This window comes from Scomber scombrus, chromosome 13, assembly GCF_963691925.1.
Source record: "Scomber scombrus chromosome 13, fScoSco1.1, whole genome shotgun sequence".
NCBI lineage: Eukaryota > Metazoa > Chordata > Actinopteri > Scombriformes > Scombridae > Scomber > Scomber scombrus.
In genome coordinates, this window is record NC_084982.1 from 16,374,338 (window position 1) to 16,445,979 (window position 71,642).

The window sequence follows — 71,642 nt, forward strand, 5'->3', positions numbered from 1 at the left end:
GAAAGTAATATCAATCTTCATGCTGTGTTAATGTTCATATTATTGTTATTTTGTATTTTAATGCTTTGTTCTCGAAGCTTCCGTGTCGGTAAAGTTCATTACATTTACTCCTGTATGGGTCCCCATGAAGACCATGACTGCTGCTGTGGTTGTGATTGTGACTATGACCATGGCTATGGCTGTAGTTACAGGCCTTGTGATTAAGGCTATGGCTACTCTTCTAGCTATGTGTGTGGCTATGAGTGGCACTGTTGTGATTACCAAAGCTGTGCCACAAACTATCTGTGAACTCCTGTTGGTATATTAGCAATAAATCTTATTTATTTGATGGAGATGGGTTCAAATTCTGGTGAGAGTGCCTGACTCTACAACACTGTCTTGGCTGTTACTCTCTTACTCTCGCCAGCCAGTAAACCATATCCTATAGCCACAGCAGTTTCCATAGTCATATCATAAGCACCCGCACTCTTGCAGTGGTCAAAGCATGTGGCTGATGCTACTGTATGAACTTGGCTTTCTTCAGTTGCTGGCTCTTTGATGTCAGTCCTTTTTAAAATTTCGTTTTTGTGTTCACTTTTTCAGGAATCCATGCTTTCATCCGCCTAAACTGAGGAAAGGTTGTTATGGCAGCACTTCTTTTTACTGATTCATGAAATGTTCCCCTGCTGAGGACCAGACATGCTCACTTAGAAAGTTCATCACTGGGGCTTACTGAAGACCAAGGAAGGACAATGTGCTGATGTGAAACCTAAAGCACCAACAGTCTGAAATGGCAGCACAAGGTAAGTAAACTAAACAACTAAGTACTGGTAAGTACTGATTCCATTAACTTTGCATATCAAGGAAGTTCATAAGTGGTCAGCAAAGGTCTCTCCCGAGCGTGGCTTAAATTTTTTGACTTGCTTTTGTCCATATTCAGAGGACCCAGATGGTGTATGCTTTGCAGGCCTTGATAGCCCACAATAGGCTGTGGTTTGATGTTAATTAATGTGTTCAAGTGGTCTTAACCCAATGTGAATTCAGGGAAATATTGTTATTGTGACCACATGTGTACCAGGTGTTTGTTTTCAAGTCATCATTTTTCACCTATTTGTAAATCCATCAAATATACAGGACCAATGAAGTAGTCAGAAGCAGTGATTCCTAGCGTGGCATAAAGTCCACTGTTTTTGGATAGGTGGCGGTTATTTTGATATATAAATGTGGTAAATTGTTGTCAAATAACAACTCGTATTGTGAACTATAGCATAATAGAACTTAACATACTGTACGTATATCTATGCAAACATCTAAACAAACATGCATAAACATAAGGAACAAGAAAACACATGCTTCTCCATTTTAGCATCCTGTATATGCATCTGGATGGGAAAAGCGTGAAAAATGGGTTCAGGGTTGTTTGCTATGGTGATTGCACCGTGTGGTGGCTGAAGGTAGGAGGCCAATGATTTTGAAGGGAGTGCGTGCAATTTGAACAAATTATTTCTCATTGGAGATGTATAAAATCGTATAGAGACAGAGGAAATGCTAAAGTAATATGGATTGAACTGTCATTTTGTAGAGCAGCAACATCAAGTGGGAAGCAATATCAGAGTGTTCTGAGTTTGTGAAGTCATTTCTGAATATCAGTATTGGTCAAAAGTAAGGTTTTAGTTGATTTTAAACTCTACCTGTGGGATGTCTGGTAGCCATGATGCATACCATATAGCCTTTGTTGCATGTCTTAACCCTCTCTCTATACCCATATTTTCTAATTATCCGTGCTGTTAACTGTTCCATAACAACACTTGTATATGCTTGTGTTTTTTGTCCTTTCTGTAGTACTTTTTCACTTATTGTTGTCTATTTGTTTGTGTGTCTTTAAGTGTCTTGAGCTCTCTCTCTCAGCCACCATACTATTGTGTGTAATATTGTCACCTTCCTCGAAGGTCTAATGGAGAGTGTATTTCGTTCTTATCTTGCTAAAAATGACCGGCTTGAACTAGAATGGAAAGAAGAGAAGTTTTTGTAATTTTTTTCCAATCTGAAAACTCACCATTAGAATCCACATTAACGAAAATGATTTCAAGCTGACCACAGTTCTGTGATGGCGGGAACGACAAATTTATTACCTTTCAAATCTATGTTTTTGTGATAATTATAACATTTGTGATAGACTATCACATTGAGTGAACTTTGTGTTGCATGAATTTCATATTTTCCATTTTTTCCGCTGTACATAAATTCAGATTGTTTTAAGCAGTTTTAACCAAAAACCAGTGCTGTCTTTTTGTTTAAGAAAATACTTGAAACAAGGGGATTTGCACTGAAAACAGGTATTCGTACTGCATTGAGTAAAATAAGACTTAAAGAATATTAATAACCATAAATCTACTTAGTTACTGTCCAGCACTGCTTGACGAGTTCAGACAGTAACCCCTATTCTGTTATGTGCTATTCGGTGGTCATTTACTATTACAAATGTAGACTGTTACTCAATGGCTGGTTTTACGAAACTCGTGATACAAAGTAGTGATTGACGGGTGTTTTCAAATATATTTATAACGCAGTTAAACTAGGGAATGAAGAATTCATTTTTTGTATTGACAGACTTCTTATACAAACATAAAGGTCAAAGGTCAAAGCCATCTGCTTGCACTCCAAAAGCACTTTAAAATCACTACATTTTTTGTATCTTATTTTTGTCTTGCTTCATTATACTTCTGCACTCAATAAAAGTATTCATGGACAGATCAGGTGCATTTGAAATGCCATCATCAGGACAAAAGACAACATATTAGCATGAGATGTCATTTCCCTCTTGTCTCTCTTCTCGTGATAAAAACTTGTTTGATTTCATCAACCTCTTAAAATATGCTCAATGTTGGGAATGTAAAAGTAAATATATGAATAGCCAGAAATATCAGACAGTGTAGGATACTTTCTTATATTTAGTGTTATAGTCACAAAAATAATCATAATGTTATAGTTCTGTCATTACTCTTCAACAATGCAAGGCTTCACTTGTATGTCTTTGGTGATTTAAGATGTGAAATAAATTAATATTTTGGGAAGCAGACTCATTAAAGTATTACACCAGAGATTGGTCCACAACCTATTGACTGTAACTTAAAAAATACAGAAGTGAAAATGATTTACCCGGGCAAATATCTTCTTACAATCAAAGGATGCTGAAAGAATCAATTTTTACTTTTAATTCAGATGAATATGACAATCAAATGATGATTAACTAAAACCAAAATCTCTGACTTATACTTTGACATTTGCAGTGGCAGCCAAAAGTTGTATGTGTGGCACTTTCCAATGGGATTAGGTTCAGAATCAAAGAACTGCCATGTGTGAGCTGTTATAAATTTCAAACCCGTCAGATGTTCCCACAGAGCCCTGCGTCTACACTAATTCTAATAAGAAAGAGGCAAGGTGCATCTCAATGAGACGAAGAATTACCCGGGGGGGCCAAAATTTTAAGAACACACAGGAATAGAATGAAAATCAATCACAGACATGAAGGTGATACATATGCATTGTCCCTTACAACCATATTTTAATGTGATTATTTAAAAAAGCAAATTAATCAAACATGCTGTATGTGCACGATTTCAGAAACTGTGTGTGGGATATTGATGACAACTTGATGATTTCAGTGTTTTGGGGTTTCTAGTATTTTCAAGTGTGAATATCCTTGTAAGTGAGAGTTCGGACAGAAAGTAGTCCCACCTGATCCCCAGTCTTCACAAAAAATATTTTTTATAATTTAAATACTGATATTGGATTGTTGCTAATGTGATGAGAGATGTAATCATGAAAACTTCAACATTGACAAAAATGTATTTCTCCATTAACTCCCCATTAGAAAAGTGTTGCTTTTTAAATCCCCTAAATATAATATGAAACAAACAAATGAAAAAGTACTCATAATGTTGTACATTTGTCTACAGGCTGTGTTTTAGGAGCAGGACAGAAGAACAGCAATTTATTGTACCACCTTAACCGCATCCAGAGCGAAGGACCACTGCAAGATTTAGTCTTTAAACCAATAAAAGCAATTTCCAAAGATAATTGAGAACACGTTTCAATGCATATGCATGAAAAAGGGATTTTCCATAGGAGCGGCTCCTATGCTCACGTAATTGATTGAGGGGATGACCCGTTATATTAAATGTTATTTGAGAACCATCAAAACGCGCACAACTGCAAATTGCCCAGCTTGTATCTGAATTAATACCTCATTCATCATCATTATGAGTTGATAAGTTAATTTAACCATTTCATTCTGTCTTAATGAGCTATAGTTGAATTAATGTCATGTAATATATGAAAGTAACATTTGAACAGAGGCAATGATTTGAGACAAACAGAGCAGAAACTACTTTAGAAGCATAATGGTGGCATAAATCTCATCAAGCTGCGGTTCATGTTGCTGGTTTTCTTTACATTTTGAGAAAATAATCCAGCTATATTATATATTTTTAATGCATTGGCAGATGATGTTTGATGGACTCAGTTGATGTTTTGATGGAACAGCTGGTATGTCAGCTGTAAATCCTGCATTAGATTCAAATGTGAGGACAATATGTTTTAATAAGCAGGCTGGATTATAATGGAGTATAATATCACAGGCGTGGAATTAAGTCCATGCTTTCAAACCAACAACAGGAGCAAAATAACTACATGGACGTGTTATATTTTATAGTCAGTTGGCTCAGTGAAGACCCTACTGAGCTGCCAGTCTTTCATTGGCGTTGAGTGACTGCATTTGACCATAGGGGTCTGCGCTGTCTCCTGGTTCCACCTTAAATGCGTTTTGGCCCCGCTTGCTCCCTGTAGTTTAGGTTTTTTTGTCCTCCCGCAGCAGCTGTCACCCTGCATTACTCGCAGTCAGCTAAATGAAACATTATTCTAAACATATGCATCGTAATCAGTCCGGTCACACTTACAAGAACACGCGTTAATAAGGCAATCAATCACTCTGGAACAAGCAAGTTGTTCTGTAACAGCTCATAAACAGTGTGTAATGAAGAATTGGAGGTTAGCATGACACGGCGCTGATCAGATAATCAATGTCAAAGATGCGATGAATGTCAGTAAATGCAGTTTTCATGTCGTTTCTATAAAATCCTCAATTTACAACAAGCAGTTCAATTACCCTGAAAATACAGTCAATTAAATAGGGGTGATTGGACAGTAGGGGCAGGATCATCGATCTTTGCATTTCTATCTCGCTGGTGGACATTTAATTTGGTTTTTCTATTAGCACCGAAATAAAGAAAATATAAAATATATTAAACAAGCCAAAGATTTATTTTCTTGTCAGAAACCATTCGGCTAAGGTGACAGACAGTCCTTTGCATTATGATGAATTCTTTTTTTCAGTCTTGCACATTGGATACAAAACTAATCATGTTATTGTGGGCAGTGTTTTTCTGGCCTCTGTCTTTTCCTTTTTACACCTCCATCTATCTCAATGCCTTTGTTGTATGGGTTGCAACCCTCGCTTTAGTAAAGAGCAAGGAAACACGGTGATATATCACGCCCATATTTGCTGCCCTAATCCTATTTCTTTAATGGGGACGTTCAAAAAAGCAACTTATCTTAAAGTCTCTCGGGGCCATTCTGGTGTAGGCTATATTTTAACCAAGTGCAATTAACGACAGTATCGGCTTGTATCATTTAGAGGTAATGTAAAAATAATGGTAAATTATAGGTCCGGAATGACCCGTGATGGCAGGCCTCATATTCCCTATAGCTTTCTACAAGTATTTTTAATTAATGTTACACAGTGTTTTCTATAGAGATGGTGTCACAGCACATGGTTTTTCCTTTATATAAATATAGCTATGAATAGGTGTGTGTGTCGAGCTTTTTAGCCTATGCTGTAACATGTGATGCAAAATTAAAACTTTGAAGTCAAATTGGATTCTTTTTTCAGCAATGTCATTAATGTGAGGAGATAGAAATGTGTAAAGATTTTTTTTATTTTATTTTCCAAGAACAAACACGATCAATAAATAACATGATTTACATTTCATATTGCACATTTTTTTCAAGTTAAAATATTTAAATTCATACAGTCATTGATATTTTAAACACAGAGATATAGAGTTATAACAGTGGCCCTATAGGGACAAAGGCCAATACTATTTTCATTTCATTTCAGTGCTTGGTTATCAGCCCTTTTAAAAGCCTCCTTTTGAGTGGACCGTAACGAAATAATAAATCCACCCTCTAAATTTTGCACGAAATACAGATCATGAATTTGGACTAATTGGTGAGTTTACAGGCCAATTTTTGATGGGCCTATTGTCGTGTGTACATCCAGTGTTTTAACATTAAAAAACGTTCAACAAGTCACACAAAATAAATAATTTAAAAAAGTGTTTAAAAAAAACATAAACCAAAAAAAACAAAAAGCCTACCATCCACATTTCATGAAGCATTTTTTCCAGGGCGATCGGTAATTCAGTTTCCAACCATCAGTAGGACTATCCATGATATTTGCAAAATATTTTCACGATTTTACAATTCACATGTTTTATAATTAAGATAGCTATTGGTGATGTCCCCAACAGGAACGAATAAAATAGCACATAGCCATTTTTACAGGCGCAGACAGATTGTAAAACCAGGCTTAATTTGTCTGAATTTTCGCCTTGCTCAAGTCCCGTCACTATTAGTGCTGAGTGAGGAGGTCCTGTACGGATTACATATGAAAATATGGGTTTGATATAACGAAGTGCAGCAATGTAAATAAAAAGGGGAGATCACTGCATGTATCGAGGTATTTCCCATCATAAGCAAACACATGTGAGGTGGTTTCTTTTGTAGGCTTGTGTGTAATATATTTAAACCCTCCATGTGTCAAATATTAGCCATATCCAGTGCATTCTGTGTACCAGGACTGTCGCTTTGTTTCAGCTCTTTTGTATGTCTAATGACTTCCCTCCGCGGGTTGTTAGCACTTGACAGCGGGTCTCAAAACGAGGAACTTTCTTACAGTCGTGTATTCAAAGGAGCTCCATCTAGGTACATGATTGGCAATTTTTGTCATGATCCTCTCATTATTAACATAAAAATTGACACGAAAAGACGCGGTGCAAAAATGATATGCACCTTCTAGCTGATTAGGCATATCCCCACAGAGCTGTGGCTGGGTGTTGGAGAAGCTATTGCTGCCAAAATCTCAGTCTATTAGGCCCAGTGAAGAAAGATGTGCTGCTGGAAGGGAAAGCAGGACCTTAGATAGAATAATTACACCAGGTTTGTATCTTAAAACCTAAGCAGTCAGGATAGCCAGGCTGGGTTTGTCGTGTTGAATATGGGACGTTTGAGCCGCATAAATATGGAATAAAACTCAGTGTCAATTCAATAGTTTAATTTGGGGACTATAGAAACACATACACAATGATTTAGGCATTGGGACAGAATGAAAACTATATTATTTTTTTCTCTCCAAATATGTAAGTTAATCCAGTACAGCATTTAGTTGCAAAATGTTCGGTGCTCAGCTATTCATGTCGTTCAAAAATCTGACTTTTTAATTTATTTTTTAATACAAATTAATCTTGGTGTGTGTTTGTGTGTGTCTTTACAATGCTGTCTAATAAACAAATGCTTTACCCCGGTGTGATATTTAAAGTAGGCCTATCCCCTAAAGTAGAGCAACATATGAAACGGTGTTGTAGGCTACAAGATGAGTTATCTGTTAAGCGATGTTTCTTCTCGTTGGTCTGGTGACGGGACTGAGGTCTTACTGAGAACAGCAGCAGAATACGGCAAAAATCCACTCTCGGATCTTTGCCCCGAAGCTGTGCAGGTAAAGTCAGCGCTGGTGCTCCTGGAGCCCAGCGCGCTGGCCGCCTGGCTGCTGTGGCAGCTGAGACATGAACAAGGCCCGGCGGCTGGGGCACTGACCGCCGCAGCCGCTGCAGCTGCAGCAGCCGCCGCCGATGCTGCTGCTGAACTATTGAGGCCTGCGGGTGACTGGTAGAGTCCCGGGTGCCTGAAGCTGCACAGGAGCTCTGGCCGTGAGTAGGGGTGGGAAAGTGCGCGGAAGGTGTCGAGGGGCCGGATGGAAGTGGCAAAAGGTGACGACGCTGCACCGGTGGCGGCGGCGGCTGCTGCTGCTGCTGTGACACCGACGTGCGGGTAGTAATGTAGAGGCATGTGAGAGTGGAAAGGGTAAGGTAGACTTCCTGTAGCTGCTGCATGCGTCATCATGTAAGTGTAGAAGCTGGGGTCTGCTGGATGGGGCCAGGACATCGCCAAACGCTGCCTTTTATCCTTCATCCGCCTGTTCTGGAACCACACCTGCACACAGAACAAGGCCCATATTGAAGCTGCCATGTTGTTTCCCAGCTCTAAATTTAGACCTCTGAAGAGTCTGATTCAGCGTCTGCTTACAGACTCTGCTCTCGTCTCTATGTTGAATCACTAAAAATGAAATTTCATTTCATATGTTGCATGAGTTAAAATATTACAATCTACCTCTAAAAACCTGAAAAGATATTTTCCCCTCCTTTCAGTACCTTTTTAAGAAACATCACACAGGCTATGAATTAATTGTAGCATACACATAACGGTTGTATTGATCAGCATCCAGCGAAGGGCCAAATAAAAAACAAATATTATTTTATGTGTAAATCATAAATATCACATTGCAGCATTTCATCAGCAGAAATAGCCTAACTGTTTCATGGCCTTTATTTAACGCCAACACGATTGCTTCCTTTGGCACAAACACAAACACTCCATACATGCACAGTGGACATAAGAATAATGAAGATTCGTCTGTACCTTAATTGTAGTTTCGGGCAGATTTAGCGCTGCGGCTAATTCACATCTTCTCGGTCTGGAAACGTAATTTTCCCGGTAAAACTCTTTCTCCAGTCTGCCGATCTGTTCCCGGGTGAAAGCTGTCCGATACCTCCTGACCTGGTCGCTGTTTGAATTGTTTGATCCTCCCGCTGAATTACCGTTCATACCCGGCATAGAGTTTGAGCTTGACCCAGAATTACTGTCTGAAAAACCTAAATAATAATAATAATAAGGGGAAAAAAAGGAATAAAAGTTATTAATTTTGATAATACTGAAATAATATATCCGTGTGTAAGCCTGCAGTATATTTGAGAGCCTATATATTAAAACAATAATACAACTAATGCGTTCATTTAAAATGTTTCAAAAGTTAAATGCAACAGTTTTGTTAAATATATTTTATTAATATTACATTTATCATTTTAATGATAATAATAATAATAACAACACCAATAATAATGATAATAATAATATAGAGAAAGGTTAATAATAATAATAATAGATAATACAGGACAAATATATTCGCTATAATAACACCATCATACTGTATAGTTGCACAAAATTAAACCAGTCCAAAAAAGCAGAGTGAAATTAAATCTCACCTTTGTTGTTTTCCTTGTGTTGGCTCGGGGAGCGATGCGAAGGGCATCCCACCTCCACATCACTGTTAATATCTGATTCTTGTGAAACTTCGGAGTAAATGCTCATTTTCTTCCTGCTCTCTGACGACGAAATCTCCGCTGAAGAGCTGTTTTCGCTGTTGTGGTGCGTCCCAAAAAGACTGTCAATTTCAAATTTGCCTTTCGTCGGGATGTCCCCAAGATTTCCATGGAGAGAAGCTGAAGTGATTCTCGGGCTTAGCCGTCCGCTGTGCTGAGAGTTTTCCAGGGCCTCAAGCACTGAATTTCCCGGCGTGTCTGAAAGCCTTTTCCCTGCGACGGGACTGTGCAGACCTCTCTCCATCAATATCATCTCTTTTCTTATCCTCTCCATCATTAAGCCGCGCAAGACGAGGAAAAAAAAAACCCACAACACTTGTCCAGGGGGCTGGGCACACCAGTGAGTTGTACCAGAGCTAAATCCACATGCAACTCAGCAACTGTCTCTGAATTTTTGTCTCAAAACCTCTTTATAAGCAAGACGCAAAAAATGAAAGAAATCTGAATGCAATCGACGAGCGACTGTTCAAAATGTGCCGTGCATCCTCCCCACGGCTGCAAAAAATGTCATTCATCAAAAAGTGGTAGCTGTTCGTTGTTAAAATGCTCGGCTGACGTTGCTCCAATGATCATTTATTGTAACAGGTTTATAAGCAAATAAATAGGAGAGGGCTGTCACTTGATGATGGAGGCGGCCTTCGGTCAGACGAATAATATCCAAGTGGAGAGGAAGAGAGGAGCGAGATGCTTGTCCCTGGGTTGATCTCTGAGTCTGTTTTAGATTGCTCTTGGGTTTGGCCTCTTGGGTGAAATTGGCAGTCTGATTAATAAAATGAGCGCTGCAACATTTCCCTCTTCATTTAGGAATATTATTATGCTTTGATTCTCTATTGTTTCCCTCGTCTCTGTTTGCCCTCCCCCTCTGTAATCCGTGTTCTTTTATTTATCCTCTTTTATTTCTTTTATATTTTCTGACCATTACTGCACCTTAATCAAAATTCAGAGTAAGGTGCAAGTTTGTGATAAAAGGTGAGCAGTAGTGTTTTTCAGTTTGTGACACCATGTTGATTTTTTTTAGCAAGTTTCCCCCCTTTTTTTGTCTTGTTTTCTTTCCATCCAATTTTCTATTCGTTCAAGACACAGTTTGATGTGGTGATAATGGGTGCATTATTACACATTTACCGACAACAGCACATACTTATATATTAATTAATTAATGCAGAAGAAGGCTACTTGCATGTTAAAGAACGCTTCTTCTAATCGTTACTGTTAGTAGTGAAAATATAATTTCTGTTTAACATTTTCTCTGACTTTATGAATGACTTTTGTGTTTGATTTAAACGAATTACACATATTTAAGATGGTATACTTGAATATTTATTTCAACAGCATCACCTGTATGAAAAGTTGACTACAAAGCAGTATTCTCCCAATTCCTGCGTGTTGAACTTCCTTTTTTATAGTATTTATAGGAAAATAACTGGCACATGTCTGCATCATATTAACTCTACCGGAGACTCGATGTGTAAAGACATAACACCCATGCATGGACTCCTGGTTCCTCGATGTGAAATGACTGTAAAGGCACCATCAGATTATCTTCTGTGCGTTCTCTGGCGCCTCCTGCAGGTTTTAATATTAATTGCTGCCATTGATAACAAGCGTTGAATGAGTTGTGTAGCTGATGTGCTGACTTGTGACAGTTTTGAGCAACTCTGGGAAAATTTCCAGGAAATGTTAGTGTATATGGCTATAAAGATGAATAGATAACAATGTAATAAATAGATAATGGTAATAAATGTTTTAAATAGGCTAAAGCCAGTTTAGAGGAGATGGGAGTTTCTTTTCAAAGAAAGAGCCTCATTCCTAACCTGACACTTTGAATACATTGTAATACTTGTAAGTTATACGGCAGGATTCAAAACACTAAATAATCAATAAATCAGCCCCCTGTCCTAAATATATGATGACAGGGTACAACACTGAATACTGACACAAAGGACTTCAGCCAAATCAACCCCTTTGATATTTTTAAATAGTGTTTTATGTAAACCAGTGATTGATTTTTTGTTCTGTAATAGTAATGTCTTGTCTTGCAGGACAGACCAATTATTACATTTTCACTTACCTAAGTTGAAGTTGTAATACACCCATCACTTTCTTGGTGAACAGTGTTTTGTTTTAATAATAATTTTCAAAAAAAATCCTGCACTCAAGTAAAACACTGGTATGCATTCTTCTCTAAGAGCTCTAGGAATTTACATTTAATATAATTAGGTAATTTGCATACCTACATGTACTGGATTAATTGTGCAGCTGATGAATCTTTCTATGAAAATACTTTTAAGCTATGAGATATTTTTACACTGCAGTTTTAGTCCAAACCTTTTACTAGTTACTTCATAGTTAATATTTTTGAGTAACGGACCAAATATTACATTTCTGCCCAGCTCCTCTTTTTGACTGTAGAACAAAAAAATGAAACAGTAAATCTTTAATATTGCATGTGTCACAGTGAGAACAAGGTGTTTTTATGTCTATTTGTCATACCTCACTGTTCCCAGGGGGCATTTTCCTGTGGTAGTATAGTTGAAATGTGTTCCCATGTATAAAGAAATAAACATTTGGCATATTTACTTCAAACTGGATTGAAAGTTATGTAATAAATAACCAAGTCCATCATAATGATCAATTGTGACGATCAACAGTTTTCTGTTGAATAAAATACAAAAATGTTCAAAAAACATATTTAAAGGGTTAGGGTTAGGGTTAGGGTTAGTATCACATTAAAATTGAGCCAACCAAGCCCATAAGTAGGCCAGTCCTAGAAACCAGGACTTAAAATGTCCTATAAAGAAAAATATTAAGTGCTGTCTTGTTTCATGTGTGAAAATCAAAGAGGTGGAGCTGAGGTGGCAAAAGCATGCAGCACCATGGCCAACTCTGATGTGCTCAGCACCTGTCAATCAAGCATATGTCCCTTAAAACATATTAATCTCAGTTGCCCAAAGGCCCTGCACACCCACACAAGTGTAAAGTTATTCGACATGTGCTCAGGTTAAAGGTGGGCAAGCTATGATGTTAGGTTTGTTATTGAATTCCCTATCTACCTGTGGTAAAGAGGACGTTGTCCCACCGTAACAGGTGCAACAAATCAGTCTGTACACATTCACACATTCATTATTAGAGGTATAATCAGGCAACATAATTAAAATCACCTGTGTGGGCTCATATGATAGCTTTAAAAGTCACCAAGGAGCCTTTTCTTTTTTACAGGAGACATTTTGATTTGTCAAAGTAAAGATAAAAAGCATAGATGTTATGAATGACATTAATGATATTTCTGTTCTATTCAAGTGTCCCAGAAAACTCAATAACATGACCCTGAAACTGAAGCAGCTACAAGGAATTAATGCATTTCTTTTCACTATTTACACCTGGGCTTTCTTACTCTGACATGTCAAACTGTCTTCTATTAGAGGCAAATAAAATGATGTGGGATTACCTTGACTGCATAGTGAAGAGTTGGGGGCTTTCCCCAGTCACCTCATTACCTCGTTGTTTGTTTTTTAACTCAGCATCTAGTGGCCATTAGTGGAACTGCAACTTAAAGCAAGTCAGTGGCTTCAACATTCAGTGGCTGCCACATGTGTACAAGGGTGAATTTAGGGCCACTTAGTTGTGAGGCCTTAACTTGTGGAGGGGTTTCCCTTTCGCTTAGGACCCCTACCAACCTGGCTCTCTAACATTTTTTGTAGTCAGCAAGTTTAAGGGCTGATATTTTTAGACCTAATTCATTGAACATGTAATGAGTTTGAAAAGGCACAGATGGATCCGTGACCCAAATTCAGAAATACCTTAACTCAAAGACTTTATTTCAATTACTCTACAATGTATTTACAATTAGAGATGATGACAAGAAAGAAATCAATCGATCAACCATGTGTACAGAGCCATTTGTAAAAACGTGTAACAGGACACTAATAAACTTAAAGCACAACCCATCTGAGAGAAGTAACACCTTTAAAGTGTAGGGCATAGCAATATAATATCCATGTACATGTAGTTAAAGGGTTAATATTATTGTGAGCTGGGATAAACACAGATCAAGATGGGAGGGAGCATTGGTGAGACTGACTAAGTTCTCACTCTCCTCAAAGAACATACAATTTCAGGGCGGTAACCTTGTATGAAGCTGAAGCTTTAAATTTGGTATTTGTAGCCACATTAAATTAGTGCATTCACCAGTCTGGGGTGATTTGACCCAGCTGAAAAGTTCTCAGTTGCAAGGAAGTAACCTCAAGGCAGATTGAGGAGAGACAAGTAAAGAGGAATCAAATAGTCACGTTTCTGCATATTCTGTTTACTAAAACAAATTTGGCAAGACTGATGCAATGTGTTTGAATGTGGCAGTAACTGGTCTCCATTCATATGTTAATCAACTAACTATTTTGAACTTGCTTGAGTTATGTGCAGAAATTCATCACAGTTGTAGGACGAGACTGATAAAAGTATCTAAAGTATAGTTCCATCTTCCTCTAAACAACCAACAGAGTGCAGATATTTTGGCAAAACAATATGCAAGCATGCCTTTACAATTAACACATGCAGCAGGCAGTGAGAAATAAAATAATATAATAGCACAACAAACCCCGATGACAACACACCTGCAGCGAGAATGGAAAAACTGGAGGGATTTAAACTGTTTCAGCTGACCTTGATTACTGATAAAAAGATGAGAAAGGCATCTGTACAGTTAACATATTCTTTCTGTACACTCATTTTTCAGTCGATTTCTGTGATGTATCTGTGATGGTATGTGTTAATAGGTGAGTTGGATGAATAAAGTAGACTGGAAGAGTAGATATCCTTACGTAATAGCACATTTCAAGTATCCCATTAAGGGTTTATTAGACTTATGACTTTAAATATGTGTAGTGTAATGTAAGACGCCTATCTGTTTGTCATTTGAAGTGCACATCTTGTAACAGGTCGTACTGACTGAACTTCTGGTACTTTAATTACCAGTTTTCAAATGTCCAAATTACACTGAATTAGAGCCAAATGACATTATAACTCAGTCTTTACAGATTGACATTCAAAAAAACATGTATAGTGAGACAGAATACGCTTGAAATCTGTTAATGATCCTCTCCATGTCTTAATATATGAAAAAAAAATTTCAGTTACTTGATTAAAAAATATTTAAATTACATCAACTCCTTCTTCCTCATAAAATAACATTTAAAAAATCCAGAATCATATCAATCATTCTTTTGGACTGTAATTACTCCTATTTGACTACACTTATTTGTACATGTCTTAAACTGTTTAAACTTTTTGATGAGCACAGAGAGACTTTTCCTCTTCAGCTGATGAATGTGATAACAGATTTTGTAGTGTATTTCATTCTGCACAGTGACGCTCAAACAAGTAAATAAGCAATAAGTAAAACAAAATGTTGATTGTAGGGGAACTAAAGCCATTGCATTTAAGATATTGTGGACTTATCTTTCTATGACGTGGCCTGATCATTAAATTCAATTGAAAATTGTGAGCCTTCAGTAATTCTCCCTACAGTAGCATCAATCCACTTTACTCAGGAACAATTGTGGCATATTTACAGTATATTTATTTTCTGAATTCTTATGAAATAACTATTTGGTGTTTGCTTCCGTCTTGTGATGATAGTTTTCAGATAAATTGTAATAAAAAAGTATGTTTTGGCGTCAAGGGTGCCATACTGTGTAATTTCTTTACTGTAAAGTGTCACATTTTTAATATGACTCCAAACAGTCAATCTATAATATATACATTAAGAGGACATTAATTAGCATTTACTGGGAAAATATGGGCATCAGTCACTTAAGCAACATCATGAATCACTACTGAATCACAACTCAAGTCTCAAAGCTATTTGTTTTATGATTCACTTGAAAAAAATAGCATTTTGTTTACATGTGTGTCCAATAATTAGGCAGTTGTTCATAAATCGTATTCTATGCTATTGTTGAAGAATATTTATAGGTTTTGAGTTCATTTTATAGACGTTTTCTTTTCTTAGCACTGCTCTGCTTAATGATCCTATACAGTCACATTGCATGCTGTCCTCTGCTCAGCGCTACTGAAGAATTTAAATTTATGTGCCTGGACAGTTTGAAGTGAGAGAACATTGTATGAAATATTTTAGTTTCCATCCTCAAATTTTCATCCAGGAAAAAATCAGCTTAAGAATCTCATCATTCTGATAATAAGAGGCATGACTTTTTATATATTTAAAAGAAGCACTAACAATGCCACTATATTAAGAGCCTGTTAACCCTGAGAAAATCATTAGAGTTTTTTCGTAACAGCTTCAACTTCAGATTATGCAAAATGCCAATCTTTCAAATCTAATCTTTCTTTAAAGAGCATCAGGACAGATGTAGCCTACTCATATTGTGCACTGCCTGGGACTTTGAGGAAACAACATTTCACTTTTCCTACCTGTATGCATGTGTGACAAATAAAATCTCTTGAGTCTTGAAGTCTGTGTAAGAGATAAGCTGCTTTGTTTTTTTGCATAAAACACATTCTACCTGAGCAAAATCTGAACTCCAACAGAGCTGAACCAGCTCAGTACTGAAGTGTAAACTGACTGAAGCTGTTGCTGTTTACCATTTGATGCACTATGTCGATTTCTCCTTTGTGCACTACCAAGACAATTGGGCCTTTGCGTGTGTGTTGACTTCTTTCCTTAAGTGAGAGGGCCATCTAGTGGTGATTTCTTGTGAATGCACATAACCTCCCCTCACCCCCTTCCAAAAACAGAAGGGACTAAAATAACCGCTGCTCTAACCTACAGTGTTAAAAACTCACATTCATTCCTAATCCATGAAGCAGAGTTACATTATTACATTATTATTTTATTATTACGGATTACTCTAATACTGAGTAAAATCACAACTATCTTAAATGGACAGTTTGCTGCAGGGCTGGTTGTGCCTCAAATGTATATAACTATCTATATATCTATATTATTAAGAATATATTTTAAATCATATTTTTGTTTACTCAAATAGTATCATATTCAAATAATATTTATGTCAATAAGTATAGTATGCAGCATTTCGACACTCCTATCCATACATGCCTTTTCAAACTCACATTTTCAATGAATCAGCTAAGTCTAAAAATGTCAGCTCTTTAAAAAAAAACCTAGTTGTTTTTCTGACTGCAATACATTTCAGAGAGCTGGATTGGTAGGAGTCCTCTGCGCAAGAAGGAAAATATATACATATCATTTTAAACTTTAAAACATTTTTATATTTCACGACTGGAATGAGTAGCCTACACTATATCTCCTCATGTCCAGCATCGTGAATGCTGAAATAAATAGCATTTCCCCCACAGCGCCCTGCAACTAACGAGTCAAAGAAACATTACAGACATTACACATGCGTTGAATATCGTTATGCTTTGTATTGCAAGATGCTGCAAGATCGTATTGTAACTAAGAGGCGTCAATGTCTTGCTTAAAGTATGTTTTGAAATAGCCTAATTTAGGTTTTTTTCATTTCAACAATTATCAGTCATGTTTAGCCTTTTTCCTGCTTTCTCAGACTGGTGATTACGGAACTGTAACAGTCATATTCCCAGTAAAAACTCAACAGCTACTTGTCACTTTGGTGGGAAGATGCTTCACGGGACACTAATGATAAAGCGACTATACGTAACGAATAGTAGAAGTAAATATACCACTTAACTGAAGGAGGAATATAGTAACTAATGTGAACAGATTTAACTTTCTATCTCAATCGGTGTGTAAATAATTATGTGTAGTGATAACCTTTCAGCGGCAGAATGAATCAGGGATTATTCACTATAAAGTGGTCAATATGTCGATGTACATGCAGGCCTATTTAAGAGCTAAATTCAACCTAAACTGTTTAACATATTATTATAGAGTCTATTCTCACGGAGTCCAACTCATTACTTGCTGTATTTTATATTAGCTGGTCTATTCAAACTCATTCTGGAGCTGCTTGTTAGCGATTAATTGATAATTACTTTGTTCCTGGTTTATTCATTACTCATTCCTCGGTGGCTGCGCAAAAGTGTATTGTCAGATGTTCCCCTTGCATTGTGCTGCTGTTTTAAACGTGACCTTGGACATAACCTCCCAGCGCACGTTTCTCCAAACTCCTGTTAAACTGTAGACTTGTGTGATATGCAGGCCTTCCTGAGATGTAGGCCTGGGTTTATAGACTGTAAGTTTTTGGCTATAGTTTGTGGAAATGTTCCTTCTACTGTATAAACTGCTACTACGGAAGCTCCTCTATAATATAATAAAAATGTCCCTTTGTGAACCGTTGGCTCAACACAGTCCAGTTTCAGCCGGATCTCTGCTTTGAAAGATGACAAAACCTATTTAGTCCACTGGAAACTAACCCTGGGATTTAATCCATGCGTTAAGACGTCGTCAAAAGTTTAACAGGTAATTTGATTTTACTCACCTGATTTTTATTCGAAATTATCCCTCTTCGTTGCTGTCATTTGTCAGATTTGTTAGATTCCTCAACAAAGTCTCGGTTACGCTCTTTCAAAGGACGCTACTGTCAAGTACAGTCTGTAAAAAAAAGAAAGAAAGAAAAGCGATCCAAAGCTTGAACCGTAAGACGATCTGTAAACTTAGTCTGTAAAACCTAAGGGCCTGAAGGTTTTTGTCTGTAACTTTTAAATAGATCTAAAGACACAGGGGAGTTTCAGGTGTTCACTTAGGGCCAAATGGACATAATTAGGGCACAGAAAATCATTAAACATTTCCCCACGCAACATCTGTGAGAGTATTTTACATGCTGTAATCCGGCCGTCTTCATCCTACATGAGATAAGTGGAAATTTGATAAGAGTCTTCATCCTCCGAGTTATTTTAAACGGCATGAAACTATAAACCCAATTTGATTTCCACTGACTCAGTCCAATGTGGATATTTCAACACATGGACGTTTCAAGGCAACACTGCAGAGAACTTGAACGAGGGAAGCAGCAAGTTTATTACCAAGGACTAGACGGCGGATAGCTTCCTTCAAAGGGCCTGAAAACATCCAGACAGAAGCTCCTCAATTTGGCTCCTGCATGGCACCCTAAAACCTGCAAGACGCAGAGCAGTATATGACCCTAAACTGAACACTAAAACTTCTCCTCATTTTATAATTGTGGGAGCTTGTTTGTGTCTGTTACTTTACTAAGAAAACCTCTACATTTTGATTTGATTTGTTTTTTAGAGAGATTATTTTCTTTTCTCTCGTTATAGACGCACGTGTCTGTGAATACATACCCATCTCGCTTATAGGAACTCTGCGCAATTTGTGATGAAACACTACTTGTAACATAACGAAACTGATGAAATGAATGATTTAAAACGACACAGATATTACACAGAAACATCCAATTTGACTGACTTATTACTTGTTTTCTTATTTCCTTTCTTTTAGTTGGGATTAGTCTGTCCATATATTTTTGTGACAAACAAAAATACCTCATACTTGTTTTTTTCTTCGTCTTTCATTTAATTCATACTGTTTCCTTTTTGTTGTTGCTTTCTAAAGTTATAGCTACAACTGCATGAAGTCTAGACGTGTTTTTATGTCGTGGAATATTTAAACGCATCTGGTCTATATAAACCTTTTAAATAGCATGAGAAAAAAAATCCTAGAAAAGTAAAAACACATAGTTTTCAAACTAAACTGTACTATAACCAAACGAAATTAAGTAACAAAAAAGCCTTATGGCCGTTGACTGTAGAGATAATGTAATGTATGTATGATTAATAATAATTAATGTATAATAATATATTCCAGTTGAGTAATCCAGTCGTCTTTGTTTTAATATAATTGGATATAATTGTCTTTTAGAGCTGTGATTGAAACGTTTACCTTCTGTAGCTGCTCCTTTTCATTTCTAACTGTTGTTAATACCCAAAATGTGCCAAAAGCGCACGTATGTGCCGCGATTACATGTTTTTCATCTGTTTTGCATGTGTGGTTTCTTATTCTCCAAAAATACCTGGAATCTTTGAAATGCGTGTTTGTATAATTTCCACACTTGTCTCGCCTTTTCCTGCTGATGTTTTGTAGTCTGCATCATCTTATGCTTCCGTATTAAGCCATTAATAGTTTTAGTTTATTTCTTAAGCATGAAGCTTACATACCTGTAAATTACTGATGATGGCCAGTCGCTGAATATAACCACTGGATAACAATAGAAATGACTGCATGGCAGATAATAAAAGGCTATACATGAACTTGTACTGCCATCTATTGGATTACAGTCGCAACAACTGATATTAAAGATACTGAGGTGTTTTTAGCGTTTTAATTTATCATTGTGTTGTCCTAAGACTGATGGGTTTTATGCTCAGATCTTTCCCTCAGAGTACACAATCCAGTAAGTACACAGTAAGAACACGAAATAAGCCTGAAGATTTAGACATAAGGTGACCACCAGTAAAGATTTATATAATTTACAGAATTACTTTATTGTTGCTGTGTAGAAGTTGGTTGTGAAGTGGTAAGTTACAGTCAGCCTGTGATCAGCACAAACGTCATACATTATCCTACTAAATACTTCAAGCTGCATTACACTCCCTGAAAAAAACAACTGCTGCTCCAAGTCTGCAATGTATTTTTGAATTCCCCACCCCACCCCAACACACACACACACACACACACACACACACACACACACACACACACACACACACACACACACACACACGCACAAGCACACGCACACGCACGCACACACACAGCCCACAGCCCACGGTAGACCCAATGATGGTCTAGTTGAGTTTCACGTATATAGGCCTGTGAAGGGGAAAACATATTCTAGTAAACTCCGTTGTACCGTTGATTAGAGATATATGTATTAATCGTCATAGGAGAATAATGTGTATAGGATAGCCTAGTGTATCTCATTGGCCTACTATATACATAAATATATGCATAATACAATTTAAAACAGTAATAAAACGCACCAGTGATTCTTAATTTGTGCAACGAAGTTCTTGATTTTTAAAATCAAAACTGAATATGCTTTTACATTTTAACAATATCATAATCGAGTTTATTAAGTTTATTTTCTGTTTTCCTTTGTGCTAATGTTTGAGTAGCGATTGACCTGCTGAAGTGTACCAGAAAGGCTGCCATGCAGAAGCTTTTATAGAGAGGTGACGGTTGTAATGTTCTTCACTGCAGAAAATAGTGTCTATAAAAATTAACTTCACCATGAACCCAAAAAAGCTTGCAGGCTTAGTTTAGTTTTAGATTTTGCTATTCAGAAACGAGAAAATCGCGTCTATAGACAATTGAAGAAAACGTTTTCAGACTGATTCATAGTTTCAAGCAAATTATACTGAAGTTCATTACAACCACGCAGCCTATCACGGCAGCTCGGAGGGAAATTGTCATTTTGGTCAATGTGTCTTTTTTCTCTCTTCAGAAGTTGATGTGAATTTGAGAATAGTGGATGTGTCTCATATGTTGTCTTCAGTCTATAATGTAGCTCTGAGGTCGACAGTAGCCTATTTACAGAGTATAAAGGCTACATTGTATACAAGCGGGTGACCATAAGAATGGCACCTCCAGGGTTACTCTGTACTGATGTAGAGCCTTATGGCCCTGAGATGAATGTAATCTCTGTCAGGCGTATAATGTTATACGTTTTTGCTATCTATCTATCTATCTATCTATCTATCTATCTATCTATCTATCTATCTATCTATCTATCTATCTATCTATCTATCTATCTATCTATCTATCTATCTATCTATCTATCTATCTATCTATCTATCTATCTATCTATCTATCTATCTATCTATCTAATACTGTACTTTGATGGAATTTCTTTTCTATCACTACATGAAACATTTTCCCCACATCATATATTCTTTATAACTGTATATAATGTAATGTAAGTGTGCACTGGAAGAATTTCATGAAGCCATATGCGGGTGTGCACGCTCTCTGGCGTCCTGTGGTGCATTTAAGGCCCTGTATTTGTCATTATTTTATGTGGGTCAGTCCACAGAGTTGGCTTCTTACTCTTCATGTCACAGGGCACTGATCCTAAAATAAACCCTGTACACGTGCGCTTCAAAATAACTGCTGCTGATCAATATAAATAATGATGGCTAAAATTTAACTTCATACCTACACATTTCATCATGGAGTATTTTGCTTTGCAGTAGCCATTGGGAGCAAGGGTGGGGCGGAACAGCATAGTTTGCATATCACGTGACGCGGTATTGACAAATCAACAATTACCTACCCTTTATTCTTCAGGAGTTGCTAAAAGGCTTGCAAGAAGCGTTTGAGGAAAGCTCCATGGAAATGTGTGAACGGAATCCTTTAAATCCCGGCTATGTTGGTTCTCTGTTGAATTTTGCTCCTCCTGAGTCGCTGTATTTCTCCAACTTACGGGGTAATGGAGCCCATATACCCGGGCTTCATCAGATCCCTTACAATAGGAGAGAGGTGTGCACGCTCCCGTGGACTTCCTCAAGTTCGTGCACGTCTGGACCAACCGCACCACCACAGAGCCGCGCCTTTGGAGGCTACTGTCCGCCGTTTCTGTCCAACTCGGTGTCTATAAATACTAACTCCTCCGGCAGCCACGTCAAGGCGCATTTGGAGGAGTCCGTTCGGTGCTTCCAGGACGCAAACCGCAAAACAGAGGAGTCTGGCAGACAAGATGAAGTTTACGCAGGAGAGCACGGGGCCGCCACTGACTGCGGCTATTCAGACCTGGACAGCCGGTCACACGGTTCAGTGGCCCAACTCGGTCCGGATTCAGCAGGTCGGCTGAATGTGAACGGTCCCAAACAGCAGAATCCGGTTCATCCATCAGCAAATAACACATGCTCCAGGACCACCTATGCTGAAGGTCAAGTACCTTTTTTAATATAAAATTGTATTGTTGTTTTAACTATTTCCAGCAGCATTTGTATTGTTTACATTTTGTTCTGTTTTTTTGTAATTAGAAAAAACATTAAGACAGCAGTAAGGATTTGACCTGTGCTTCAGAATAGTTCCTGTTTCTTATCTAACCTGTGTTGTGATCTCACATCATATTTACTTGGCTATAAGAAGCTGATCAATTTTTATTGGCCAATATTGACATATATGGAGACACTGTAAGTTTGTCTGTGGTATTGTCTAATGACTGTCAGTCATTTATGGTCTGTTTATATCTCCTGTGGCATCAGTGTTATTTTAATACACCCATAATATCCGCAGAGGCGACTGTGTGGTTTATGTTAATATTAGCCCTGTTTCATTACTATTTATACAGCGGAAAACCTCTTATTAAACCATAATTTTGTCAGAAGTGAGTAAGACTTGAAGCCGTGTCATTGGCAGCAGTTATTTTATGTGTTCTATTACTAATTTAACGTATTTCTACCTCTGCTCCCCCCCAGGTGCCCCGTGGTGCTCGTCACAAGTGAAAGCCAGAAAGAAGAGAAAGCCTTACTCGAAGCTACAGCTGGCTGAACTTGAGAATGAATTTATGATGAATGAATTCATCAACAGACAGAAACGGAAAGAGTTATCAGACAGACTGGACCTGAGCGACCAACAAGTGAAAATATGGTTTCAGAACCGCAGGATGAAGAAGAAACGACTGATGATGCGCGAACAAGCGTTCGCCGCGTATTAATGACTTCTCGCCCTTGATCATGACCAGCAGAGAATCAATAGCAGGACTGAATATTGTGTTGTGCTGTGTATGCTGCAGCACATCACGTGACCTTTCGGTTTGTGGCATGGACTTGTATTTATAAGTATGTATAAATGTCTATATTCCTGTCACAATAGTTTCATTTGCAGTTTTACCGAATCACAACAAGTTCAATGATGATATTAGAGGTAATAAAAACATACATTTCTGTGGACGGTCAGTCAACTTTGACTTTGAGATTCTCCAAATGCGCAAAAGGCCCTGGCTCCTGGTGGGCACAGCCGCGATATTAATACACCTATAAGACTATTTCTTTCTCATCCATCACAAATGGCAGACTTATTTAAACATGACTATTGTTGTATGTGTTTTGGGTTTTTTTTTTTGTATGATGACTTGCGTATGTAGTGAAGGCCTAATGTGAAAGCAAAGAGCCTGCACTCAAGTTCATGTTTACAGACAGATTAAACGTTAAGAAAAGTCAGTATTGCAAATTATATACACTTGCATGCGTATTTCCTAATTGCTATTATTCAACTGAATGCCTGATTTCCCCCCTAATGTGTTGTAAATCTGCATAAACAAGTAAAACTGTATTTGCTTTTGCTCCATATGGCCGCGTCCACATTCAAGTTCGAGGAAAAGATTTTTGCGCCGTATTGTGTGAGGATGTGTTTATTTCAGATGACTGCAAAACAATTGAGTTTGTGGATGTGGAAAAATATGATGGTGTTGATTCAAAGGCATTATAAGTGTTGTAATTTAAGTGTGGATTTTTATTGTCAGACCTGGTTTTGTGTTACTATGTGAGCAAAACGTGATTGTACAATGTTTGCATCTGAGTCACTCTTGCTCTGTGAATCCCGTCTTTATTAATATGAAGTTAATGAAAGTTTATTTCACTTACAAATGGAAGTATATTTTAATTGGATTAATTTAAAAATAATTACGCAAAGTGTAATACATTGTTGGTCAACATAAGAATACGCATTAGAGCAGCCACGTTTTTACGCAAGGAGAAGAGATTTTGTAAAGTTGGATGCAACCTGCAGATTAATATTTATAAATAAAGATGATTTTTAAATGACTGGTAACCAAGTTATTGTGCGTGATTTTATACTTTTGAGCTGGAAGTGGAATAGCAAAGCTGTATTCAACCTATCTGACTTCATCTTGATTTCGTTTTATCCATGGTCTTCTAGTCCATCGCTCGTCAAAGTTGATTATTATGATTTCCATCTTATGAAATATGTAAAAGGAGAAAACGTTCATCGACACCACTTCCCACTAAACTGCACTGACTTTGTTTTAGAAGCCGCGAGAAATTTCCTTGAGAAACCTCGACGGGTTTATGGCGAACATTCCTCATTTAATAACCCCAAACTTAAACATGGATGAAATGTCGTTGTTTTCTTTATACGCAGGCACTTTAATAGGCCTAACATCTTTCTGAGGTACTATCCCCTCTTGAATTTGAACTCAAATACTTTATAGTCTGCATTCAGCCACACATTCCTCCAGCAAATATCTGTCTTAACCTTCTTCCGCTCCAAAAAGAGGGAATTTAAACATTTTCACAGCCAGGTTAACAAGATCACCAACTCATTTTCCGGCATTATTTCATGAACATCCCTTCCAACTATACATTCTACAAACCAAATGCTGTCAAATTGGATTTTGGACTATGTTTTATAATTATTTTCACCATATTCCCTCTACTGTTGGTCATATGTTCTGTTTATCTATGTATGTGGGTTTCCTTTCGCGCAGACGCGTAATTCCTGCTGACAAAAATACATAACACAGCGGCAGCTCACACCCGCAACCATTACCTCCAATGTCAGTTGGAGGTTAATGTGGCTTTGTAACCAAATGGATTTGTCGTAATTTAGTAGTCATATATGCAAGCTTTTAATTTCACTGTTACATCACATGCATAGTTCATGCGCAAAAACAGATTTCTCCGTGCGTATGAGAAGAGATTTTGTTGGTGCCACGAGCACATCCATAGGTCAGTGTTTATTTTATTTGTTTATTTTTTAACCAAAACAGGTTTGTTTCCACATTTTTAATGGAGAATTGATGAAGTTGGAACTTGCAGGTCACAAGTAGCCATCCTGGTTCTGAGGCCAGAGAGGTTCTTTGTATTTCTATTGAATACCACCACCAACAGGCTAATACTCATTAAACATTACAATAGATTGTCTTTATTAATGGTCACTCTCATTACATCATCATCACGTCATCAGTGCAACCATTATTTAATACCACAGTGTTCATATTATTGGTTCATGAAAGTCATATTAACATTTTAAAGCTAGTAATTTGTAATGAAACGTGAAGAGACCGTTCTTCCATTAGTTAATGTCATAGAAGTCTGCTCCTTTCTTTTGTAGACTTGTTGAAGATCTGTGTCTTTAGATGGAAGCAGTCCCGTTATATTTTCATGACATTATTTTATAGAAAGTATATCTTCTCTCCTGCGGGAGAACTCCTGTTCCACCTCGAGTTTTGTCTGGTATTTCTCAGTACAAAATCCCTCCCACACACACCACGCTTCACCTACTATGACTTATTATTGCTCAGAAAACTCAGTGTCGCCATACAAAATAGTCTGTGTTCCGTACGCAACGTTTTCTCTCAGTATTTGTTGCTTTTTTATTGCTTTACTGCCAAACGCTGCTAGACAGCGGCATATAGCTCAGGCTCCTTAAGATAGTGGGGGCGCCAAAACAAAGTTAAGGTCAAGTTAGTAGTCATTGCTACTTCGCACAATATTAGCACAAAGTTACTAGTTTGTAATGATATAGCAATTAAAATAGTTACCAGTGTGAACATTTTAAAATAGGTCCTCGTGTGGTTTGGGTAAAAATTATAGTATCAAAGTTAACTTTACGCACAGCAAAACAAGCTCAGTAACAGAAATATTTTAGCTTTTGTTAATGTGGTCATCCAAAACTTCTCACTTTGAAGTAGAATTTGAAATGCTGAATTTATTTTAGACTCATATCAACTCATCCTCTGTTGTGCGCAAATTAATTACACAGGTTATTACACGCTTAAAGCACTGAATAAACGCAATACTGTTGTGGCAAAGTGCAACGGATAAAGGGATGATAATTGTGACAATAATAAGAATAAAAATAATAACAATCACAATAAAAGCAATAATAATAATGATAAATATAGCCTACCACGTTTCCACGCTTGACAACACGATACAATAAAACAATGCGTCACAGCAATGCGATCAACAGGTCGCCTTCACTTCACGTCGTCCATCTGAGAGGTTAACAAAGTAATTCAGTCCTATAAAATCATCACTTACTTTAACATTTCAAGCTGATGAGAGTTAGTGATGGATTAAGATAGATTTGTCCAATCTGTAGGTGGACACATGCGTGTGGAGGATTAGTTTGTATTTGTGTTTGTTATTTTTTATGTTTTAATAAGAAAAATTCTCAGTTTTTTAGCCTAAATCAAAAGAACACCGTGTGTGTATATTTGTTAACTGCCTGAAGCGTATCAACGTGGTAAATGTTGAACACAGACACCCCGACCACAGAGCTGATTTTACCCCCCAATAACAATAAACCCAGTCGCTTTTAAGCCACTTCCACATTGCGTGCGACCTCTAATCTTAGAGCACTGAAGAATCTTTTGGTCCTTTGACCACAATAGACTGGCCTTCAAATCAGAGCATCGTTTATTCTCGATGGGCACAATTTGCACTGATGCCTTTTTTGTGTTCCATGTGCATTCCAGCAGAAGGCCTGCAAAAAATACCGAGTGCTGCTTTAAATGTATTTTCTTCCTTTCTATTTGGTTGTGAATAACAAACATATACTCACAGAGCAAACACAAAATAATAGCAGAGGCCTGAAGACATAAAAAAAATCCGTTCACCAATGATTTACTTCGTTTTCCCCACCGAGACACTGCAGGCATGGCTGCTTTCGTGCAATACAAGGATTTGGGTGCAGAGGCTTGTTGGTGAATGCTTGGTGGACATCACCCTGACCACAGACGGTCAACGTCAGTTGTTTTGGACTTGGCCATGCTGAATGTACTTTGTGATTCATGCTTGCAATGGACTTACCGTATGTTTTCTTTTTCTGTTTTATGGGATCCAAAATCAACTTTCCTGTAATTGCAGCAGGCTATCGAAGGCTGTTGTGTTTGGCTGTTTTCACACGCGTTCATCTGCATTAAATATTAAGGTATAACAAATTGAAAAACAAGCAGCAGTAAAGTGTAGATATTCCGATTTTAAGTTAAGACGAACATGAGCCAGCTTGCATACTTTGCAATAAAATCTAGATAAGAATTCTTTCTTATAATTCCTATAACAGTCTTATACTTTTTTGTCATACCTCATGAGTCTTTTGCATTGCTGCAGGCCAAGAGGCTGACTAGTAATTCAAATACTTTCCCGCTGGCGTTTATTTGTGCGTGTTTAACTGTCCCCAACCAGCATAGTGCATTGTTATTATATGCAATGAACCTTTAAATTTATTTCCATCAAAACTTTCTTATGATATTAATAATATGCTTATTAATGTTTTTTTTAACCTTGCAGACACATTGCAGGTACGTAGGCCTTCTCTTCATGCTCTGCGTAAAATGCGGAGGTCAACTTCAATGTTTCCAACCTAACTGTTGCTACAAACCCACTCCTACAAACTGCGCACATTTATAGACAAATGAGCGTGCAGGGCTGTCATTACGTGTCATTACACGATGTAGACGGTGTTGCTGTAAAGCTTTCAATTAAATATTCCAGCGGTGGTTCACTATTTTTTTTCTTTTTCCGTGAGCTATAGGGCAAGAAGGCTGGAGAGGAGTTTCCTCTGCAGCCAGGGAGCCAATGGAGTCTCTTGCATGCGTTCACATGAGTTTCTCGGGACAGTTTTTAATGACTGATATTGATGTATGGTAATTTCTTAGCTGGATCACATGACACAATTACCTCAAGAATCGATCAAGATGTATTGCAGGTCTGCCTACGTTTCCGATTTTTTCTCCCTGGCGGGGTCTTTCCACGCGCCTGTGGTACTATAGATGGACAAAGTTTAACACAGTCAAGCTGCCAATTCCTTTCCTCTGTTGCAAAGGGGAAAAGAGGAAGAGATATGACGGAATACGATGATCGCAGCTGTGCGTCAAATATGTATTTACCGAGCTGCACTTATTACGTTTCGACGCCTGATTTTACATCAGTCTCCTCCTTTTTACCGCAGACTACTTCGTGTCAGATTAATTTCCCCTATTCTTCCAATATAGCCCAAGTGCAACCTGTTCGAGAGGTCGCTTTCAGGGATTATGGACTGGACCGTCCCAGCAAATGGCACTACAGGGGCAATTACGCGTCCTACTATTCAACGGACGAGATAATGCATCGGGACTTGATCCAGTCCTCCAACAGCAGGGCGGATGTGATATTCAAAAACGAGTCCCTGTACGGTCACCATGGAGGGACAAGCTCGCCGTGCAATTTCTTCAACGGTGTTGGCCGAAATGGGGTTCTTCCCCAGGGCTTCGACCAGTTTCTTGATGGTTCTAACCAGGAGAAGCCCGGCGCGGAGCCCCCCAAACAAAAGACAGACTCTGCCGTTCCCGGAGATGCTGCGAATAACAATCAGGCTTTAACCAAACTGGAACAGCACAAAGCTGAAGCGAGCGGGAGCGCCGACGAGGATTCATCCTCCAACTGCGGGGACAAGAACAACCAACAGAGTAAGTTTTATTTTTCCTCATTTTTCCAGTGTATGAAGTGTTTATACTTGATACAACAAAGTGAACTGCGCTGTGTCCACCACCGCGGCCGTCCAGGGTTATGTGCCGCTTTATAAGCATGCAAAAGCTTTTATATCCCAATAAGATTTACTTTACGGTTGTAAAGGTATTTACAATGGGAAACAGTAAAGTCACCCCACTCTGACGGTTGCCTTGTGTGCAGTGACAATACACTGTGGCTAGAATTTATATATAGGTATTAATAGGGAATAAATGAGAGATAAAAATCGCTTTAAATATATGTCATCAGTGTTGTGCAGGTGAAACAGCACTTAGAAAATGCAGACAGCCATGCGTCTATCAGTGCAATATGAATTCATTTTAAAGCAAATTCCTCTGTATCTGTGTGTGTGGGGGGCGGGCGGGTGGGTGGGTGTGTTTTGTGTGTGTGTGTGTCCGAGAGAGGGCCTTTGTGCTGAAATAAATAAATGTTATCTGTCAAGCTGTTAACTGTACTATTTTAAAAGAGTTTATGAACTGATGTTAAATTTACAAAAAAAAAAATTAACGTTTTTTTCCCCCTTCTCCTTTTTGTGCAGGTTCATCAACCAAGTCCAGGAAGAAGAGGTGTCCTTACTCCAAATACCAGATCCGAGAACTTGAACGAGAGTTTTTCTTCAACGTGTACATTAACAAAGAGAAGCGGCTTCAGCTGTCCAAGATGTTAAACCTGTCAGATCGGCAGGTGAAGATTTGGTTTCAGAACAGAAGAATGAAAGAGAAAAAGCTGAACCGCGACCGCCTACAGTATTTCACTGGGAATCCTTTATTCTGATACCTGACACACACACACACACACACACACACACACACACACACACACACACACACACACACACACACACACACACACACACACACACACACACACACACACACACACAGAGAGAGAGAGAGAGAGCAGAGTAAAATAGGAGCTATACACACATATTTCAAAGACTGGTCCCCTCTGCTATTTAAACCTTTATCATCCTGTTGAAATAATTTTGTTTACAAAAATCTGGTATTTGGAAAACCCAAGCTGCCAGAATTTTTGCAAACAATTCCTGCATTTATTTATTTGTGTTCATATATTTTCGCGCTATTGGCAGCAAATATTTCCTTTTTTTTATTTTTTATTTTTTTTATTTTGGCAAAGTGTGAGGTGTGCTTTGAAATTATTTATAAAAATATATGTAGGCTTCCTTGTGTATGTGCATTTATACGACGCATGTAATGAACGTTGTGGTGTGAAATAAAGTCAACAAATATTGTATCATAGTCAGGAAATCTGTCAAATGAACTCAACAAAGTCGTCCTTAAAACACATAAGAAAATTCAAGAATTGAGACATTTTCTAAAGATTCATTAGTGGAGAAATGTGGCGCTTGCAGGCCTGTATGGTGCCATTATTTCCTCTGCTTTCAAACACTGGGTTGTTTACTAAACCTTGAACCGTCTAGACAGTACAATAAAAGTAGCTGTAAACGTCTAAATAGGGGGCTATTGGACTTTGTTGTCCCAACCCCCAAACCACAAGAGGACTGATTCTTTTAATTTAACTCCAGGCTACAAATGTTTGGAAAATTCAAGGGATTTCTGCGCATCCCGTCCATATTTAGCTCCTTTTGACATTTTGAGACACTTGTAATGCTGCCATTGTCAGTTTGGGAAAGCTGGAAGATATTCTAACAAGGAACCCCATATATGTGGATAAGTACATTTTTTCAAGTTTATTTAATTTTATAGTATCTCAATGCTCGATGTGTGGGTTTGACGCACAATTTGCTTGCGTAAAAGCGCTTTTCTCTCGTTAATGAATGCAGGTGAAGCGTTCCCATCTTTACGCAGCGCCATTATCCATGCTATTTCTACATGAAGTGGATATATCTGAGTGCCATGCTTTACCTCAGTAGTGTTTACCACTCTGTTATTTTTGTAACCACTAAATAAATACCTTGATGCCACAGAAACAGTCGCTTTATTGATAATTCATGTGGTGATATTGGGTCATCGCATCACAGGAATGACACTTGTTTCAGCGTCTTTTATGGAGAAAAAAACAACTTGGGAGGGGGATTCATGTTTATTTCATTTGCGATCTATCACATCTATTTCCCAGAAAGGCTATTACAAAATTGAGGTTTCATTAAGCGTTTAATTGGGTTGTCATCATGTCCTACAGTGAAATGACATTACCAACTGCGTTTCACTTTGATTCTCAATCTATCCACATGAGGGCACACTTGCAGCTTGGCTGCCAGTTGGGAATGCAGTGTTCAGCCAATTTTGACATGGAAATCGTTTCAGTGGTGGAATAATCCGTTTAACACATTTGATTTTTGTTTTTGTTCTGACTCCGTGAATCAGCCACAACTTAGTTGTTTTCAGCAGAATTTCTGTATCGTAAATGTAGTTTAAATCAAACCAGTCAACAGTGGTTTACAGTTTGTCAGGATATCTGAGAAATGAACAGATAACATGAATATACGTCATTATTTTCACTCACACCCACCTGAAATGATGCTATTCCTGTGTGGTATCTCCCTAGCAGCAATTTGATTTTCAAGTCATGTTCAAGTGTTTTTAGATGACAGGGCGGAAGAAATATAACTCTGCTGTGTGTACGTAAAACCTCTGGGCTTTCTCATGCACACACACTTAGATCCTTACCTGAAGGCCGCTCAGTTTTATACTGAACTGGAATCTGTCTCTACATGCTCAAATATCATTGCTGCTGCTGTTGGGGATTATTAACATAAAAGTGCTTCATATTTCCTTTCATTTCATTTTGCAGCTTTGTAACTGTTATTAGGTTATATTTTATCTGCGGCTGTATTTCAGTGGACTATTTGCTTCAAAGATACGAGTTGTGTTATTTTATGTATTATGTTAAGAGCTGGAGTAAGTTAACCCTCACATCCTGGTTTATTATTATTATTATTATCATCATTATTATTGTTATTATTATTATTATTGTTATTATTATTGTTATTCGTAAACTGCGGTCCAGGATAAATGTTTTCCTTTAAAAAAATGTTTTAAATGGTTTAATTGGCCGAAATATCACCAAGACTTGTGTACATATTTTGCGTGTCTGAATTGTTGTTGCACATAAAGAGAAACGTGTATTAAAGATTTTGTTTGCAGTTCATCACGTGATATGCGAAATACCCCTATGATACCTCTGAGCGATTAATGGCATAATTAGTCAACGTGATAATTCAAATAAAAATGATCCGTGTGGGCACTCGTGTGGGTCAAATGCAGTCTTTTCTGCCTTTAAAAATAACCGAATGTGGTAAAACGGGGGAATATTTTCCAAAGCTGTTCCATAACCAAAATCTGGCTTGTTAATAGGCCAATGTTTTGCATGCTGGAAATGCAACCAAAAAACCTCATCTTCTCAAACAAGATCTGATTAAGCTTGATAAACACTAAAGATGTAATTATTTCAAGCTGCGTTTTGATCATTTGTAAATCATTTCTAGCAGTTTGGCGATTATTTTAACCTGGCTTCTGATATTTGGTGATGAATATTTCCAGGAGTGCTTCCAAACTGCTGTTACTTTTCCCCCCTCCTGAACACATTTGGCTTCTTAGCAGACAAAAACAATGGCTCCATGCACGAGTAGAATAATTCCCACACCGTGTACCCATGCACGTGCAACATGTTATTACTATTAAACTTTTTACAGCTGAAAGCCAAAAATACACGTGACAAATGCAAATAAAGATATTTTGCTTAATGATATGCGCAGCTAATGAAGTACAATTGCCTATCTATTTCTATCTGTAGATGATTTGATGCAGAACTATATCGACCTTCACGTACACAGAGCTGCTTTTTGTTTAAATGTGTGAATGGTGGCCTTAGCCTCATTAGGACTAGATTTTCTTTTTTGTCTATCGGGATATTTAAATATTGTCCTTATAGTATTGAATGTGTGGGTTTTTTTTGTTTTTGTTTAAAAAAAATTAGAATAATGCATCTTAATTTAACAACAAAAATACATATGCAAAGTGTAAAAAACAATTATTGAATTCATTGAAAAAAGCAGAAGAAACAGTGCAGTTGTATTTGGTATTTTCATTTATTTAGTGTTTCCCATTTTAATTGTGATGAGAGTAGACTATATGCAAATGCAGTTGGAGAAGACTCTGTGGTGGGCGTGGGGTCATGTGAAAGGTTTATGAAAAAAAAAATTCAGTAAAGCTGGTTACATTTGTTCATGCCGTTGTCGCCTTTGCGCCATGTAGGCAGCATTTTTACGCACACACACGTAGGCCTACACATTACACACACTCCCTCTGTTGTCTCTCACACAAAGACACAAACGCCTTTGAAGCATTTCCCACATGGAACACCTCTCACAGAGCATCACTTCTCTAATAAATGAAATCTAAATGCAAGTGAACTGGGTTTTTTTCTGGTGACATTCAAAGTGTCTTTAAAAAAAACCCTGATTGTTGCAGTTTTTTCTTCTTCTTGTTGAACAGTCTCTGTAGTCCCGCGATAATCTGTAAACCAATTTCAAGTCCGTGTTGTAGGTGTCGCTGTTGACCACGTCTGCACCCGCAGTACGAGCGCGTGCAGGGGGAGAGGAGGCTGCGTCTCAAGGCCATTTTCAAATCTCATTGGTGGGCTTGTCATGTGGTCGGGAGGCATCCTGACTTACGCGGAGATTGTTTTTCCTAGATATGTCAGTTTACAAAGGACATCTCTCTCCTCCAAAGAACTTAACCCCCAAAAATGTCCTTTCCCAGTAGCTCACCTGCGGCAAACACATATTTAGTGGACTCTTTAATTGGTGCTTGCAGGACGGACAGCTTTTACGCCAACAGCAACATGTACATGCCGTCTGGCTCAGACATGGGAACTTACGGAATGCAAACCTGTGGACTCCTGCCGTCTTTCGGCAAAAGAGGGGAGGTCAACCACCAAAATATGGGCATGAATGTCCCCTCGTACATACCTCAAATAGATAACTGGACTGATCCGAATAGACCCTGCAGAATAGAGCCGCCCAGTCAGATGTCAAACTGTACATTTTCACAGAGCATTAAGGAAGAAAGCAACTGCTGCATGTACTCCGATAAGAGAGTGCAAAAAGTCAGCTCGTCAGACGTCCCCGCATATCCTAATGTTATTCCTGAGTCGTGTCCAGTCGATGGTCCCGAGATCCCGGTTCCGGGCTATTTCAGACTGAGCCAAACTTATGCAAACGGGAAGCATCAGGAAAACTACTGTCATGATCCACCGAGTCCAAACCCAACACTGATGCAGCTCAGCCGGGTCACCCCGAAACCGCAGTCTTCCTCCTCCTCGTCGTCTAATTTCGCAGAGGTGGAAAAGGAAAGTGAGGACTGCCCGAAAATCCCTGATACCTCACGGACACCCGTACCCGTAGAAAGCCCGGATCCCAAGTCCAGCTCGGAGGAGAAAAAGTGCTCCATGGAAGCCCCTGTGTCCAGTCCTGAGCTACACCACAAGGAAGGGAAAGGTGGGTTGGCTTCAATGAAAGCTTTTTATCTCGTGGCGCTGTGCTGAGAAGGCTCCAGCATCATAAAACCAAGTATAAAACACAAACAACCCTAAAGTCGTAATGTTTAATGAGAGTCTTTCTCAGGTTGCAGTAATAGGCAGGAGAGAATGGTTTTATGCATGCAGCATGCAGAGTAGCCTGTATGTTCCCCTGAAATTCAAATAATATGCATTTTAGAAATATATTTGAACAATAAGTTCCCTTACATTTAGACATATTACACAGTTTTCAGAAACCAAAAATGAAAGTAAGCAGCTATGATTTTTCTACCAGGTGTTTGCTTAACAAATTGCTGAATTAATTACAAAACGATCCTCAAATTTGGGTTAATTTGCAGCTCATTGTCACAGTGTACAGCAGGATAGTTTGTTGTGTATCTTTAACCAGAATGTGATAATATGACAAATATATCTGTATTTGAAATCCAATTAAATATTGGCAACTGCACCATTTTATATAGGCTAAAGGTTAGGCTACATGTTAATGCAGTCAAGCTCCATTGATATTAATACATAGATTAATATAGATTTTAAATCATGTTTAAATGTTGGTCCTGGTGTGCGGTTTGATCAGCTGGGGTTTCATTTAATTTCCGTTTTATTTTTGGTGGCATGTGCTCGACTAATAACACCCCATGCATATGGTTTATCCTGGGAAAGTATTTATATTGTGTGTTATTTCCCAAAGGTGAAATCCAAAGCAGCAGGTGAGATGTTGTTCAATCTGCATTGGGGAAAAAAATACTAAAAAAATACCAATAAATGATCATGTCTTTTTATGTGCCTCCTCACAGACTGCAAGACTAACGCACCAACAAGCAACTGGTTAACTGCAAAAAGTGGGAGAAAGAAAAGATGTCCCTACACAAAGCACCAAACCTTGGAGTTGGAGAAGGAGTTTCTGTTCAATATGTATCTGACCCGAGAGCGCCGCCTAGAGATCAGCAGGAGCGTCAACCTGACCGACAGACAGGTCAAGATCTGGTTTCAGAACCGCAGGATGAAACTGAAGAAGATTAACAGGGAAAACCGCATCCGTGAACTCACCTCAAATCTCACCTTTTCGTGAGCTTGCATGTACCAGTGACCAGTGGTTAGCTGTGTTATTATTTTTTAAATGTTCCTCTCATATTCAGTTTGATGCTTCAGTGGCATTGGACGTTTATCTTCAATTTCAACGAAACTGTGACTGTATGTGCCAATTTTAGTACTTTGTGTGGCGTCGTGTATTTGTCTTTGTTTTATCACAGGGTAACACTTCTTGGTCTTAAATTATTGGTGCAGTAGATTTCTTCCCTTTGCCAGGAGACATTTAATTCAAACTGAAGAAGAAAGATGTCGCAACGGCGAGCTGTTCGGAAGGAGTTACTCTGTTTCAGTCATGAAAGCACACTGATTGTTGTGTAGCGCAGATTTGGTTTTACAGTGGGTGCGAGCCATTTGCTAAATGTTTCTATGAGCCTCTAAAAGTGACTGAAAACAAGGTTAATCTGTGAATTTATTGCATGTTTGTGGCATGTATCTTGCAATAAATAGATGGTCAAATAATCTTGTTTGTACTTGTTTATGCTGTCAAACCCTCTGATCTATAATTATCTAGTTCTTAGAAATCAGTTTTACATAACATACTATTCATACTATTCAATTGCACTGATACAGGTGTTATTTAGCTTGAAGGCATTTATGGGGGGAAGGAAAGGGCAAGAAAGGACATTTTCTAAAATAGACAATTGCTCTTCAACGCAACAAAGGAAACGTTGATGTTTAAGAAATGTTCTTATTTCACTAATTGTTTGAAATTATGTTCCAGCTTCATGTAACGATGAGCCTTTGGGTTTAAACGCTTTAAAAAGTTTGGATTATAATTGTCCTGATTAAATGATCACACTATCATTAACCGCGTTTAAAGATGTTCCACCCCTTTTACTGCCAAGTGAAGATTGCAGACTGATATTTGTGGATTTAAACATAATAAAGACTCATATAAGAGAGTCTAAATAAGCCTCTTCTGCCGCCCTCATCCAACCGTCTATTTGTGTATAAAGACGAGCATGGATGCGAATCAAATAAACATGGTGTTGCTTTATTTTCCGGCCTGTTCGCAACTAAACTGACACTATATGAACTGTTAGACGACGTAAGTTATGTTCAAGCACAAATTCACAGGCAAGAATCAGCTCTTCCTTCCTTTTTCGGGCGGCGGAGGCCTCAATGGCCACGTTGCTTTTCTTTCAAGTGTACAGAATAACACGTTATATGGATTATTGTTATCTGCTATCTGAGGTCAACATCTAATATAGTCTGATCCAGATTCTGCAGATTTGGTTCTGATTTAGCCTGTAAATGATAAAGGTGCTTTGCTGGATTGAAGGTCAACACATTCTCTTTCATAATGCGCCAAAAAAGAATAAAATCCAGCTTTAAAAAGCCAAATCAACATCTCTTCTAAAATGACACATTTCAGAGAGAAATATGCAGATGGAGGTTGCTTCTGCAGGTCTTTTTTTCTTTTTCTTTTTATTGACGGCATGTTATAATCACTCGCACCTCATAAAACATTTATTGATACATAAAGAGATTATTGCCTCCCTTTGAATGAATACAATAATTTCACAACTGCTGTTTCCGGCTCAACTTTAAAAATTAAACCAATCCAGAAAATATGTTTCCTCGTCGAATATTAACAACGGATACAGCGCATTGTGGACGGAAATGGCGTCTGTTATTTTACAACATGTTATTACATGTATTTTACGAGGACTCCCTAAGTCTATAAACCATTTTATAGCATTGGGGGTATCAGAACGATATTATAAGAGTTTTCTCAAGCATTAAGATGCAAGGAATCCGTGTTGGTGGACTGTGTGTGGGAGAAAAAGTGTCTTATTCCTCTATACTGAACTGGTTGCATTGTTGGAACGTCCTGCAGCCACATGTGAAACAGGAAAAAAAATAAAATTAACATTTGCATTCATTTTAGCGAGTGTTATCTCCCTCCAGTCACATCTGATTGGACTGTTTTTATTATTTGTGAGATGAAAAGCTAAATTAAACCTGACGAGAAGAAAAAGAAAGAAAGAGAGCAAGGGCAGGATTGATTTACTCGCAGTATTGGTAAATATGACCACGTGATCCATGTAACCAATCCCTGTAGATGCAGGCCAGCAAAAATACTATGATTGTTCATAGAGGGAAGCTTCCCGTAACAGTGCAACCCTTATTATATGAGTAGGAAGAGATCAAAAATGTCTTCCAGTGGCACTCTCAGTAACTGCTATGTGGACGCTATAATGGGGCAGGAGCCGGAGGATGTGTACGGTGCTCGCTTTATTCAGGCTCCACACTCGGTGACCCCGAGGCCGCCAGGTGCTGGGGACAACGCAGACTTCTCCTCTTGCAATTTTGCACCGAAGTCGGCTGTTTTCTCGTCGTCTTGGTCCCCGGTTCACCCGCAGGGGATTTATCATCCGTATGTGCACCACCACCATCACCACCACCACCAGTCCCACCTCCCCGCCTCAGACGGTAGATATGTCGGCGTCCGCTCCTGGATGGACCCCATCTCCAACCACGTTTCGTTTGCCGGATTTCACCCCGGCAATCGGCCGTACGGGACAAAGCCAGACGTCTTACCACCGAAAGCGACAGATTGCGACACGTCGGAGGTAGAGGCTCGACCGCTCGCCGGTCAGTACGCGTGTGGAGCTTCGGAGTGTCCAGAAAAGACGAGCAAAGAGCACAGTGGAAGTGAGCTTTCGAGCCACAGCGAGCCCAAAGAGGAGAAACAACAACAACTTGACCCAAGTAAGTAAACGAAATAGCCAGTTGCTGATTTACAACCCGAAGCACTGTATGAGCTGGGTGTGTAAAACTGGAGGTTTTACTAACCTATAAAAGTGTCTCGTAGCCTAGCCTACTATACTGCGGCTCGGGAAGGAGAAAAGAACCCGCCCTACACGGGTTATTACAGGGGACCCTAAAGTTTTTCATGTCACGGGACACCCAAAATAGATACACGTTGCCCCATTTCGATCAGTTTTACCTGGAGACTTTATGGACAGATGTAAAGATAATTTATTTTCTGCTCTTGTGTGAGTGAAAATAATCATCCCTGTGCCTTTTTTTATTTTCGTTGCCTGTAGAACCAAAAACGATCCCTTGTTTTGCTTTTGATCCCTTAAGGCCACACCAGTGCCCTTTTGACGTCCCCTAACCCCACTTTGGCAACCATTTACTGCACTCAAAGTCACAGAATATCAAAATCATATCTTTACCTCACATGTAACCCCCCCATTCCTTCCCACCATCCCTGATGTCTTTTCAGACAACCCTGCAGCAAACTGGATCCACGCACGATCCACGAGAAAGAAGCGATGCCCGTACACGAAATATCAGACTTTAGAGCTGGAAAAGGAGTTCCTCTTCAACATGTATCTGACCAGAGACCGACGCTACGAGGTGGCCCGCATACTCAGTTTAACCGAGAGACAAGTGAAGATCTGGTTCCAGAACAGGAGGATGAAAATGAAGAAGATGAACAGAGAGAGGAACGGCAAGGATCTGCTATGAGCTGTGATCTATGAGGAGCACTTGATGTTTATACCAAGGATCTGAAAAAAATATATTTTATTTTTGGTAGGAGCTTCGGTAGCCGTTTTATTTTTCAAGACGTTCTGTATAGCATAAATGCTGAGTGTCAGTGTCAATGGCCATATGCGCAACAATTTGTCTTGGACAGATTGGTGCGCACACATTTTGGCAATCTGTATTTTTCTCTTTTACAATTGTACACACACACACACACACACACTCTCTCTCACACACACAAAGACAGCCACAAACTGGGATGTTCAAGCAGTTTCATAGAGATGTTGTGCATCCCCATTTTAGAAAATGTGTGTTTCTTTTGTTAAGAATTTGGAGTTGTATATAAATTCTTTTCACAGCTAATCCACTTTGACTGCTGTCTGTGTCGCATATGGAGATAATGCATCAGCAGAGTGTGTGGAGTCTTGAAAAAAAAAAGCCTGTGTTTAGCTTTGTCACAGACCAACGCTGTTGTGTTTGGGAAAGAATCAAATTATCCATCTAATCCTAAAAGTCAATAAATACACGCACATTTTCCTCTAAGTAACACATTGAATAGCTTTGTATGCATGTTAGTGGCTTGTTGGTTGGTTGGTTTATTTAAATAATCCCATTTTTAATTATAAGAGTAATTTAACTCCTGAGCATTGTCTTGAAGGCACAGAAAAGAGAAATACAAAGTAAAATGTCGCCCAGCTGAGTTCAGGATTAAATAGGTTTTGCATATAACAAACGCAAGTACTGAGATTAAAAGGATTTAAATCGTCCTTGAATCCTAAATGAGGTTACATACTGTGATGTAAAATTTCACTTTTCTTTTTAAGGAGTGGATTTCATTTGAAACACAGAAGAACGAGTAATAAAGTGTTTACGATTAGGAGAGGTGTTGCGCGGATTTCCAATTTATTGTCCAACTTGTACGAATAATGACTTTAAAGCAGGAAGAAACGCGGTCCAATAAAGCTTTAGAAATGGCTAGACGTCTGGCCTAAATTAGTTTATGGGCCCGGCCAGTAATTACACTCTCCTTTGAAACTTCTTTTTCTTGGGCGTTTGCGTCTGTTGCTGACAAACAGCATGTAGACACTTTTCCACAGGGTGTCTGGTCGATGAATTGTTTCAGAGGAAATCACCCCCACCTTAATGGTCACGTTTATTCATCAACTGCACTTCCCACCGATGGGAAAAAAAAAACCTTCACTTTGACTGGTGTCCAGAGCAGCCTTACTTTCATTGATGCTGAAATATAAACAGCTTTGTGTCCTAATTCTGTTTTTATAAAACTCTGAAGAAACAAATCACTCTTTCAGTTAAATTCTTCTAAATGATTATTTATTTGTTGCTGTCATTCTTCTTAAATGTGTGCACATATATTAATTAGGATGTTTTTATTTCAGCTCCAGCCAAATCAAATGGAAAAAATCCTGAAATATGCTGAACTAAATGCAATCTGTTTAGCTTTAGTGGAGCAGTGAGCTTTATCGGAACAGTAATAAGAGCGCTAGAGGGCGATATTGTTCTTTTAGTCTCAATTATAGCCACACATGCATGAGCCAGATCATAATCATTGTGTTCATGGATTCATTCATTTATATGAAGGGAGAGGGGGAAAAAACATTTGAAAAACTATCCTTGAATAGTTTGTGTGAAACTAGTTTTTAGATAGTGATTTTCTGAAAGCTGCACAGAAGGAAACATTTAAAACAGCTATGATAATAATGAATGATAATAACAGCATTCCGACTTGCGTGGAAGCTGTTCGTGCTGGAAAAAAATGAAGACACTTTTTTTAATTACTGGAAAGTAGTAAAACCCCATTTCATGTATTTTTTGAGTAGTTTCTTGCAATTGTTGTGCTGATTGTTTAATCTCGTGGAAACTTTCATACCTCACCTTTCAGCAGTAAGTTACACATTCAAACAAAAAAAGAAGGTTATTTTTCATCTAGGTTATGGGCAAGGGTTGATTTAAAATAAAACATTTTTAAAAAGGCAGGAAGGCTTTTTATAGTCTCAGTCCGTCTACGGCAGCTGTAATAATCAGCTTTCAGAAATTAATTTCTTTAAATTTTCTCCGGCAAAGGCCTCCGAACTCCATCCATTTTATTTAGTAATTTTCAGTCAGGTACTTTTTTTTGTATCCTTGTATGGTGCAAATAGTGCTGATATATTTTATTTTATATTTATGTGGATTTGTTTTTCTCCAAATTAATTAAATAAAACATGTTATTATTGTTGTTATCCTATTGTTATTATTATTATAATTTTAGTAGTAGTAGTCTTTGCTACATGGTGCAGTCCACTGCATTTTACAAAATAAATCCGTACAATTGCCATAGATTAACAGCATATTAGAGGGATTAAATGGGCTACCACTTTTATGATCCAAAAATTGAGTAACACAGACACACTTTTAAAGTCCTCTGATATCCATTATATACAAATCCCACTGATCAAGCTTCACTATTAATTTATTGTGTCTTACTCGCAGTTGAAAACAGATTATATGAGCTTTAAACGCCGCTGACATATTTGATGAAAACGCCGCAGCCTACTTTTCTTTCTCTCTGGCGTGTTTTGATCCAGTCTACAGAGGAAGAATAAGAGGCGCCTCCCTGAGTGTATACTGCTCTGTGTCCTCAGGAGTCAAAGCCAGCATTAGTTTAGTCATCGCCATTAAATGTGATGATTGTTTTGAGGTTCCCAGTTGTTAAAAGTGTCCAAATGCTGAAAGCACAAGATGAATACAAAATATTGTAGCAGCAGAGAAAATGTTGAAGTGATTATCTGCGTCTTGATGCATTGGGCTCAAGAGATGATGAGTACAGTGGCCTGTTATCCAATGTCTGGTGACTGAGGTGACCTCTGAACTCAGAATGATAATGTTCAGCTTCTTTATTTGAAAATACATGATTACACACTGTTTACACGCGCACAATAAGTGTATTTGACCTCTTCTTTGATAAAAGAAATATATCTTTAACATTTCGGCATGCACAGAGAGGGGAATTCCTCTCATTATGTCCTTTTTCATGCAGTCATCCTCACTGTACCGTTATAGACAGTCATGTTCCACTTTTCTTTACAGGCCATAAGAGGGGTTAGCTTCACTCTTGTCATTAGATGCAGTCATGTTACGCCCATACATGCACTGCTGCTCCAAATCCACACTCTTTATCCGGGGTTATTTCTGTCGAGGCTGCATGTAGGTTCAGATCAGACCTGTGAAAATTAGCCAAACGGCTGAGAAGCACACTTAGGGAAAATGTTGGGGCTTTACCACAACAGTGCCAACAGTACACGTCATTCAAAGTAAAATAAGGGACAATATATCAGCTCATTCAGAAGAACACTATTGAGTGTACATAAATAAAGTGTCTTGTTTTCCTAACACTTTTCCCAAACACGATTTACTAGATTTCAGCTGTCCAATTTGACAAGCCTGCAGGCGACTTTATATCCAATAGATCGGATATTTTGTCTCTTGTCCAACACTTTTGTGCAAGACCATTAACTGTTTAATGTCTCACAAGGAAAGCAGCAATAAATGCAAAACAACTGTGGACGATGACACACTTCGGCCGGCAGATATCCTTCATTTTATGGTAGATTTTTACGCATCACATCATACCTAGACGTCCTTTGTTTTTACCTCTAGACAAAAACAGAGACGGTGAACACAGATGTCTAAAACGTGTTAGTGGTGAAATCAACAGTATGCCTTGAATCATCGGGACAACAGCCTACAATGAGACCTTTACTGAGGCTGTCGGCTCTCTACAGCAATTGTTTACTTGGCAGTAATGATATAGGTGTAAAATGCTGGTGTGCGTGTAAAAAAAATTCCTCCAGTAAGGTTAGATCGGCGCATAGATAGATAATAATCATGTTATCTTTCTTTTGTTTAGGATCACACTGATACCCACAGGGTCTGAATCTACTATGATTGCAAAAAGCAGAGCTGAGTGAACATGGAGCCCTGAACTGTTAGTTAATTAGATCGTTAACCAGCATGATACAGCTCATCAAAATCATCGGCTAACCTTTACTTATTGGGGGGGAACCTCTACAGAAGAAGGTAGTGCAGGAAGAACAAATAGATCTTTGTGATGATGATGATGATAAACTAATAATTGTAGCCATATTACCCGAGCCTGTACTTGGTGGTGCCACACCTTTCCCAAACACATCACATGACATATTTATATATAGAGTGAAATTTGCTGTAGTAACCACGATATTTTTAGTGGGAATATTTTCTTAACAAGTCAACAGTCAGGATGTGAAAATGTAAGAACACATGCAATAGCTGCTGAAATGGAGGATGTCCTTACTGGTTTGGCGTTGATGACTTATCTAGTATGAAAATAGGCTTTTGGCTCATGCTGAACAGAATAAACTGGAATAGAGGCGAGTATGGACACAAAGAAAAACCGTCCACACGCATGAATTCATATGCAGATGGGGTAGTGCTGTCTTTATTAGTCTTTTAAGTGTATACAATTAAAAGACAGCTATAGCTGTAAACACACCACCCCCCTTCACAGTTTCCACTGGCTATTTTTCCCCCCCTTTCTTTCCTTTTAAATAACAGTCAGATAGAAAATAAGATTAACTGCACAGAGTTGCAGTCAAGCAATACATGACAGTACAATACAGAGTCGAAATAACGCATAAACACAAGACAATGCAAATGCACTGGTGCACTAGTGCTGCACAAAACTGCAATTACAAACTACACGGAAATATGTAGGATTAAAGGAATGGAAAGTAAATGTTGGTAAATGTCTTTTTTCCTATCATTAACAATTTATTTCAGGATAAAATTTTAGGATAAAAAAACAATTTGCTATCAGTATCATTTGCTTTCCCCAAGCAGTGAAAAATAATCCGGATGAGCTTCTCTATCCGCTTTTTTCTTTCTCCATCATTCACATACTTTTCCCTCTCCTCCAGTGCAACGTGGCGACTCTCTTAAACCGATGACCTCTAATAAAAGACAGTAACATCACGTAAAAAAAAAAAAAAAAGAAAAAAAAAAGAATAAACAGGCAGTCTTGTATCTTAGCACCCAGAGTAAAACGATGTTAATTCATATATTTATTTCTCCCTCCATAAGAATGACCAGGTCCCAATGGACTATAGAGTCAAAATAATGTCACAGTTGTATAATGCTACAAATCCTGCTCTCTTGCATTACACACACACAAACACACACACACGCACACGCACTGTAAGACAGGAAACCAGAGACTGAGCCATAGTCTGACTATAAATCGCACAGTGCTGACTCTGGCATGCCACCAGATGAACAAGAGTGAAATAAAAGAAATTCCTTCTTGCTGCAGAAATATGCTTCACATGGACGCGACTGCATGCAGTTGGGAAATCGAGCCTTTAAATCTCGAGGGTCAACGGCGTGAAAAATGCTACAATGCTGCCACAATTATTTCTGCAGATGAACGCAATAGTTTTCAAGTAAAGAATCTGTGGAGAGAGATGATGCAGCAACACAGATCCGTTTAAAACACATCTAGCACAATAAATAAACCCAAGCATCAAACCAGAGAAGGCCAATGTCACAGTATTAGGATACATTTAACGAGGATAAATGTTATTTCCACTTCAGTGTAAGTAATAATTTAAAGCCTAATAAGCTAACTGGTTTTATTGTGTGGCATTAGGCTAACAGCTGTTGTACAGGCCACTTACTGAAAAACACAAAAAAAGGAAAGAGACTGGCTGAATTTCGTTCCGTTCAACACAAAAATACCCTAAATACTAAAATGAGAAGGGTGTAAACATCATTTCAAATATATTTTCCGGTAAACAGTAATATTTTGCTATTCGGCCAGCTTCTATTAGCAAATAAATATCGCATCATCAACATTTTTGCCATAAATTTAACAAAAAATGGTTAAATTCTTTCCACTATAATGTTCTCTGTTATCCTCTAAAATGTTCATCTTGACGAGACTAACACATTTTAAAGGCAGCAATCCAACTGCAGCTATTCACTTCTAGATTTAACATTTGATGGCCAACAGGAACAAACTCTTGTTTTTCTCCAGAGGACATGGCTGGGGGCTCCTGACATTATGCGCAAAGATGAGAAGAATTGCTGCAGTCCAAATTCCTTTTTGTGAGAGGACAATTTACAGCTTGGTAGGCCTAATAGACCTTTTTATGTGCCTCCATCGCCTGTCATTGGATGCCACTGGTCATGTGTGAGAGGCAAACGTCTTCATGGCTCTTTTCCTGATTTCCCTGGCGGTTTTTTTTCCCACTGCATTCTGCGTCTATGGCGCCCAAACCGATACGCCACGGTTCTCTTAAAAAATTGCCAGTCATTCGTTTCATAAACGTCCGATCAGCACATATCTGCGGCACTGCGCGACTCATTCTCCCCGGATGACAAGAGGGATCGTTTCAACTTTCTCCACATCCGACCTCTTCACACAGAGCAGCACCGGCTCCTCGCAGCTTTATCAAAAATGCAGAGCAGAGGTAAACCTCCAAGAATAAACATGGATTACCTCTTTTCTTTAGGTAAGCTTTCTATGTGTGATACTGGAGTTCATTTACGATTCTGTGTGTGTCTGCATGTGAAGTCTGACAGCTTCCTGTTTCAATAGTCATGTAAATTAGCAGCAGGGTAATGGCTGTTAGATACTTTGGTGATTTTTCTGGATGTACTGAAATAATATCGTTTTTATAGCCTACTTAAGACGCAGAGAAGGTTGTTGATTAACTCAGAAAGGATCATGTGCATGCTGCATAATCAAAGATAACTTGGTGGAAATAAAGAAACGTTTAAATAAATGGTATAACACTATTTAATGTGGCTTGTAAATGTATCCATTGTGGCTAAAACCTTTCAGTTGGTTTTGCACAAATATAGTTTGTGTCTGAAGTCAGTGGTGATGGCGTCTGAGAGGTTTGAGCAACGTTGTTTTGATGCAGTAATTTCTCCTCCAATCAGAAAAGCACTTCTTGTATTTAACTGAATATTCCCCATTTCGATTTAGTTTGAAGCAGCATATTTCATGTCGAAAAACCTCTTTCTTTTTTTGTTATTCATCAGTTTACCAAAGGCGGTGAAGCCAAAGTTGTATAATTCTGCATCCCTTGAGCTGCTATAAAACCTGCAGTAATTTGCTGCGTTTCACACACTGTGCACTTGCTTAAATACTGCACAATAATCGACACATAACAAATCTGCTTTGCTATATTCCGCATATGCAAGCCTGGCAGGAGAAGTTCAGTGTTCATAGCTGTTTTTCAGCTGCCTGGAGATGGGGCCAACTGAACAAAGACAGTATTTCACTGTTGCCTGACAGGCAGCTGCGAAAGTATTTACAACCTTACTGCAATGCGGCAAAATGGACCCTGAAAGACAGACACAAGTAGAAGCCTGAGAAAAAAGACACAGGCTTCACACAGTGTTGTTAATTTCAGCATATACATAGCTTACATATTCTACAGTGTGTTGTCTGTAATTAAGTACAACCTGACCGCAGGCCTTCACACATTTGAACAGATTGTAGTTTCCAGGGATTGCATGTGGTTTTTCACTCTTATTTAAATCTCCCGCAGAAATGTCTTCTATAGTCACATAATACACACGCTTAGTAAACAAATGTTTCTTAATAACAAGTTGTATGAAATCTAACAACGTGCGTTTGTATGATGCATTTATATATATATTTACTTATTTTATATGATTTTATTTTGGTCGTTAGTTGGATACACTGATTCTTTCATTTATAGTTTATCGAAAACAAGTTTATTTTGCTTCTAGTGCGTTGATATGAATATTATCCTTTACACTGAAGCTTGCCATTCAGTTTCATGTTCAGTCCTCATGTCCCCTTTAATTGCACAAATAAAAGGAGACACGTGCAAAAAGATGTGATGATTCTTAATGTGACTAATACAATTCAATCTGTTTAAGGAAAATGAAAATATCTTGAATCAAGGCTTATTAGTGGAGTAGCATTTTAAAAAAACATTTATTTAAACAAAATATTGAAATATTTGCATTTCAAACCAGTGCGATCTGTTCAGGCCTCCTGCATCACTAGTTTGTGGAAACAGGCTTTAGGATTGAATAACTTTAGAGTAACTTGTTTGCATAGATGGACACTTTTTGCAGTGTAAAAAAGGGGGACACCGTGAAAAGCCAGCAGAAGGCGCTGTTGCCCAACAGTCAGCCTTTTGCTCCCATCCAGCAGCAGGTTCCTGAGCACTGTGATTGGCTGAGATTCGTGGTCATGTGATCTAGCTCCTTTTTCAAAGTGGTTTTGTGGGAGTTGTGTGTCAGAAAATGTACCTTTTTATTGACTGCTGCAGCTGTAATAGCTATAGTTGATTCAACACATGAGATCAGACACTCGTTTGTTTGTTTTTTATTGCTGACAGATGTTTTATGTGTTTGAGTGCCGAACAAACCACATGAAGTGTATAACTGAGCAGCAGCAGAAACGGTTGTTTGTTCTCATTCATTTATCTTGTACAGCCAACACAGTGGACACTTTGCATCCACTTCAGTTTAAAGATGTTGCGCAAACTGTAACTGCTTCAGTGACAGCAGCAACGTTTTCACACAGATTCTTGAAAACTGGAGTTACAAAAAGAGGTGTAGCTGCAATTTTTTTTTTAAAGAAAGAAAAGAAAAAAAAAGAAGCTATATTTAATAAACTTAGCAGCTGACATGTTCTCAAACAGCAGGATCAATGCAGGGACCTGCTTCATTTAAAACACCCTGCAGACCAAACAGGACATGTCTGCCCTCAAATCACCTACAAGGAAGTAACCTTTTTCTGGGACATGCATGTTAAAAAAAGAAAAAAGAAAATTGACATGCCTCTTTTTTGCCCCCTCCTCATCTATCGTACCTGCCCCTATAGCGGCCACCACCTAAACCTCAACATCATCTGCCCTCTCCAGTTTGGACAGGAAAAGAGAGGAGGAGCAAGAATTAATGTGCGCTCTGGGATTGGTCGGGATAAATGAATGACATCAGTCTTACGGTGGCAGGTTCATTGGGGATAAAAAAAAATGTATTTGGGCACAAATAAGTAAAGCATGTTTGATGTTTTTGTTAACACTGAAGGGGTCAAACAGCTTCAGCAATATGCTATAAGCAACTGTATTGTATAGGAGGCAAAATACGTTATAACTATTAGATTAAATACCTTGAGAAGAGGTCATGAACTACGCTGAGAATATTAATTTCAGTGAGTTATCAGTGTGCCAGACTTTATGACTGGCTGGCTGAATGAAATATGCAAATTACTACAATGCTAAAAATAAAATGAGCTCTATCTTTATGTTATCTAAGTGCACCTCTGGTCCCATCTATATCTCTATCTCTATCATGCCACTGTTACAACATACCAGCTCCCTCATTCCTACGACTTTTCCTTAATGCACATCAGTGTAATCGGCCTTATTGAGTAAGTGCAACTTTGAGGGTTATTTATGGGCCTGCGCGGTGTTGTGAATGGCTGCGAGGAAACACGTGACGCCATTAAAGTTTGTTTTATGGCCTGGGACTTGACAAGCCAAAATATAATTCTCATTGTGTATTAGTAAGACGGTCCAGATGGGTTGGAATAGAGCTTCATTTGGCGGGGAGCTGCAGCGGGCAGACTTTTCCTTCGTGGATGCGTTTGTTGCGTGGTGCACCATGTGTTGCGGTCTATGTGGTAAGCTGCGTTTTATCATTTGCTTGGTGCTATGGGCGTGTGATGTCACAGACTAGTATTTGCTGTTTCCTGCCTCTAAAAGCGACAGCAGTGTGTGCCCGGGCCATAGATAGTTATGATAATGTGCTGTTGTAAGGGGGGAAGAAGTTGACTTCTATCATGCTGCTTGATATTGGTTTGGGTATAAAAGCTTTTAAGAGTCAATCGATGTGTTTTTCTGGATGGTGTTGTTGAACTTGGCGGTCTGATTGGCTGTTGTGTGATTTGGTTAGCTGATAGCATTGGGCTGTTTATTTGCCTAGAGACGGATAATTAAACCTGCAGTCACCAGACTCATCTTTTCTGAGATTCTGGGAGAATTTGGGGAAATATTTTAGAGGCCTGTACGATTTAAAACAATACGAGTTTATTTTCTATCATAAATCTGCTGTTCTCAGTTGTGTCCGTCAGTCACAATTTATATTCATTGTTTGTTCAACAATATAGGATTCCGTTTTTATCCATATTGATATGAATTTACTACAGAAACTACACTAACAGCTGTCTTCTGTTTTTCCCACGATGTGGCCTATAGTCACTATAGGCCTAATGCATATCCTCTGTAGGCCTTGTGTGGTTAATTTCCTGTCATTACTGGAAATGGGACCTAACAATTATAGAATAATTTTAAAAACAAATTCGTCGGATTGAGGCAATTTAATCGTTACTTTCTATTATTCTCAGTGGAAAAAACGCGCCCTGACTTAGCCAGAAAATTACATTAAATAGGCCTTCTGTTTTCTGCTGCTCTCCAGCGCTCAGTTTTAGAGCTTTTTGGCAGAAAAGGCTTGTAAAACGTCATGAAAAAAGGCTGAAGCTGAACTAGTTTGGCTTTCGGTTAACACAAACAGCCAGGAAACGCTGACTTTATCATTCTTTTGTTGTGTATCTCGGCTTTGACCCGTCTGAAGGACTAGCAGGGCAAGGTGAAAGACAGGTCAGGCTGTCTAACAAATCCCGAAATGTGATGTGCATTTTTACTGATTCTGTTTCTGACTTTTAACTGCAGTCAGAACGAATATTTAGTTGTTTTTTTGTTTGCAGAGCAGCTTTATGGCACAGTCTGTATCCGAAAATCTGTCTCAATAAGTGGACTTTTCATTTTCAGTTTTATTCTCATGTTACTTTACCGTATAGTTCAGCCTGAAAATGTTGAACTGTAGCTAAAATATTACATTATATTAAACCACTTAACACATTATCCAGTAAATAATCAGATGGTAAAAATCTCCACGTTTATTTCTTATCGAAGAAGAAAAACATCTTTTTCCCCCTAACTAAAAGGCCAAATGCCAATATGCTTCAAAAACCAAATTTCGTGTTAATTAAAACCTGAGATCATAATTTCACCATTTTAATCCGAATGAAACTTACTTGCGTCATGTAGGTCCTGCAAGAATTTAGGACTGATGTAACGCACTCAAATGCTAGTTTTTTGCTTGATTTTAAGCCGCATGTTTTTTAACAAAAAGTAATATTATTATAAAGTGGTTTTATGCCTGGGCTGCCCTTGGTCATATTTTATAAAAGCACTCATTCACATTGATTTGTAAAGGGTATTTCAGCAGGATTTGCAGTGGCTGCCATGGTGGTGAGTTAATGGCTGACGAGCACTTGGTAAACTTTTGCACCCTTTGAGCTGTCAGCAGCACCGAAAATAATTGAACTTTTTGATAACTTGTAAATGACTTAGTGTGACCTCCGTGGCCTCAAGCCTCATCTTCTGGACATGTGGTGATAAGATCCTCCAGTATTAGCCAACTACTATCTGACCGGGTATCTGCTGATGAGTTTATATAAGAAAAAAGGCCTAATTTTATTCTGAGCTGACACTTTAAAGATTACATTTAGTTCCAAAAAAGGTTTTAGGTATTTTTGTTTTATTATGAACTTGGGGTGTGGTGGAGCGAAGAGGATCTGCTGATACTACAGCTGAAATTTGAATTTGAATCTACTGTGCAACCAGTTGTGCTTTAAACCCACAACACAAAGCCTATAATTGAACTGTGAACTAAAGGAAATAATTGTAGGAGAGAAAATATTAAAAAGGGGAATGCTGCAGAGCCAAAATACAGCTGAGCGTCCATAAAAGCAGACATATAAGATGATAACTGGATTCTTCAGATCATGCCTCTCACTTGCTTGTGCAGCATTCATTCTGTCAAATTTATGTCCATACTGACTGTAAGCTGTAAGCCACTTAGTACATTTACACATGAAGTGCTGTGTGGTTGTGAAGCTTCCCGTCGTCTATATATACCCTGTAGAACCGAATTTGTGTGATGAAACCAGAGTCACAGATTCGTTTCTAGGGGAGTATATGGTCGATGAAAAAACTTCGATTTATTGACTTATTGCCATCTTGTTAGGCGTCTGTTGCCTGACGTGCTGTCAGGCGCTATAGTGACACAGTGTTGATTTGTGCATGAGAGTAAATCTGACAACACCACATACTTCATGAGAGGAGCTTATAGGCATGTTGAAACTCTATAGGCTTAAAGGGAATCCGATCCAAAGTGTTACACATGGAAATAAACATAATTAGGGAAGGAGGCTATGTTCCCATTTAGCTCAGTATGTTGGAATCAAATACATAAAAAAATAAATGTAAAAAAGCTCACAGTAAAGTCCAGCTGTAGCTTTTCTCTCCTGTGAGTCGTTTCTGTCTCTACATTATTGATTCCCAGAGGCTGCTGCTGTTGGCCAATGAGCTCCTGAGACAGTTTTTTTCTCAAAAGGGATGGGAGCAGATGAAGTGATGAGATTCGTGTAACTTTTGGATGACCCCTCCTTGACAAAGACAGTCTCCATCAATTGTCCTCAGTCATTATTCCCTGCTTTTATGCCAAGGGGCTTTTTGTATCTTTTGTTGGTTTCTCTGTTGAACACCATGCCTTCAAGTCAGAGCAGAGCCTCAGGAACTGATCTATTTTCACATCTGTTTGGATAAAACAACCACCAAGTCCGCAGCAAGTGTTTCAATATGCCTTGCTTTTTTATTCCTTTTCATCATCGTTTTTACATTATTAGAAACTTAAAGGTTAAATTAAGAGGTTATTGTGTGTATTTTTTCTTTTTTCCTAGCGTGACTATTTATTTTCCACATGTGCACACAGATGTATCAGGGTAATGTTTATTTATCCCACAAGAGTGTAATTTGGGTATATCTTAAGTTAGATTAAATTGCCTTTAGTTGTATGTTTACCCGTTTATGGACCAGCATCACCTCTATTGGCCGATCTGGTCACATGGTTCGCTAACTTTATTCAGTTGACACCAAGTAGGAGGGCTTTATGGAGGGAGGAAAAAAAGACAACTCGAGAAAAATTAGTATTTTCTACCTTCAGAAATTAATGGCCATGAGTTCGTATATGGTGAACTCTAAGTATGTGGATCCCAAATTTCCTCCCTGCGAGGAATATTCACAAAATAACTATATACCTGAGCAGGGCTCGGACTACTTCAGTCCATCGCAGGACACAGACTTTCAGCATCCAGGGATCTACCCACGGTCAAACTACACGGAGCAGCCATTCAGCTGCACCACTGTGCAGGACTCCACAGTGCAGCCACGGGGTCATGTGCACGAGAGACCCAGCCAACCGAGCCCCTTTAACGCACAGACTGAGCAGGGGGCCCCGGTCCAAGTGGCCGGACCCCGGACTTGTGGACAGCAGCAAAACACAAAGAGCCAAAATGGGATACAAGCCAAGCAGCCTGCAGTAGTTTACCCCTGGATGAAGAAAGTCCACGTAACAACCGGTAAGATTTCGTCTTATAATTCTCTTTTGGACCAGCTGAGACCCGTAGTTTAGAAATCATTCAGTGTAATATTTATGGGAGTCTTTGAAAGGCCTCGCCAATTACACAAGTCATAAATTTTTATAGCTCAGGAAATAGGCCGCTAGGTGAGCTCCTCAAAGCTTCTGAAAACACTCACTGACCGCTTGTAGTGGAGCTTATATCTGCAGCAAGTCATCTTAAATCCAGTTCAAATATTACATTATTTCCTGCTTTCGCTTCCGTGTGAATTGTATTGAAGTTTGAGCACCCCGGGTAGACAAGACAGCTTTCCTTGTGTTGTTTTGCTTTACAAGCTGCAATGGTCCATTTGGTGACTTTTTTCTTTTCTCTCTCTCTCTCTCTTTTTTTTCCTTTTTTTTTTTTTTTTGGTTTGTTTTCTTTCTCTCAGTGAACCCGGATTACACAGGACCTGAGCCCAAACGGTCCAGAACAGCTTACACTCGGCAGCAGGTTTTGGAGCTTGAAAAGGAGTTTCATTTTAACAGGTACCTGACCAGGCGGCGACGGATCGAGATCGCCCACACTCTTTGTCTCTCCGAAAGGCAAATCAAAATCTGGTTTCAGAACAGACGGATGAAATGGAAGAAAGATCACAAACTACCCAACACCAAGGGCAGATCTGCACCAGCCTCTAGCCATCTGCAGAGCATCCAGAAGGATAACCAGACTGATATCACATCATTATAAGAGAGGAGGGTGTCTTATCTTTAGAAATGAACTGTACATAAAAAAGACACAGGTTGCATCTGACTTTTTTGCATGGGCTGATGTCGTTTTTTTAAGCCTTTTTTTGTTTTTGTTTTTAATTTTTTTTAATTATAATTATTTAACCAAAATGACCCCAGCAGTGTTGACAAGGCTCAAGGCTTGAGTCAGAAAAATCAATCAGTGTTTATAACTGAGAGGTTTAAAGTTGAGCCTCTTGCTTGTTTTAATTTCTTCAAAAGACAAAAACTTCTTCTTTTGGACCACCTCCCCCTCTGAGGACATTTTATGGATTTAAACAAAAGTGTCTCTGCTCTTCTCACGTGGAATCACGCTGGTGTTGAAAGATTGAAATATCTTTCACTCAAAAACAAGGAAGCCATTCGTTCAAATTACACTCACACATAGGTTGTTTCAGTTTTTCTCCCATTGAAATTACTCATAAAATGCACAATATATCCTGCATATATATACTTGAAAGAAACGCCAAACACAACTTCGTATAAGCTGCAAATATCCCATTGATTTTTTTCACCCCAGTTACACGTTTCTTCGTGACTTGTATGTTTTAACTTATTTTGTACAATAAAGCTTTTAAATTTTCTTATAGCCTAAACGTTATTCCCAAAAAACGAGAACATTCCTGTGTGCACACTATTCCGAGTGCCCTTATAAATCTTTCCTGACATCTTTGTAAACAGTGTACATTTTAAGAGGCTCTCTCATGCCATCTGAAACTCTTTCATGAAACACATTTGTTCCTGCATGGCACCGAATTTGGTATTGGATGTTACTTCATCGGAAATAATCAAATCCAGAAGATTTAAGAGGATAATTGTTTATTTTTTCTTAATATTATTTTTTTTGCGCCATTATTTATTTGTTTAAAAACGTGTACATTTTCGTAGCCTATAGCAAACATCCAATTTTAATTCAAACTATTCGTTGGACTTTAATTAATCTAAAATATGTTTGAACTCTTGTGCATTGTTAGCATGGCTTTATGCAAAGTTTAGTCTTAGTTAATGTGGGAATCTTCATCAGTTTCCATTTACACCAAGCTTACCGAGGGGGGCTTTCACGTCAAGACGTTTCAAGACAGATATTTCTTGTTTTAAACCCTCATTGTCTTCGGACAAAAAAAGCCCAGAAGCTCTCACAGTTCTTGGAGGTCTTCTCTCTGAAGTTTTCGCGATGAGAGGCTTGAAAAGGTATTTCAACCGAAGGTCGACAAAGCAGCAGTGGCAGGTTCATCCAGGGGACACATTTCAGCCGCAAGGACTGACCCCAACACCCCTGACCCGCCGGACAAGCAGCATTTTCTCTCCCAGGCGCTCCTCGCCCTTAAGTTTAGACGGTGTCTTCACAGTTAAAAAGCTAAAGCATTCAAAGCAAGAGTAAAATAAATGCGTAAATTCCACAGTTTTTCACGTGTTTTATCTGTATTTATATCCGGCGCAGCCCCCAGAAAGGTTCTGATATGTGCATTTGTCTCCTCATGTCAATATGCAATCTTTGGTTTTATTTTTGTACATGCTTTTTACCTTGTATTGTGCATTGAGATGTGAGAAGTATATTGGACAAAAATAAAGATTTCTACTTGACTATGCATTTAAATGATTGCAAGAAGAATTTGTCGCGAGATTTTCTTTTCTTTACCCGAGAAACGTTTTAATTTTGAGGAATTTTATTGTTTTTAAATATGCTCAGATTTTGAAAAAAAAAAATCCTTTTCATCATCTATATTTATGTGGTTATGTCGTGTCACTTGTGTTGCGCCATTCATAAAAAGAATCACTTTTGGTGGGAAAAGGGACTTTTTCTTCAGTGGTCACAAGCATGTGAAGCCACATGGAGCTGAACCCCCCTTTTTTCTTCACAAATGCACCAAATGTGCGTTGCTTGGGTGAACTCAGTCTGTTCTCCTGTTAACTATAAAATAAAAGAATATAAATGAGTTATTATAGAATAAGTGAAGTTTGCGTGTAAAACTGATAAAGAATGACTTTTTAACCTGGCGTGACTTAATTTTCGCCCATTAGTTCTTATCGAGAGGAACTCTTGCTTTGAACTCAAAACGAAACAAAAAAACCCCAATATCCTCGTCGATATTTTTAGGCTGTTTTTTGGAACTGTTTAATGCATTTTTTCAATGAAATCCCCCATAGGGTTCTCAGGAGGAGACAAGGGTTTTTATTGTAAAATAAAGACACAAATGGAGTTTACTGGCCCAGTGAGACTCAAACTGAAACAAAACTTCGTCAGGGGTGCTGGTCCTGCTCCAAAACGTACGCAACATTTAGCAGTTGCTCTTTTGTAGTAGTAGCATGACAAACACTACGTTTTATATGAAACCCTCTCGTGCATCACGGATTATGCTTTTATTGGAGATGACCCACTGCAATAGTGACCCTCGACCCCTGCGTACTACAGAATCAGCTCTCATCCAAACTAAAATAGGTATATAGTGACATGTGGAAAGACAATCTTCAGCCACACACTCAACAGTGTTTTCATCCCTGGTGACCACTATCTGATCCCTGCTGGGCGCGTGTGTCCCTGTAGGCGTGCACACGCGCTTATATGATTGTGTGTGTAAAATACAAACGTGTGTCATTTGGATTCAGAGAGAAGCTGAGACAAAGTGATGCTACCAATCCACCATCCTGCCATAAATGATCTGCACATAGATGCTGAAGAGAGGATGAGAGAGAGAGGGAAAGAGAGGGGAGGGGAGGGGGGGGGGGAATGAGAGGAGTGGGGGGAGGGGAGGGGTGGAGGGTTGGCACAATTGGACAACTAACCTACCTAATATACATTAGTCCTTTTGATTGATATTCATCTATAATTATTTTATAGCCGTTTAATATCATAACTTGAGTTGTCTGCACTCTCGGCCATGAAAACATCATTTGTATAAATATTTATCATAACATAGTTTTCTCCAGCAATTATCAGGTCAGATCAGCCTACTACACACCGTGCAGTGTGTAGCCACACTGACCTACATGTCTGAACAGCAATAAATGGGAGCCAAAGGCAGTGCCATTTTCAATGACACTGCACCCAGTGCAGGAATACAACGTCGTTGCTCTCCATCCGGCCATATTTGATTTCCAGCTGTTTTCGCAGAAGCCTCTCCGAGCCAGACAACCCCCCTAAGATATATTAAAGTGCGCTGTCTGCATTCAGAGATATAATCCAGAGACTATACCACTCCGCTCTCTATTCTCGACCACGTGATTGTCTAAATAATTAATGCAGCACGTCCCCCTAGAAACACGGCGTCGTCATTAATCGCAAGGACTCTATCAGACTTGAAAACTGAAGAGATCCCCCAAGAAAATAATATCCGATACCCGGCGCAAGCGTAGCCCCGCACTTTAGCGACACATCCGAACCGATGGATGCTTGGGTAGGTAAATATTTCAGCATTTTTCATGTTGCCCGAGCTGGTAAATGACGATATCAAATGTCGTGATATTTTGATAAATTGCACCCTTTGATGTGTGCGCTCTGAGCAGAATTGTAGATGGCTAGTCACTGTATGCTTGTCTCTTATTTATATTTTAGCACGGGCTGATTTTTGGTGTGTGTGTGTGTGTGTGTGTGTGTTTGCAGTTTACGCATGTATCTTGAAAAGGATTGATAGAATAAATCGTAAAAACTAAAGGGCAGTGACATGTATTTATGGACGGTGGCTGTGAATAAATGCTCTTTCGGACAGTGGCCCCTGCACAGGGCCCCCTGATTCCTTAATAAGAGTCTAATTCAGATGTTTGCCAATTTTGTCTAAAAGTTGTTGTTTTTTTTAAAGAAAAAAAAGAAACTAAATATTTACCAAACACACAACATTAGAATGATAACTTGTTGTGTTTTATTTGCTGATTAGAAATTAAACAATGTTTCACAGCCGAGGTTTTAAATATAAGCGCATTTATGTTTCTTTTTTAAATTTCTTTTTGCTTTAGAGGACAGTTGATTTCTAATGTTTTATTGCTGATGAGAGAAGATTTGATTGTGATGTTTAGAGTCGTGGAAAGTTCGGGCAGGCTTGACAGTTCTGCCTCCTTGTAAATCATTCTCAGCAATTCCTGAAAGGGTGCGAGGCTGTTGGGGGCCGGGCGAAAACTGTAAATCTTTCACTTTTATTACCCTCTGAACATATGCTGCGACGCTACCAGTCCTGAACCTCTTCTTCACTTCAAAGATAACCCACCGCTGAACCAGCCGACGGTCTCTGCGGCTCCAGATCCTCCTCTTCCAACTCATTCTGCTCCTCCCGGTGCATTTATTTCTTTATTGACCATTAAACCATACCATCTATATATTTTTATTTTCTGTGATGGTTATTGAAAACCGTGTAGGATGAGACATGACCATCTTACTCTTTGTGTTCCAGCAGCGACAGACACAAACAAAAGATGATAATGTGGTGTATTTGAATACAATCCAATCCCAGTTGGAAGAAAAAAACCCACATGTCATTTATTCTGCATAAATCATCTTAAAAACGCACTTCCCACATCACTGAAGCTATTGGCCGACTAAACAGAAAATATTATCAGCAAAAATACTTGAATGTGTTGCGTAAAAGGCCAACTTTACATGTTTTGTTGTGATATTCCTGATAGTTTCTATTTGTGGCTCAGTGATGTTAAAAAAAAAAAAAAAGGGGGAAATCTACAGAATGTTGTAAATCTTAAAGGTGCTGTAACATGTAAAATGCACAGCTCATTTTAAACAAATGCAATGCACATAATATAGACTAACCTTTATCCTGATAGAGCATGATAATGTATAAATCTTTATGACTAAAGCCGTAACCAGAAGCATATCAGTCTGTGTTTAAATACTGGCGAGTTGCAATGCTGGCAATGTAGCGGGAGATGAAAAGAAATAGGCAGCTGAACATTTTCACACAGTTCAGATGAGGAAATAAACGCCACCCTTTATCAAAATGGATTGGTGAGGTAAAGGCTCGGTTGAAGAAGAGAACAATCACGTGAACAAATATGCTTGTATCTTAAGGCAGCGCCTTTATTTGTCATCATAAAGCTTCCTGTAACACCCCAAAAAATCCTAATGTTAGCTCCAAAATTGTACAGGCCTATCCGTTTCTGAATGCATGTATGTTTCAATGGGTGATTGATTGCCAGGGATTTTTTTTTCCAGGAATAAGGATACCTTGTTCGCTTTTTATTGGTAGTTGAATGCGAGTCCTTCCATTCTTTCGGGAATACTGTCTCCATTGGTATATGGAAATGTCTGAAAAACAGCAAGATCAGGTTTAGGACAGCATTGTCTGCAGACAAAGGGTGAAGGATTTATTCTAGAGACTGCGTGGAAAGGAACTGAGACTGAGGGGGAACCTGTATGTGATGAATTGATTCACAGGTAAGCAATTGCATGGCAGAATGCAACCTTTAACCACGGGTTAATATGATGCAAAGGAAATATATATGATTTATTCCATTCAAGGAGGTGATGCTTGTTAATGTCGCTCTCTGGCCGGCGAGTTTGCGGATATGGAGACACCTGGAGCCATCTCTTCAAAAGCAGATTCATACTTTTTCTTTTTTTTAGTGGTGGGAAAGCGCGTCCAAATATTATCGACAGATTGAGCTTGAACTGTCCTGCACTTTTTTTTTTTTTAGCTGATTTCACGTTTCGATGAAAGCCGGCAAGAAGGAAAAAGTAGGAGAGCAACTTTTCTTTTTTTGACTCCCGGATCGTAAATCACATTAATTTGTTGTCTTATCGTCACAGTGGCGTTCGCCGTGATTTATGTGGTTTCAACTGTATGGCTTTGTTAACCTGCAACGTTATATTATACATGAATTCATATTGGATGTTTTAAAGGATTACCGTGCTGGATAGTGAACAACGACAAAGGCAAATACTTGTATTTTATTTGGATAGCTTTCTGACTAACTTCTATTTGGCTAATTGTGATTCATGTGAATATATTTCTCTTTTTAGAGTTGACTAGACTTAATAGGCCTGGGTCGCAGGCTTATAATTAACTTGATTATTTTATTTTGTTAGAATCTGCTCAATTGTTTGACAATGGATCACAGTTTAATTTATGTGCACTACTTTTTTCTCCTTATTGTGCGTCTTTTGCGACTCAATCTTTCCAGAGTGGCTGCTGAATTTCTACAGAAATAAACAAAACGCAGCTTTATGGTGCAAAATAAAAATGTAGCATTTTGTGAGAGATTTTTACTCCAAGAACAAGAGCGAGTAGAGGTCTAACATTATGTTAGATTGTCAGCTGCTGCCACGTCTTGAGTGTAACATATATTTATCAAACATTACAAAAACGCCTCCACCGGCTGTTTAAATTGGCTTATAAACAAATTTGAAGGGATAACAAGTACAAACGACTATGTGGGATAATAACTCTCCACATTGAGTCCGGCCTATTGTGTGAACCAAACTTACCGTAACATCGCGTAGGCGAAAAACACTGTTGTTTGAAAAGAGGACCATGTCTGCGACTAGTAGCCCAGTGTGCGTAAAAGCACTTCAGGAGCACAATATCGAGCCAGCTCTACCAAATATTCCACATCGAAGCAATCTTTAATCCTCATGGTCATAATTTTAAAAGCGAATATCCTCAAAACAAGCAGGAGAGCAGAGGTGCTTTTGACACTCAAATTACTGGCATTTACTCAGGTTTCTTTTCTTTCTTTTTTTTCTTGCCGCCGGTCAAGCATCTTTTCCTCTGCTTCAGTCAACGCTGAGAAGCTGCTTTGAATTTTCTAGAGACTTGGGTCTACTTGAAGCCAAACTGCTCGTTGTTCATTAAACTTTGACTTAGGGCTGTGTGACCCAAAGGTCACGCAAAAAAGCTTATGACTGCTAAATATTTGGCCTGGCTCTTTGTGCAAAAGTGCAGATGTAGGACTTTTCACAACATTGCAAAAGCAGTCAAAAAAAATCTATTTCTGTTTGTTATATGTGCTCCTTAATTATCAAGTCTTAAAATGTCATTAAATTAAACAGGGGAAAAATGTATTAATTGCCCAGGAATCATATGAATTGACATTATATAATTAAATGTTTAATTACTATGATTTTTTATTGTATTTTTCTCACTGTGAAGATGATTGGGCCTGGTGCTAATCTTTATTTTTCTATACAACGACGCATCAAATTGAAGCTGCAGTTCTAAAAAGAGAAAAATGTCTAATCAATTTTAATTTTTCTTCCAGATCGAGGTGGGAGCAGTGATGAATGCGTGAGGGATATAAAAGAGATTTGCGCAGATTTCGGTGAGTAACACTTCTTTAATAAAGGGAGTGGTCAGCAGAGCCAACTGCTAACAAGCAGAAAGGGTGATTTGTTATTAGGCTGCACATTAACGCTCTCAGTGTTTCACACAGGAGGCTTAAATCACCAAAACAGACATGAGGGATGACTGGACTTTTAACTGAGCCTGTACGTGTAATTATTTGCGCAGGCTTGAATCTCATTTGTTCATTTTCCTGCTGTTTGTAGCAAAGCTTCATGAGTGACAACACAGTTATAACATTATTTTAATATTTTTAAAAAAGAAGCATTTAACATGTTTATAATGACACATTCTTCTCAAATATAAACATGCAAATAATAAAACGTAAAATTAGGAAGAATTTCACCACTTTATCCCACGCTTTTCCACATATTTGCGCCATCGTCAATATTCCCAGCCTGATTTTAAACCAGCTCCAGTCTTTCTATTACCTCGGTGTGTTTTTGGCTGCTGGCTCCCGCGCAGCCACGAGGCATCATCTATAAACCCGAGCCCATGTATGGGAGAGAAGTCGCCGAGTATGAAATTCTTTCCCTTGCCTTCCTCCTACGCTTAGTTTTACACTTCTGAGGGCTGCGAGTCTTGAGGAGTGTTTTGCTTTTCATTCCTCTCTGAGGCCGTTTAACATTTGCGGTCATAAATTTTGCCACGGTCCACACTGACAGGTGCAATTGTTATGCACGGCGCAGAATGCACCTCCTCAAACCACCAACATACAGTACAGGCCTTTGATATTTTACTTTCAACTTAGTTCAAATGCTCTTTTCTCTGTTATATTATTTAAACAAATGTCTACTAACAAAAAGGATCCACTAGAATATTTGCTCATTTCAGTTTGAATCTTATATTTATTTATTTCATGAATGAGGCAGACGGAAGAAACTGACCTGACAACCCAAAATATAGGTTGTGGCATGAGTAAAGGCTTATGAAATATTACATATTACTCCTACCCCCACCCAGACAAACGAATCAAACTCTCTACACCCCCCCCCCCCCCTCTCTCACACACTCTCTCATAAACATACATATCCAGACACTCCCACAACATTTCTAATATTAACATTAATAACAGAGAATGGCGTCGATGAGCGTCGACTTCTTCTCGTGTGCGTAAACATGTGCGCGGCCTTGGTGGGCTATATATCTGCTACAGGGAACAATGCATGACGGGCTTTGTCATCCTTGTGATTAGTGAAAAGGGTATTGTGTGTTTGTGTCAAATGCTGATTCAGCTTGTTTGTGAGGAGCTCGTAAAGCCTCCCAGAGGGTCCTTTTTTAGCCTAAGTTAAACTTTAACCGTTTTGTGCCTGAAATGAGTCACACGGCTCTATTCTGGGGTTTAAAAAAAGTGTCACTGTTAAAGATAGTATAGAGGCAGTTGGTGATTTTTTAAATATAATAGCCTCTGTAGCAGCGTGAATCTTGGTCAGAGCAGAGTGGAAGAGTTTATTATGAACTTTTGTGTTTAAACCCTGAATCTCACGCAGTCATTGGAGTCATGCTAAGGAAGTTAATTCATGTGTGCCCAGATGAATCTGATATATTTCTCTTTATAGGTCACAGACTGGAGCTACGGTGGGAAAGACCAATCACGTGAATAAACAACACACATGCCATTGGATAGAGCTGCACTGGATTATTGGCTTTGAATTAACAAAATGCAGAAAGCAACATACTACGACAACTCTGGACTTTTTGGAGGCTACACCTACCCCAAACCAGACTCTTACAACTATGGCCCCGCTCATCAGTCCTACCCTGCTTCTAACATCGAGAATGACTACCAGGGCTCAGTGTGTCCCATCCAGACATCTGCTGTCCGGCCACCAACTCTCAAAGACAGTGACCTGAACGGAGACTGCATGCGCCAAAGCAGCAGTCAAAGCAACAGCAGCAGCAGCAGCAGCAGTAGCAGCAGCAGCCAGGGGACGAGTATTGTGGAGCCGCAGGCACCTCCACTGTCCGCATCCTCTCCCAGCCCTAACAGCTCTGCAACCCAGAAGAAGAAATCCCCATCCAGCAGCGGTTCCAACACTGCCACACCAGTCCTCTCAAAGCATATCTTCCCCTGGATGAAAGAGAGCCGGCAGAACTCAAAGCAGAAGGGCAACAACTGCACCACTGCAGGTAATAATCATGATGGAGTTGTGTGTGTGTGTGTGTGTGTGTGTGTGTGTGTGTGTGTGTGTGGAGGAGGAGGAGGGGGGAGGAGGAGGGGGGAGGTTGCTTTTGGGCCTTGTTGTGTTTTGCTGTGCTTACATTTTGCTAGAGTAATAGAGGCACTAGATTTAAAATGGCTCAGAAACTTGAAGATGTTGTTGTTCATTGTCATTACAGGTGAGGTGAGTGATGAGAAGAGCCCTCCTGGACCAGCGTCCAAACGGGTCAGAACTGCTTACACCAGCGCACAACTTGTAGAGCTGGAGAAGGAGTTTCACTTTAACCGCTATCTCTGTCGCCCTCGGAGAGTGGAAATGGCAAATCTGTTAAATCTCACCGAGCGTCAAATAAAGATCTGGTTTCAAAACAGGAGGATGAAATACAAAAAGGACCAGAAGTCTAAAGGGATCGCACACTCTCCCCTGGGGCACTCCCCGGATAGGAGCCCGCCGCTGAGTGGCCCAAATCACATTGGATACTCTGGCCAGCTCCAAAACGTGAACAGCCTCAGCTATGACGCACCATCACCCCCGTCATTCGCCAAACCCCAGCAAAGCATGTACGGTTTGGCCGCCTACACGGCACCCTTGGGTGGCTGCATCCCGCAACAGAAGAGGTACCCGGGCTCTGAGTACGAACAACACGGCATGCAGAGCAACGGCGGCTTTGCCAGCGCCAATTTGCAGGGTAGCCCGGTTTATGTGGGTGGGAATTTTGTTGATTCCATGCCAGCCTCGGGCCCCATGTTCAACCTCGGCCATCTTCCCCACCCCTCATCCACCAGTGTGGACTACAGCTGTGCCGCTCAGATCCCAGGAAACCACCATCATGGACCCTGTGATCCCCATCCCACATACACAGACCTCACCTCTCACCAAGCGTCTCAGGGAAGGATTCAGGAAGCGCCTAAACTCACGCATTTGTAATTTGTGGTTCCTGTGTGTGTGTGTGTGTGTGTGTGTGTGTGTGTGTGTGTGTGTGTGTGTGTGTGTGTGTGTGTGTGTGTGTGTGTGCGCGCGCGTGTGTGTGCGTGTGTGTGTGCCAAAATTATGTTGCGCTCTTTTTATTACCTCACTAGTCTAATAACTACACTCCCGAGCGAGTCGTGTGTATTATTACAGTATTATTGATATTACTATTAATGCTATTGTGTAATTATTTTCTAAATAATACAGCTTTGTCCATTTCTCTTGAATATTTGGGGATGCGCAGAGGCAGACTAGCCTGATTGTCAGTTGTTCCTTTTTGTTTGTTTTTAATCAAGTGCAATGCGCAGTTTTGACTGAATATTTCACGCCGTTACTTGAAGGTAAGTCTTGTAGATCACGAAAGTAGAAGCTCATCTTTAGAGAGAGAAGGACTTTTAGGCAAATTCTCGTCTGTTTGTCAGGATCTCATTCTTCTCACGGGCATCCTATTTATTTATTTTTTTGTATTATTTTGAATAATCTTTCCTACTAGCATATAGCCTATTTATTATTTAATTACTTTTTTGTATTGCACATTATTTATCGTTTATATGCGAGTATTTATAAGTGTGAAGGTTTTTTTTGTAAGATTGGACAGATCAGTGCACTTGGAAGTGTTGGAAAAACAGGGTTTGGAAAAATGCTATGACTCGCAGTGTATTGTTGAAAAAGGAGCATTTCTAATTGTAAATCTGGGATAAATGGGGCATTTTATAGTGTATAAACACCACTATGTGTCCATGGTTAATCTTGTGTCAAACCTTAAGCAAAACGTAGACTATCGAAGTATCAAATATTATACACACCAGCATGTCATTTCGTGTAGTCCATTGCTATTTTTTATTTGTCTTCCATTGTTTATTCCACTCGGTTGGATATCCATAAATTTATGAAACCCTAATGATATTGAAATGTTATATTTTATTGTGTTTAACATTTAGTAAATAAAGTGCTCAAACTTGCATTTTTTTATTGCATTTTGTTGCAAAACCCCGCAGCAGGAAGGAAGACTGCTGTAAGTTCTGATCATTTGAATTCCTCGTTTAGTTTCTGCTCCCAATCAAACTGTCAGGTAACAGTGCCGAGGAGGATTTTATTGACTCGCAGATACTGTACAGTCCAAACAGGGAAAGTCAATCTATAATTAGACACCAGGATATCTAAAAGTCATCAGACGGCTCTATGCCTCCAATGCAAAGTGCTTTTCAGCTCTGGACATTATTGATGTTTTATTGGTATGAGGGAAGTGAGTCTATGGGCTTTATTGCATCTTCCACATGTCACTTAGCAGTTTTAGACTTCGGCCACATGATTACCTTCCTAACTGTTGGGACAATGGAATAAGCTCCATTTTCCTGTAGACCAGAGCCCAATCACTATCTGTCTAATTGATTAGCACACAGCGGGAGTGATCTTCAAAATGACTTTTCATACATTGGTGGGAATGGAGCAAAACACATATATCCATTCATGGATGGAAGGCAGATTGGTGGCAATAAAACCAAAAAGAGAGAAAATAAAAACATGGTGCCTCTTTGACATTGGAAATGATGCAACCATGGATGTGTGTGTGTGTGAGAGAGAGGGAGAGAGAGAGCGCAGTTCATCCTTTATTGCTCCTGGAGAGCCATTTCAAAGCTCATTAATCAAAAACTCGTCGCTTTCAGACTCCTCGCTGATTCCTCCTCTTCGTGAACAAAGCATTTGCATTCCAAATCCAAAGTAACACATTTCAAACCGAGCAGGCCAGTCTTTAAATGGAGGGGGGAGAGAGAGAGAGAGAAAAAAAACCCTACTTTGTTCACATTTCTAAGATGATATATCCTCAGATTAAAGAGCGCGTCAAGGCAAATGAAACTGCTGTCAAAGAAATCATCAATGACTTTAAATCCGTGCAGGACCAGCACACACTGGCCCCAAAAAGTTTCCCCAGCCATCAGCCAGGGAAGTCAATGTGATTCACCACGAAGGTATGATCCAAAAAAAATCCTTTAATAACCGCTTTTAGGTCTATTTCGCAATCAAATCCATCCTCCAGTTATTAGAGATTGGCTACGGGCTGTTACAATAGGCTACAAATCATCTGTGATCAGTGGATGGCGGCCATTTTAACCCTGGGTGAGCTCTTTCTTTCATCTCCCCCCGCTGCATCTCTCTGCACCGCACAAGTCATTTAGTCAGCCCAGAAAATACTGCTTATCAAATAACCCCAATCACAACAAAGAGAAATTTAAGTTATATATTCACCTATTGCTATTTGGTGATCTGCATTATTATTTGGTTTCATTAAAAACTACCTGATTCCAATCAAGTTTAGTTAAATAATGCCATTTAATAGAATATCTCCCTGATATGTGATGGCCTCAACTGTCAATGTGAATATGCAAATACATTATTTATTGATTTGGGCCTTTTCAATGATCAAGTCTTAAGTGATAACTAATTATGCCACTCAGATGTTCACCGTCACCATCATGTTTGGAGGTAAAAGTCAAAAATATCACTCATGAAGCAGCAATTGGATCAAAATGAGTTGTAGATTTTATCCATCACTCTGCAGTTTGCCATGGGTGCAAAATTCTACAATCTGTTATGCAAGATGAAGATTAACCCCACGTAAAAATAGCAGCAGCGTAGTTCATTTGATTTGAAAAATTTACTTTATAAAGTAAGATCCGGCGGGGGAAATAAATTAGAGTCCAAAGTTTTATTTTTGCATGTAAACAGAACTAAATGTGTCTATTGCTGTCAATGAATAGGCTATACTAAAGTGAATTATGTGCATTATATTCAGATGCATTATGATAAAGTAAATCATATAGCAAGACACAAAGTCAGTAGCCTAACACTTGACCCAGGAGAAGCTTTGTTGAGGAGCAGACATCAGTGCAGCTGGCAGCTCATTTTGTGCTCCTGATTGGACAAAAGCAGAGCAGACCACGCCTGCTCAGTGGAGGGTAATAATCACATATGGGGAAGTAGCTCTACTGTAGGCTAACTATTAATGAGAACAAGAGGTGCTAACAGCCATCAAGCCATCTCTGCTCAGGACCACCACCTGGAGACAGTTGTTTGGTTTTGTTTTGAATTTAAAAGCTTTTGATAGGTGTTCTTAACGTTGTTGTTTTTGTTGGTGGTGGTGTTTAGTGTGATGGGGAGAGAGCTTATAGCAGGGATCGCCAGCCTTCATTCATTCAAAGTATTTTAAGTAGAGTAAAAGAGTTATAGCTGCTCAACTTACGCATTGGGATAGAATCGGATACAGGTGGAAAACATGAATTCCCACTGCACAATTATTTGATGAATCCTCGAAGAAAGTTGGTCTGTATATCGGCACTGGCAGAACATATCGCGATGTTTCCTCAGAGTGCAGCAGCATCCAGCTCCATCCTAACAGGGCTTTTGTTTTTTTCTTTTCTTTTCTTTTTTCTAACGCGCACTGGCTCGAGAGACAAGAGGGAGTCGTAGCTGTGGAAACGTCGCAGAAGAAGAAATGATCCAAAAATCAGTAAGAAATGCCTCATTTTACTTAACACGCACTGTTCCGCTTTATTGGCCACGAATGAGATGATTGTGGATTATCAAGCATCGGATCAAGAATGAGTTGCTCCACAAAGCAGTGGAAAAGGATTTTCATCTCAGCCAAAAACCTGACTCAAAGTAAAAGCGCTGGCCCGCTGTTTAAAACGCCCTCAGAGCTGGAGAGAGGAGCAGAAGACGTGAGAGGAAAAAAAGGGGCCTGAAGGTCTGCTTTGTTTTTTATCACAGCATCCCTCAACTGCATTTTCTGTAACAGTTTGTTTTTCATGCATCAGGCTAAAAACCACGATGAAAGCCTGTGATTAGAAAATCTGAGATGTATTGTTGTCGATGACATGTGGATGTAATATTTGCAACAATGAAACTACTGTAAAACAGAGCTGCTAATACACAACCAATGGCTTAAATACGGTATATTGTAGGATGCAGTCTAAAGAAAGTTCACTTACTTTAAGTCCTTAAAGTCAATGAAAAGTTACACTGCTGAGGACCCGTGTAAGATTATTTACTTGTAAATTTGTTTATCCACTTTCATGTCTCCTTCATATGAACTCAGTCTTGTGTTTAAGTGCATTTGCACATGTGAATTAAACCGAAAGCATACTTTAATTTTGCTGAAATGTAATATTTTATTATGCTAAATCAAAATGCCAATGACCCCATTGAATGTTTAATGTATTCTGATACAATTGAATATTTATTGTTGACTAATAGATGCATATTTTTCCTAATAAAAGAAATGTTTTGAAATGTTTGTGTTTTTATCTGATGCTCATTCATTCACCATTTTTCTGATTCATACAATGCAGGAGCAGTCCACACACTAACACAGAGCATGTTTCCTTGATTTAAAAGGTCTCAGTATTTGTCTCAGTCAATTTAAATGATGGACATGATTAAATTCCTTTCAGTTTTACCATGTGGAGGTCTACAGTGATGTTTACAAAGCATTTGGTATGAGACATAAGGAGGAAGTGATCTGGATCACTCTTCCTGGCCATCTGTAAAGGATGACAGAGGGTGTGAATGTTGAAGGACAGCATTGTCAGAAGTCTTTGCTTTTCTCTGGCCACGGCTGTCATTATGGATTCAGCACACTGTGAGTAGGTGAAGGAGAAGAGGAGGCAGACACTCTGCTCATGGCAGGGGCATCTGTGTTGTTAGCCAACTCATAAAATCTACACTGTATTTCTACCTCAGGGGGTAACAGACCACACAAGTACTACAAGCATGTGAATTCTCGTGGCTGTGGTAAAACACATTTGTCCTTCTGTGGGTGTGATATTCAACAGTTAGTCCACACACTCTGACCAAAGTAGCACTAACATCAATAAATAAATGCTAACACTTTATTCTAAGTCTCCCTATTCAGCATTTCTAAGCAGTATAAAACCAATTAATTAAAAAATCACAACACTATAATGTGATTATAAGCAGATATAAGGACACATTAAGTGTTTATCAATCTACAGTTGAGCCACGTCAACCATTATAACTTCTTTTATGAAGATATATTTTATATTGTTACTACAGTGTTTTGCTATATTGTCATTTAACTGTTTAAGTAGCCTCCACTTTTTGGTGCCCACAGGAGCTACAAACACATCCATTATATCTCCTTAAACTACATTACAGTGGGTTATAAAGCATTTATTAGATGTTTATATGCTGGTTATACATGCTTAATAGATGCATTTAAAGTATCAGGGTGAAGAGCCTTAAGACAGCTAAAACAGCTGCAGCACTTGATGCCTCCTACACAGCTGTCCGTTTTGCATCATCCGAAGCACCTAAAAGCTTGTAAGTAATTATTTACACTGTCAACCCCTGTTCTCCTGCAACTGGCCTCTGCAGCTGACTGTAATGGATTTCCAGTAAAGCGTAGGTGGTCCTCTTAGTACTCAGTATGCCATAACGGTAAAGGGTTATGGGTTAGTGTTTTCAAGAAGGGCATGCAAAATGTGAGAAAGATGAAGAATTGATGTGAGACTGAAAACATGGATCTTAATGCATTGAATTCCTGCTGTGAGATAGCAGGTTTGCTGATTCATAAAACACTTGTGAGAAACCTGTGCAGCCAAACTGCTAAGAATAACTGTAGCTGAGGAGCCTTCCAACATTGATCATGCATGTTGTCACAGAAACTGATGTGCATGGATTTATCGCAGCTCTTATGTGTTAGTGATATTGATATAATTGTAACTATAATAAATGACTGACTCCTCTGGGTATGATTTAGAGGGCTTGGCCAAAAGGCTCTTCTCCTCCTTCCTTGTGTGAAAGATAGCTCACTGATGTGAGGAAACCTGAAGTAACTCATACATTACCCAAGCCTTGACTACAATGCTCTGGTAGTCTATATCTAAAAGTATTAGTGCCTCTACCCTTTTCTGATGCGCATATGGATTTATTTCACAGCCTTTTTCTGTATGAAATTATGAGTGAATAAATTGCATCTTCATTTATCTTCGAAAAACCCTTCTGTGCTCACCGCGATACTCAGCTCTCAGCGCTTTACATAATTATATTAGTCTTCTGCTACACCACGAAATTGATTGCCCAGGAAAATGAACCTGGCTTTGCTATAAATTACACCTATGGATCATAAGAAATGTGTTATTTTGTTTAAAATAGTACCTAATATAATTAGAGCTCTAATTCATGGCAAGCTACAAGTGTGCCTATTACAGTAACAGGGTTTGGAATTTAATCTGTCTGCTGGATAAAGAATGATCCTGTGTGGTTTTCATTTGTAATAGCAGACACATTATTTCAGTAAAATAGTCTGTGACTTTTAGATATGAGAGATGGATTGTTGAATGAATAACTGTATTCATAAGTTTCAGGATTAAAGTTAACAATTCATCCAGGGAAGGAAGTTTCAACATTCATGTAACTTTTCTTTTACAGTCAACAGCAGCACTGAAACTGGAGGCTGCTTCACTGGAGGTCTTAGCACCAAAATAATTCACTGTAGAGGAATGACATGACACATTAAGGTTGACTTGGCGCGTGAGGCATACAAATCAAGAGAAATCTAATTTAAATGGAAAGACTGGTGATATATTTTTGTTATTGCCAAAAACTCATGATGAGACCAAAACAATCAATACAGCAGTCCAATAGTCCCATTCATTCTTTTTTAAAGAAGTAAATCTTTACAAAACACATCACAAATATTTTAATATTTCAAAGGTTTTTAAAGGTGTTTTCCCAAACAGCTGAGCACTGTGATCTTTGGTAAAACTTGCTTTAACAGGAGTAAATAGTGTTTAAACTAAGTGATTTAACTGTGCTGTTGGGGACTATTTTCAGATAAAGATTAATATGTAAAGGTATATATGGTACCAGTGTGATGCATGCAGGATTGACTCAATATAAACTGTAGTGCCTGTGTTCATCGTAATAAAGAAACATGTCACCCAGCTCAGTGGTGTGGAGCACTGATGTGTCTGTGGTGAGTTTTTGGACATTAATAGAGGTCTACGGCACATTGGAATAAAATATACACACTGATTCAATTCATGTTGATTTTGGTATTTTCATGGGATTTGTTAACAATAAAAATAATCAAATAAAAAAATGAGCTGTTTGTCTTTTGGGTTACCTTAGCTCACAGTGTCTTGAGCACATGTGACAATAATGAAATACAGCACGAGTCAGTGTGATTCACTACAAGCTGTTGAAAAAGATTCAAATGTATCATTATTCATCTTTGGCTTTGACTCTTTCTGTAGACCACCTGCAACATCTACATCAAGTTTGACATCTTTTGTGCGGTTGAACAACTCGATACAGTTTAAATGTGAATTCAGTATCCACATTACCTCAATTTGTCTCATCGTTTTTCAGACAGCTCCTCTGAGTTTCACATTACATGTAGATGGTTGAGTGGGGTAAACAGAAGAGGGAATTTCCTTGAAGCACATTCTTTGGTTTCGATATATTGTAATTTATCCTCAAAATCTAAATTGTGTTTGTATTTAAGGTGGGGTTTTTTTTTGTCTTTTCCAAGTGTTTCATTTCAAGTCTTAAATTCACACAACAGGGTGGGTTCAGGCTGATTTATACACTTGTGGTAATCTGATTTTATCTCATTTCTGGCTTCAGTTGAAATTAGTGCTCCATTATGTAAGGACAAGATGTTGCGGATGCTATCCCTATTCACAACCTCATTCTAAGAGTTAAATTTCAGTGTGCTCGGCTACAATGTTAAACAAACTACTGAAATACAAGGATGCATTTACTACCTCTATTGTTCTCCCTAGCTACAGGCCTCTGCATAAAAATCTAAAATCCAAGAGCACAGTGGCAGC

At 38.8% G+C, this 71,642-nt stretch overlaps 7 protein-coding genes across 8 annotated transcripts; 6 read left to right on the top strand and 1 right to left on the bottom strand.

The window, feature by feature from the left end:
• Positions 1-7,695: 7,695 nt before the first annotated feature.
• On the bottom strand, positions 7,696-9,810 carry evx2 (even-skipped homeobox 2). Its single transcript, XM_062432151.1, has 3 exons — positions 9,417-9,810; positions 8,794-9,026; positions 7,696-8,307 (listed from the first exon to the last, which is right to left on the bottom strand). Exons 1-3 carry the CDS (start codon positions 9,808-9,810, stop codon positions 7,696-7,698), a joined length of 1,239 nt encoding a protein of 412 aa, XP_062288135.1.
• Positions 9,811-21,837: 12,027 nt separating this feature from the next.
• hoxd12a (homeobox D12a) lies at positions 21,838-23,170 on the top strand. The gene is made up of 2 exons (XM_062431982.1): positions 21,838-22,396; positions 22,932-23,170. The coding sequence occupies exons 1-2, from the start codon at positions 21,838-21,840 to the stop codon at positions 23,168-23,170; spliced, it is 798 nt and encodes a 265-aa protein (XP_062287966.1).
• A 4,949-nt stretch (positions 23,171-28,119) lies between these two features.
• Positions 28,120-29,762, top strand: hoxd11a (homeobox D11a). The gene is made up of 2 exons (XM_062431830.1): positions 28,120-28,927; positions 29,527-29,762. Exons 1-2 carry the CDS (start codon positions 28,120-28,122, stop codon positions 29,760-29,762), a joined length of 1,044 nt encoding a protein of 347 aa, XP_062287814.1.
• A 3,890-nt stretch (positions 29,763-33,652) lies between these two features.
• On the top strand, positions 33,653-36,053 carry hoxd10a (homeobox D10a). The gene is made up of 2 exons (XM_062431798.1): positions 33,653-34,470; positions 35,306-36,053. Exons 1-2 carry the CDS (start codon positions 33,720-33,722, stop codon positions 35,578-35,580), a joined length of 1,026 nt encoding a protein of 341 aa, XP_062287782.1. The 5' UTR covers positions 33,653-33,719; the 3' UTR covers positions 35,581-36,053.
• Positions 36,054-37,735: 1,682 nt separating this feature from the next.
• Positions 37,736-39,838, top strand: hoxd9a (homeobox D9a). Its single transcript, XM_062431730.1, has 2 exons — positions 37,736-38,315; positions 38,836-39,838. Exons 1-2 carry the CDS (start codon positions 37,736-37,738, stop codon positions 39,078-39,080), a joined length of 825 nt encoding a protein of 274 aa, XP_062287714.1. The 3' UTR covers positions 39,081-39,838.
• Positions 39,839-52,184: 12,346 nt separating this feature from the next.
• Positions 52,185-53,337, top strand: hoxd4a (homeobox D4a). Its single transcript, XM_062431235.1, has 2 exons — positions 52,185-52,608; positions 53,039-53,337. Exons 1-2 carry the CDS (start codon positions 52,200-52,202, stop codon positions 53,335-53,337), a joined length of 708 nt encoding a protein of 235 aa, XP_062287219.1. The 5' UTR covers positions 52,185-52,199.
• An 8,934-nt stretch (positions 53,338-62,271) lies between these two features.
• On the top strand, positions 62,272-63,744 carry hoxd3a (homeobox D3a). Of its 2 annotated transcripts, none has more exons than XM_062431233.1 (2): positions 62,272-62,802; positions 62,971-63,744. In XM_062431233.1, the coding sequence occupies exons 1-2, from the start codon at positions 62,317-62,319 to the stop codon at positions 63,742-63,744; spliced, it is 1,260 nt and encodes a 419-aa protein (XP_062287217.1). In that variant the 5' UTR covers positions 62,272-62,316. The 2 variants fall into 2 exon arrangements, with proteins under 2 accessions (XP_062287217.1, XP_062287218.1); XM_062431234.1 differs by having other exon boundaries at positions 62,272-62,785; positions 62,996-63,744.
• Positions 63,745-71,642: the final 7,898 nt, after the last annotated feature.

Bases quoted from the DNA above. Each gene is read 5' to 3' on its own strand.
- evx2 (XM_062432151.1), bottom strand. From the start codon at position 9,810: ATGATGGAGAGGATAAGAAAAGAGATGATATTGATGGAGAGAGGTCTG. The intron at 9,027-9,416 runs GTGAGATTTAAT...ATTATTATTTAG, and splicing joins ACACAAGGAAAACAACAAAG to GTTTTTCAGACAGTAATTCT. The intron at 8,308-8,793 runs GTACAGACGAAT...TTCTGTGTGCAG, and splicing joins TGCCCGAAACTACAATTAAG to GTGTGGTTCCAGAACAGGCG.
- hoxd12a (XM_062431982.1), top strand. From the start codon at position 21,838: ATGGAAATGTGTGAACGGAATCCTTTAAATCCCGGCTATGTTGGTTCT. The intron at 22,397-22,931 runs GTCAAGTACCTT...GCTCCCCCCCAG, and splicing joins CAGGACCACCTATGCTGAAG to GTGCCCCGTGGTGCTCGTCA.
- hoxd11a (XM_062431830.1), top strand. From the start codon at position 28,120: ATGTATGGTAATTTCTTAGCTGGATCACATGACACAATTACCTCAAGA. The intron at 28,928-29,526 runs GTAAGTTTTATT...CTTTTTGTGCAG, and splicing joins GGACAAGAACAACCAACAGA to GTTCATCAACCAAGTCCAGG.
- hoxd10a (XM_062431798.1), top strand. From the start codon at position 33,720: ATGTCCTTTCCCAGTAGCTCACCTGCGGCAAACACATATTTAGTGGAC. The intron at 34,471-35,305 runs GTGGGTTGGCTT...GCCTCCTCACAG, and splicing joins ACACCACAAGGAAGGGAAAG to ACTGCAAGACTAACGCACCA.
- hoxd9a (XM_062431730.1), top strand. From the start codon at position 37,736: ATGAGTAGGAAGAGATCAAAAATGTCTTCCAGTGGCACTCTCAGTAAC. The intron at 38,316-38,835 runs GTAAGTAAACGA...ATGTCTTTTCAG, and splicing joins ACAACAACAACTTGACCCAA to ACAACCCTGCAGCAAACTGG.
- hoxd4a (XM_062431235.1), top strand. From the start codon at position 52,200: ATGGCCATGAGTTCGTATATGGTGAACTCTAAGTATGTGGATCCCAAA. The intron at 52,609-53,038 runs GTAAGATTTCGT...TCTTTCTCTCAG, and splicing joins GAAAGTCCACGTAACAACCG to TGAACCCGGATTACACAGGA.
- hoxd3a (XM_062431233.1), top strand. From the start codon at position 62,317: ATGCAGAAAGCAACATACTACGACAACTCTGGACTTTTTGGAGGCTAC. The intron at 62,803-62,970 runs GTTGTGTGTGTG...AGAAACTTGAAG, and splicing joins CAGGTAATAATCATGATGGA to ATGTTGTTGTTCATTGTCAT.